Raw genomic sequence first — 67186 nt, 5'->3', positions numbered from 1 at the left:
AATTTCAAATTTAGTTTAAATTTGATTTAATTTTGGCTCAATTTGAATTTTTGGGAAATATTAAATTAAATAAAATTAAAAATAAGGTAGAAAACTTGTTCGTATGCATTCATGCCGCTGCATCTATTTTTGTTTGATTTGTTTGCTGGTGCTTGTATTTATTTTGTTGGAGAAAGAATTAAATAGGAGAAGCAAATTGTTTCTGAAAAAAAAAAAAGAAAAGAAAAGGGGCAGCGCCTCCCCCTCGGCCCGCGACCGCGCGCGGCCCAGCCGCTCCCCCCTTCCCCTCCCCCTGCCCCTGCCCCCGCCTGGGCCGACTTCCGGCCCAGCACCCCGCGCCCCTCTCCTCTTGACCGAGTGGGCCGCGGCCCAGCTCGCCCGCGCAGCGCGCGCGCCCCAGCCCGCCTGCCGCCCCCAGCCGCTGACGCGTGGGCCCCGCGAGTGGGACCCACCGTCTTCTTCCACCTCCGGCCGTTTCGGAAACGGACGGCGCCGCCGCCTCGGTTTCCGCGCGCACACGAACCGAAGTTCGCTGCGCCCTATAAATAGCGCCGCCACTCGCCCTCGCGGGCCCCCCCTTCGCACCCCGAGCCGCCTAAAGTCCTAAAACCTAACTCGCGCCGCCGCTCTCGCCGAGTTCGCGCCGCCGCCGGAGCTCGCCGCCGTCGCGCTCCTCCTCGTGCTGCCGGGTTCGCGAAGGTGAGCCGCGCCCCGTCCTCGCCGCGTCGTGCCGACCCCGGTGGTGCCCTCGGCTTGCCCCGTCTCGCCCCATAGGGCCGTGCCCGCTACCTCGCCGCCGGCGGCCATGGCGCCACCGTCTCTACTCGCCGCGCCGCCGCAGCCCGCTGCTCGCCCGCCCCGCACGCGGTCCACGATGGACCGCGGCTGAGCGCCCGCGTGGCCGGTCCACCATGGACCCGGCTCACCGCCCCAGCGCCTCCTCCGGTCCACCATGGACCGGTGGACCGCCGCCCCTCCCCCGGTCCACAGCCCGCGCCATGGACCGGCCAACCGCGCGCCGCCACGTGGCCAGGCCGGCCACGGTCCCGCGCGCCCCCTGCTGCTTTTGCAGAAAAGCCCTCGGGCTTATTCAAAATTAACCCGCAGTCCAGTTATTTTAAAAATATTTAAGTTTATGCCCTTAGTTTTCGCAGTTTAACCCCTGGTTCGGTTAGAATTTATATATTTAATCCAAAATGAGTTTTAATTCAGTTTTAATTAGTTTTAATTACGAAAAATAGTTCAGTTTATCTACAGAAATGCCATTCAACTTGTTTTAGTCATAACTTTTGCATCGTAACTCCGATTTAGGTGATTCTGGTCGCTATGGTTTCGTTTCGTCGAGTAGAATACAGTAGTGCAGTTGCTTTTTGTTTTCGCATGCTTTGGTGTACTGTTTCTGATTAAGTTTGTTTGCTTGCATGTATTGTTCCTATGATTGATGATTGTCGCGTTTAGCCAACGAGACGTTCGTGAAGGAAGAGGTTCAGGATCCCGCGGAGTTTGAGCAACCCGACGTCGATCAAGGCAAGTGCAGACACCGTTTGATCATTTTGAACCTACTCATTAATGTCATTTACTTTATATGCATGTGTCCAATGAATGCAAACCCTAAGGACATGACTAGCTTTACTTATTATTCCTTGCTCACCTGGGGTTATGTATTTGGGTAGACTAGGCTATACTAGGTTTGCTTAGCTGCTCTACTCATCTTATACACATGCCTAAACAAGTATTAGTCTCTACTCAACTTGATGCTTAAATTGTGCTGAATCTTTGGTCACTGCGGTGATGGCGATGTTGGATGCTTGCGAGCATCGTGATGATGGTGGTGACAGGGGGAGCGGGTACCGTTGGTGGTCCGGTTTGCCGGGCGTACCCGTCTCTGCTCTCCGTAAGGACTTAGTCAGGGAGCGGCCCCCTGGGACTTACAGTGCAGCTCCAAGCTATATGGCTCTGGCTTGACTAATTAGCAGGACCTCCACTAGTAGGGTGTTACTTTCCGGGTAGGCGTGAGGAAGTAACTTGGGTAATGAATATTAAGTTGTCGGCTAATCGGTACGCCATGGCTATGGGTATCGATTGCCGAGCGCCCCGGCAAAAACTTGCGAGTGGCATCCTATTAGTTGGACCCTGTGAAAGGTCTCGTAGTGAGACCCTGCCTGCTCACTCTGGAAGTGTTTTGGGGAGTCGCGACCCCGGGCAAATGGGAATCACGACTTGGAGTGAACGTGCACACCTCTGCAGAGTGTAAAACTGATATATCAGCCGTGCTCACGGTCACGAGCGGCCCAGACCCTCACTTGATGAGCAAATTGGGTTCACTGGTTGCTAGGAGATGGACCTTGGCGAGGTTGCTACCTCGTGTTTTGGCGGAATGGCTATTCCGTGTTGGCAGGATTGCTATCCTGTGTTAATAATTGGGGTTAATCCCTGGACTTCTATAATTATTAGGATAGTCATTTAAAAGATGCTAATTACTACTTACCCTAATTAAGGGTTGGGGTTTATGCTACTCATATTTAGTAATAGGTTGTTCTAGTAATTGTTATAATTAAAAGCGATCAACTAAAATGCTACCGCAGTCAAACCAAGTCAGCTTTACCTTGTTTTAAGCCTTGCATGTCATTACTTTCCGTCTGTGCTTGCTGAGTTCGACATGAGCTCACCCTTGCTATAATCATTAAAGGTTGCTCGGACGATCAGGAGTACAATTGCGATTTCCCTGAGGACTACCCTGAGTCTCCTGGTTGTTAGGCTCGTGTGGTTCCACCGTCGACCTTCCTGTGGCAAGGTGGTCCTGCTACGTCGGCGTTTAGTTTTCCCTTTACTTATGGAACAGTTTAGTTTATGTTTCCCCTCCGCACTTTGATAAACATTTGGCTTGTAATAATGGTACTTCTACTCTCATTTATGTAATTCGTTTGAACACTGTGTTTTGTACCATTGATGATGTCGGTCCATGTGTGTGAATTCGAGATCCTGGCGCACATGTGATTTGGCACCCGAATGCTCTTTTACATCCGGGTGTGACAGAAGTGGTATCAGAGCCGTGTTGACCGTAGGATCACGCAGCCTAGTTAGAAACAGCCGTTTAGATTGTCCCTTTTGGGTGGAATACACCATTGGATCTATTAACTACCTTACTAACCTGTCTCATTAGACTTTATCTATCGGCCTTATCTACTTACTTTTAATAACAGCTAGGCTTATTCACTTACTTCCTGCATTTATTACCTTGTTATCATTTATTGCTTTCTATTTCTCATATTGCATTTATAATTTTGTTTCAACTTTTACTACTTGTTATTTGAACCTTTCTTTTATACCTTGTCATTTAATATCATTTTACTCACATCACCTTCTTGTTCCTTGTTTTTCATTTATTACTTGAGTTATGTTTTATTTCTGCCTTGACAATAAATTCCATTACCTTGTTTTCACTTTATACCTTCATTACTTGCTTTTATATCTTACCATAAATACCACCAAAGTTCATATTGTCCATCCATTGTATAATCTTGGTTCATCTTCATTACACATACACTTTTACCTTCATTTATGTTATTCATTTATCTATCATTGTCATGATCTATTAACCGTTTCCTGCATGTCTATGATCTTATGCATAAGTAGATGACTCGCCACCTGACCTGCCGCAAGAGCGTTATCCGTTTCCGCCCCGTTCAAGCTGTGGAGTTCTCGTTGACTGGTCGCGTGGATAACATCGTGTTCCAGCCTAACCAGCATCTTGATGACGGTGCTAACCTCCAAGACGCGGAACCCTATGAAGGACAGCAACCACCTCAAGCTCTGGTGGTACATGGAAGGGCGCCTTGCTGGGCACCTGGAGGAGATGATCCCTTCGGTGATGATGACATGGATGATGATGATGAGGATGATGATGATGAGGATGCACCTGGAGGACCCGGAGGACCCGGAGGACCCGGTGGACCTGGAGGTCAAGATGGACTTTTTGCTGCTGATGATGGGTGGATTGTGACAGTCTGCACCAGGGATGGTGGAGAGTGTTTCTTCCACAGCGAGCTGAAGCGTCTCCTTGACCAGCAGCTGGGACATGGCATGTTCTCAGTGGAGTACCGCAGTGAGCACTGGAGTCACCCAGACTACCCAGCGTACTGGAAGGTATGGGCACACGTCGGCAGGCCTAACCCGACGTTGAGGGCACTGAGGATCATGTCCATACATGAGGCTGTGGCTGAGAGGTCTACCCAGATGGCGGGCATTAATGATGCTGCTCGCCAGGCTTTCTACGCATACCGTGATCACTTCTTCGAGGAGATCAGCCAGGATGAGCGTCGCTACTACCCTCGCCGTCGCCGTGGAGAGTTGGCGATGACTATTGCTTCCACCACTGATGAGCAAGACCCCCGCATGCACAGGACTGTCAAGCTGGTGGCGGTCACTAACACCGAGCTCAACAATTCACTAGTGGAGTTGAAGCAAGTCAGGAAGGAGTTGGACGACGCCAGGAAGAGGATAGCACAGCTGGAGGCTCAGATCACTGGAGTGCCACCGCCTTCACCTAAGTGGCCTGCTTTCTCTCCGCCTCGTGAAGACCCAGCCTATGGAGATGCCAGCGCTCGTACTACTATAGAATAGGAGCTATTCCCAGCTTAGTAATAAATAGTGCCACGCCTAGAACGTTAGCACGATCTTAGTTATGCGAGTCTATTGTTTAGTGGTTTGCTTAGTGTGCTTTGCTTGGTCTGTGTGAGAACTTGATTTATTATTGTGTTAATGGTGTGATTTGGTTCTTTGTAATGAGTGCGATGAGTTGTGGGTTATGTCCACAACGCATCAAGAATAAGATTAAGTATTAAGTTTAATTGAGTTAGTTTGGGTTATCATCGGTCTCCTTTATTTGTGCTTTATCATATTTCATAATCGCTTTATCTTATCAGTCTTACTTTATCATGATCAGTTCAGTATCTATTACATCTGTTGTGAGTACTATGTTTATCAACTGAGAAAGGAAAGTGACTATCAGCTGGTTCATACTGTGAGGAAAGATTTTCACATTGCAGTTTACATTACAGCTCAGGTTTTCATATGTGAACTGCATCTGATTTAATTATATTATTTCTATACATCAGATGCCTGTCCACACCAGGAGCAACACCAATGGAGGAAACAATGGGCAGTCCAACAACAACAACAATGATCAGAGCGGGACTAATGCCAACCCTCCTCCTCCTGGGAATCAGCCCATGACCATAGAGCAGTTGATGACTATGCAGACTCAACTGATGCAAGGGATGGCTCATATTATGAACCACATGCAGCAGAACCAAAACCAGAATCAGAACCAACATCAAGGAGGTAACAACGCGTTTGCCCCACCTAGGGACAAGCGTGGAGAGTTCATGAAGGGACGTCCACCATTCTTCTCCCACTCAGCTGATCCTATGCAAGCTGAGGATTGGCTTAAGGCAGTGGAGAAGCAGCTGGTCATTGCTCAGTGCAATGACAGGGAGAAGGTTCTGTATGGCTCTGGGCAGCTTCAGGGAGCCGCACAGGACTGGTGGGATTCATACTGCTTTGCACATCAGGACTCGGATACTATCACTTGGGATGAGTTCAAGGTCGCCTTCAAGACTCATCATGTGCCTGCTGGATTGGTGAAGCTGAAGAAGAAGGAGTTTTTGTCTCTGAAGCAGGGCTCCATGACAGTTTGTGAGTACCGTGACAAGTTCACTCAGTTGTCGCGGTATTGCCCCAATGAAGTGGAGAATGATGAAGACAAGCAAGACCACTTTCTGGAAGGTTTGAATGATGGTCTGTCCTACATGATGTCGAATGTCAAGTATGCCAGTTTCCAGGAGATGGTGGACAGGGCATTGGTGCTTGAGAGCAAGCGCCGCAAGATGGAAGACAAGAAGAGGAAGTATAATTCCTCTCAGCAGCAGGCTGGTGCCAGTCGTCCCCGTTACAACAACCAGCAGGGCCCTCAGTCTCGCCCTGCATATCAGTCAGGCAACCAAGGACAGCAACAGAATGTCAGGTACAGCAACCAGAGTCAGCAGACGAGCCAGCGCTACAACAACAACCAAATGCAGCGCCCCGCTAGTCAGGCGCCTCGCCAGAATGCCCCAGCACCATCAGGCTCTCGCCAGAACTCCAACACTGTCCCAATGAAGCCCAATGTCAACCCCGCCCCCACTGGAAATACCTGCTTCAAGTGTGGTCAGCTTGGACACTACGCGAATGCGTGCCCCCAGAGGCAGAGGAATATCAACAACAATGGAAGGGTGAATCATGTGAAGTTGGAAACTGCGGAGGAGGCTCCAGATGTGGTAGTTGGTATGTTTCTTGTCAACTCTTGCCCAGCTACTGTTTTGTTTGATACTGGAGCATCACATACTTTTATAAGTGCACAGTTTGTTGAGAAACATAGTATAGCCACCTGTACCATGCAAAACACCATGATAGTTAAATCACCTGGGGGAAAGATGCATACTAATACTTTGTGTCCGGGAATGAGCATTAAAATAAGGGGGGTAGATTTTCCTGTCAATCCCATTGTGTTGGGTTCAGAAGGTTTAGATATGATATTGGGAATGAGATGGTTGTCCAAGTTTAAGGGTACTATTCAGTGTGCTGAGAAGACAGTGGCTCTAACCGCACCTAGTGGGAACAGAATTGAGGTCAGAGTTTCTATGTCACCTAGTAGTGAAGGAACAGTTTACCATCTGAGCAGTGGGTCAGTAGAAGATATTCGAGTTGTGAAAGAGTTCCCTGATGTGTTCCCAGAGGATTTGCCAGGTATGCCACCTGAACGTGATATTGAATTTGTTATTGATTTATTACCTGGTACTGCACCCATATCTAAGAGACCTTATAGAATGGCTGTTAATGAGTTAGAAGAACTTAAGAAACAGCTAAGGGAGTTACAGTCTAAGGGGTATATCCGTCCTAGTTCCTCACCTTGGGGAGCTCCAGTTATTTTTGTAGAGAAGAAGGATGGGACACAGAGGATGTGTGTAGACTATAGATCTTTGAATGAGGTCACAATTAAGAATAAATACCCTTTGCCTAGAATAGAGGACTTGTTTGACCAGTTGAAAGGAGCTTGTGTGTTTTCCAAAATAGATCTGAGGTCAGGTTATCACCAGTTGAGGATTAAACCTAGTGATATTCCAAAGACTGCTTTCACCACCAGATATGGACTTTATGAATATACAGTTATGTCTTTTGGATTGACTAATGCTCCAGCTTACTTTATGTATCTGATGAATAAAGTTTTTATGGAGTATTTGGATAAGTTTGTGGTAGTCTTTATTGATGATATCTTGATCTACTCCAAGACTGAGGAAGAACATGAGGAACACCTAAGACTTGTGTTGCAGAAATTGAGGGAACACCAACTCTATGCCAAGTTGAGTAAGTGTGACTTCTGGTTGAAAGAAGTGTCTTTTCTTGGTCATGTCATTTCAAATGGTGGAGTTGCTGTCAGTCCAAAGAATGTGGCAGATGTTCTTAAGTGGAGTCCACCTCAGACGGTTGGAGAGATCAGAAGTTTTCTTGGAATGGCCGGTTACTACCGGAGATTCATTGAAGGATTTTCCAGTATTGCCAAGCCCATGACTGCTTTGTTAGAGAAGGGTAAGCCATTCAAGTGGAATGAACAGTGTCAGGCTAGTTTTGAGGAGTTGAAGAAGAGGTTGACTACTGCACCAATTTTGACTTTGCCAGATGTGACTAAAAGCTTTTCTATCTATTGTGATGCTTCCAAGCAAGGTTTGGGATGTGTACTGATGCAAGAGGGAAAGGTGATTGCCTATGCATCTAGGCAGTTGAAGAAACATGAGGTGAATTATCCAACTCATGACCTTGAGTTAGCAGCTGTGGTACATTCACTGAAGATCTGGAGACACTATATTCTGGGTCATAAGTGTGATATCTACACGGATCACAAGAGTCTGAAATACATCTTCACTCAGAATGATCTGAACCTGAGACAGAGAAGATGGTTAGAGTTGATCAAGGACTATGAACTGGAGATTCATTACCACCCTGGCAAGGCTAATGTAGTTGCTGATGCTCTGAGTAGAAAAAGTCAAGCGAATATGATGGAAGCCACGGAGTTACCGATGGAACTACTGGCGGAATTTGAGTATCTCAATTTGGGGTTTGTTGCTAATACCCAAGGTACTTCCATGGACATAGAACCAACTCTTGAGCAGGAGATCCGAAAAGGTCAGAAAGAGGATGAAGAGATCAAAAAGATACTTAAGCTGATAGAGGAAGGTAGAGCACCTGGATTCAAAGTTGATCAAGAAGGGATTGTTTGGCACAAGGACCGATTGTGTGTCCCTGATATTCAGAGAATTAAGGATGTGATACTGAAGGAGTGCCATGAATCTGCTTACTCTATTCATCCAGGAGGTACTAAGATGTATCAGGACTTGAAGCAAAACTATTGGTGGCCTGGTATGAAGAAAGATATTGGTGAATATGTGGCATTGTGTGACACCTGTCAGAGAGTGAAAGCGGAACATCAGAGGCCAGCAGGGTTGTTGCAACCGTTGAAGATACCTGAGTGGAAGTGGGATGAGATCAGCATGGACTTCATAGTGGGATTGCCGAAAACTCAACGAGGTTATGACTCAATATGGGTTGTAGTAGATCGATTGACCAAGGTAGCTCATTTCATACCGGTCAGAACTAACTACCGTGGAGATCAGTTAGCAGAAAAGTATATGGAACGGATTGTGTGTCTGCATGGAGTTCCTAAGAGGATTGTGTCTGATAGAGGTACACAGTTTACATCAAAATTTTGGGAGAAGCTACATGATGCTTTGGGAACCGAGCTCAGATTCAGTACTGCTTATCACCCTCAGTCCGATGGTCAGACAGAGAGAGTCAACCAGATAGTAGAGGATATGCTCAGGTCTTGTGCTTTACAGTATGGAGATAGTTGGGATACTAGTTTGCCCTACGCTGAGTTCTCCTATAACAACAGTTATCAGACTAGTCTTAAGATGACTCCTTTTGAAGCCTTGTATGGAAGGAAGTGTAGGACTCCGTTGTTCTGGAACCAGACTGGTGAAAGGCAAGTGTTCGGCCCTGATTCATTGAGAATAGCCGAAGAAAGAGTTCAGTTCGTCCGACAAACTCTGAAGGCAGCTCAGTCTAGACAGAAGAGTTATGCTGATGTGAGACGAAGGGAACTTGTATTTCAGGCAGGTGATTATGTATACCTGAAAGTGTCTCCGATGAGAGGTCTAAAGAGATTCAATGTCAAGGGAAAGCTAGCTCCAAGATATGTTGGTCCTTTCAAGATTTTGGAGAGGAAAGGAGAAGTGGCTTATGAGCTTGAACTGCCTGTTAGTTTATCCAACGTGCACAATGTTTTCCATGTCTCCCAATTCAAGAAATGTTTGAGAGTGCCTGAAGAACAGTTGCCACTAGAGGAACTGGATCTACAAGAGGACCTAACTTATGAAGAGAGCCCTATCAAAGTCCTGGACACAGCAGAGAGAATTACCAGGAGTAAAACTATCAGGATGTGTAAAGTACAATGGAAACACCATTCCGAGGAAGAAGCAACCTGGGAAAGAGAAAATGATCTAATATCCAAATACCCTCAGTTATTCCCTGGTTCATCCTAATCTCGAGGACGAGATTCTTTTAAGGGGGGTAGGTTTATAACACTCCAAATTTTTGAATTTCAAATTTAGTTTAAATTTGATTTAATTTTGGCTCAATTTGAATTTTTGGGAAATATTAAATTAAATAAAATTAAAAATAAGGTAGAAAACTTGTTCGTATGCATTCATGCCGCTGCATCTATTTTTGTTTGATTTGTTTGCTGGTGCTTGTATTTATTTTGTTGGAGAAAGAATTAAATAGGAGAAGCAAATTGTTTCTGAAAAAAAAAAGAAAAGAAAAGGGGCAGCGCCTCCCCCTCGGCCCGCGACCGCGCGCGGCCCAGCCGCTCCCCCCTTCCCCTCCCCCTGCCCCTGCCCCCGCCTGGGCCGACTTCCGGCCCAGCACCCCGCGCCCCTCTCCTCTTGACCGAGTGGGCCGCGGCCCAGCTCGCCCGCGCAGCGCGCGCGCCCCAGCCCGCCTGCCGCCCCCAGCCGCTGACGCGTGGGCCCCGCGAGTGGGACCCACCGTCTTCTTCCACCTCCGGCCGTTTCGGAAACGGACGGCGCCGCCGCCTCGGTTTCCGCGCGCACACGAACCGAAGTTCGCTGCGCCCTATAAATAGCGCCGCCACTCGCCCTCGCGGGCCCCCCCTTCGCACCCCGAGCCGCCTAAAGTCCTAAAACCTAACTCGCGCCGCCGCTCTCGCCGAGTTCGCGCCGCCGCCGGAGCTCGCCGCCGTCGCGCTCCTCCTCGTGCTGCCGGGTTCGCGAAGGTGAGCCGCGCCCCGTCCTCGCCGCGTCGTGCCGACCCCGGTGGTGCCCTCGGCTTGCCCCGTCTCGCCCCATAGGGTCGTGCCCGCTACCTCGCCGCCGGCGGCCATGGCGCCACCGTCTCTACTCGCCGCGCCGCCGCAGCCCGCTGCTCGCCCGCCCCGCACGCGGTCCACGATGGACCGCGGCTGAGCGCCCGCGTGGCCGGTCCACCATGGACCCGGCTCACCGCCCCAGCGCCTCCTCCGGTCCACCATGGACCGGTGGACCGCCGCCCCTCCCCCGGTCCACAGCCCGCGCCATGGACCGGCCAACCGCGCGCCGCCACGTGGCCAGGCCGGCCACGGTCCCGCGCGCCCCCTGCTGCTTTTGCAGAAAAGCCCTCGGGCTTATTCAAAATTAACCCGCAGTCCAGTTATTTTAAAAATATTTAAGTTTATGCCCTTAGTTTTCGCAGTTTAACCCCTGGTTCGGTTAGAATTTATATATTTAATCCAAAATGAGTTTTAATTCAGTTTTAATTAGTTTTAATTACGAAAAATAGTTCAGTTTATCTACAGAAATGCCATTCAACTTGTTTTAGTCATAACTTTTGCATCGTAACTCCGATTTAGGTGATTCTGGTCGCTATGGTTTCGTTTCGTCGAGTAGAATACAGTAGTGCAGTTGCTTTTTGTTTTCGCATGCTTTGGTGTACTGTTTCTGATTAAGTTTGTTTGCTTGCATGTATTGTTCCTATGATTGATGATTGTCGCGTTTAGCCAACGAGACGTTCGTGAAGGAAGAGGTTCAGGATCCCGCGGAGTTTGAGCAACCCGACGTCGATCAAGGCAAGTGCAGACACCGTTTGATCATTTTGAACCTACTCATTAATGTCATTTACTTTATATGCATGTGTCCAATGAATGCAAACCCTAAGGACATGACTAGCTTTACTTATTATTCCTTGCTCACCTGGGGTTATGTATTTGGGTAGACTAGGCTATACTAGGTTTGCTTAGCTGCTCTACTCATCTTATACACATGCCTAAACAAGTATTAGTCTCTACTCAACTTGATGCTTAAATTGTGCTGAATCTTTGGTCACTGCGGTGATGGCGATGTTGGATGCTTGCGAGCATCGTGATGATGGTGGTGACAGGGGGAGCGGGTACCGTTGGTGGTCCGGTTTGCCGGGCGTACCCGTCTCTGCTCTCCGTAAGGACTTAGTCAGGGAGCGGCCCCCTGGGACTTACAGTGCAGCTCCAAGCTATATGGCTCTGGCTTGACTAATTAGCAGGACCTCCACTAGTAGGGTGTTACTTTCCGGGTAGGCGTGAGGAAGTAACTTGGGTAATGAATATTAAGTTGTCGGCTAATCGGTACGCCATGGCTATGGGTATCGATTGCCGAGCGCCCCGGCAAAAACTTGCGAGTGGCATCCTATTAGTTGGACCCTGTGAAAGGTCTCGTAGTGAGACCCTGCCTGCTCACTCTGGAAGTGTTTTGGGGAGTCGCGACCCCGGGCAAATGGGAATCACGACTTGGAGTGAACGTGCACACCTCTGCAGAGTGTAAAACTGATATATCAGCCGTGCTCACGGTCACGAGCGGCCCAGACCCTCACTTGATGAGCAAATTGGGTTCACTGGTTGCTAGGAGATGGACCTTGGCGAGGTTGCTACCTCGTGTTTTGGCCGAATGGCTATTCCGTGTTGGCAGGATTGCTATCCTGTGTTAATAATTGGGGTTAATCCCTGGACTTCTATAATTATTAGGATAGTCATTTAAAAGATGCTAATTACTACTTACCCTAATTAAGGGTTGGGGTTTATGCTACTCATATTTAGTAATAGGTTGTTCTAGTAATTGTTATAATTAAAAGCGATCAACTAAAATGCTACCGCAGTCAAACCAAGTCAGCTTTACCTTGTTTTAAGCCTTGCATGTCATTACTTTCCGTCTGTGCTTGCTGAGTTCGACATGAGCTCACCCTTGCTATAATCATTAAAGGTTGCTCGGATGATCAGGAGTACAATTGCGATTTCCCTGAGGACTACCCTGAGTCTCCTGGTTGTTAGGCTCGTGTGGTTCCACCGTCGACCTTCCTGTGGCAAGGTGGTCCTGCTACGTCGGCGTTTAGTTTTCCCTTTACTTATGGAACAGTTTAGTTTATGTTTCCCCTCCGCACTTTGATAAACATTTGGCTTGTAATAATGGTACTTCTACTCTCATTTATGTAATTCGTTTGAACACTGTGTTTTGTACCATTGATGATGTCGGTCCATGTGTGTGAATTCGAGATCCTGGCGCACATGTGATTTGGCACCCGAATGCTCTTTTACATCCGGGTGTGACACGCGGTGAACCTCCTCCTTGCCCGGCCGGTCGGCACCTGCGCCCCCATCTCGACAACTTGCGGTGCAGGGGCGTCGCTGGCCACTCGATCAGTAGCGGCCGGCGCATTATCTGGGCGGCTCCGAGGCCGTCGGACCAACGACGGTGCAGCAGCCTCGTCGTCGTCATCGTCGTCGTCAACGATCCGCACGAGCCGACGACACTTCGGTGCTTGGCTGCTCTCCGCCGGTAGATCTGCCGGCAGCTCCGGTGTCGGCAAGGGATCTGCCGGCAATGGCCTCTTCCCCGCTACCCTCTCCTCGGAGGTCGGGACGGGGCGGGCTTGATCCTCCTCACTGCTGGTGTAATGAGTACACCGAGCAGCGTCCTCCTCTGGCGGGTCTTCTCCCGCAGGATTTTCCATCCCCGGTGCCAGTGATACATACACTGTGCACCGGTCGACATCGCCGATCTGCAAAAGCAACAGAGATGAGTCAGCTGCAGACGATATACGAATGCTAAAACAAAATAATCTGCTACAGACCTTTGGTGCTGGTCGTCCTAACTTGAAGGCTTGCACCCGATCACTGCCACGGATGAAGCCTCCATCCGCGAAGTTAAACAGCTCGTTCAACAGCTGTTGTACCTCCGCTTTCTCCAAGATCTCCGGCCGCATCCTGGTCGGGTCCACGCTTCCGGCATACTCGTACGCCGAGTGCACCCTCTTCTGGCAGGGCATCACCCGACGACAAATGAAGTTGCCGACCACGCCAAGCCCGTCCAGGCGCGACCAGTCGATCAGCTTCATGAGATCCGCCACTGGACCGTCGAACTCCGGGCGGTCGGTCCAGCTCATCCTCTTCTCAGGAATGTATCCCACGTCGCAGAACGTGGAGCTGCCCGGTTCCTCCCTGATGTAGAACCACTTCCTGTACCATTCGGTCAAGGAAGTATTCCATGGACAGTGCAGGTAGCGATTCTTCATTCCATCACGAAGGTTGAGGTATACTCCACCTGCAACCTTGGAGCCTCCAACTGCTCCCTTCTTCCTCAAGCAGAAAAGATACCGAAAAAGATCGAAGTGCGGCTCTATGCCAACATAGGCCTCGCACAGGTGGATAAAAGTGGAAATGAGGAGAATTGAGTTCGGGTGCAGATTGCAAATCCCGATCTCATAATACAAAAGAAGACCTTGAAGAAAAGGATGAACAGGAACACCAAAGCCCCTCTTAATGAAATCTTCAAATACGACGATCTCACCGGCGCGGGGGTCGGGGTAGCTCTCCCCCTCCGGTGCCCTCCAGCCGTCGAGCTCCGGGCTGTGCAGAAGCCCCATATCGACGAGGTCACCAAGAGATTTCGTGGTGCTGCGGGACTTTTTCCACTCCTTGGCCATCAGTTCGGCCCTCTTCTTGGAGTCGCTCTTCGCCATTGGAGGTGCGAAAGTGGGTTCGAGTTAGGAAGATGCAGGTGATTGAAGGAGGCGAGAACGGAAGGCTTGAAGGCAATGGCAGGGTAAGCAGTACATGCGGAACTGTCAGGCTCTTATAACCCGCAACTCCACCTTTCCCACTTCCTGTATTCTTGGGAAGTGGGCGGGCCATGCGGCGGATGCGGCGTTTCGGTTCACAATGATTATAGACAATTAATGCGGCGGAGTTTTCGTACCAATCGATGGCTTCCTTTTTTCCAACCATGCAAAGGGCGGCTGCACAGTTGCCAGGCGCAACTTTTTCATGCATCCATCTGACACCCCGTCAGGAGGTCTCGTCACGTCAACTTTAACTGGAAAGATCTTTTCAAAAACAAGAAGACACATATGCCAGAGAGTCAACAATCCGGGGACTGCACCGACCACCGGGCACTCGATGCTCGGGGACTGGTCGCCCAGTCTATCAGCTCGGAACTTCAAGGACTGCACCGACCACCGAGCACTCGACGCTCGGGGACTGGTCGCCCAGTCTATCAGCTCGGAACTTCAAGGACTGCACCGACCACCGAGTACTCGACGCTCGGGGACTGGTCGTCCAGTCTATCAGCTCGAAGCTTTAAGGACTGCACCGACCACCGAGTACTCGACGCTCGGGGACTGGTCGTCCAGTCTATCAGCTCGAAGCTTCAAAGACTGCACCGACCACCGAGCACTCGATGCTCGGGGACTGGTCGTACAGTACAGCAACACAGAATTCTAAGGAGCGCACTTGGTGCTTGGGGACTGGTCGATTGGTCTACGGACTGGTAAATTCAATTTTTTAGACCTTGCTACAAGGCTCATACTTCGCCTTCCAGCAAGCTCGGGGACTACATCGGTACGATGCATCTCAGTTACAGAATTTCTTTGAGGAATTTTATTTAGACCCTGGCACCACGTGCCTACGTCACCTACTACCAGGCTCGGGGACTAAGTGGGCACACTTCACCTTGCGGTGAATATGCTTGCCTTTTGAAAGACTGTATTTTTCAAAAAAGTAAAGTGGGCACACTTCACCATGAAAGAAATCTTTTTTAATTAAGAGCACCATGCATTTTTCGAACAACCTGCTTCTTCGATGTCAATGTTGATCAACTGTCTTTTGAGTTGGTCAAAATATCGTTGCAACTGTTCGGGCGACTTTCCTGCTTATTGAAGACGTCAAGCCTCACTGATCGAAGAAGCTCAAGACGGCGTGTTACATCACAATACATGGTGCTCGGGGACTAGCTGTGGGGGTATAAACCCCTATACCCTTACGGCTAGACTTCGGCCAGGAAGCTTGGCCCATTACGAGACGAGTTCAAGGCTTGATTCGACAGCTTGGAGTTTTGCGCAAGGAAACAAGATGTGGAGATCAAGCAGGATTCTAGTCGGTTAGAATAGGAATTGATATCGAATTATCCATGACAATTGTAACCGACTAGGATTAGTTTCTAGATCTGTAACCCTGCCCTCCAGACTATATAAGGAGGGGCAAGGGACCCCCCCAGGACAAATTATCTCTCAACACAATCCAATACAACCAGACGCAGGACGTAGGTATTACGCCAACTCGGCGGCCGAACCTGGATAAAAAGCTTGTCCGTGTCTTGCGTCACCATCGAGTTCGTAGTTTGCGCACCGTCTACCGATAAACTACTACCGTGGGTATACCCCAAGGTAGACTGCCGACTAACTTTCGTCGACATTTGTATATTGTCGGATTCACCTCAATCAATCCACATGTGTTGGAGTGGATTTGGGTGGAATTTAGTTCAAATTTCACTCTAACTCACCCCAACACATGTGGATTGATGTGAATCCGACTACATCCAAACAAGGCACGAATGGTATTTGATCATGATCAATGGCGAACCAGCGAGTTTGATTAAGGGGAGTTGAACAAATATGATTGTATTTTTTAGTATAATAAAATATACAAAATTATATATTTGAAGAACTTTTCAAAAAAAAAGGTCATAGTATTTCTTATCAAAATCATCCTATTTTAATATAAAATGTGAAATTGATATTTTTGTGTTATAAATATCAATGTTTATAGAAGTATTTAAATGAATCTACTGTGCTTTGGGGTCACGGCCCTAACCCTCCTGGTTACGCCAGTGATAGCTAGTTGACCCAAAAAGAACCACACTCACCTGCATTCTTATGTGTAGTCTATTAGGCCAGTCTCAATGGATAGTGTCACTGTATGGTTTCACATACCAACACGTCATCAAGATTGAAATGAAATTATCTATGAAATAACCCCAACAATGAAGCATTTCACTTTGTTGTTTCCAAGGCTAAGCAAAACATTTAATTGCTACAAAATGATTGGATCACATGCAAGATGGTGAAATGATTTGGCCCTTAGTGGGGATTTCATCCCGTTTCACCGCGTGGGAAACAACACTCGCGGGGTTTCACCATGGTGAAAGTACTTCATTTTCTCTCCTCTTTGTTTCATGCAAAAAGTGCAGTTTTGCTGTTATGGCGCTCTAATAAATGTGCATGACATCGTGATGAAATCCCCGCTGAGACTGGCCTCATACTACCTGTATGACGATTAGGACATCCCTTCCGCTGAGCATCTCTAGGTAATTGATTTGAGGACTATTTAAGATGGGATGATGTGATAAAAAGCACTTGAAGGACATGCTCATCCCTTTTTAGCGTGGATTCATTCCACGTGAATGTTTGGTTCATAGGATAGAGCGGTTTAGTTTTAGGAGGGATAACAGGTTGTTGGTTCTTTTGGTCGGAGTTGTTTGTGATGTTTGTTTTGTACCCAAGGCTAGCCCAAGTGGCGCGGCCACAGGGGCTAAAAAAATAGAATTAGACCCTCTAATCAATAATTGGTCATTATATGAAGCCTAATTAGTCTAAGCACGAGTTGTTTTTTAGTTTCCTGACGTGGCTCACAAGGATTATCGCGCCAGTGTCCAGTGTCCATATTCGTACTCCATTGTAATACTCTAAGGCCTTGTTTAGTTTCCAAAAAATTTTACAAAATTTTTCAGATTTTCCGTCACATCGAATCTTTAGACACATGCATGAAGTATTAAATATAGACAAAAATAAAAACTATTTGCACAGTTTGGTCGAAATTGACGAGATGAATCTTTTGAGCCTAGTTAGTCCATGATTGGACAATATTTGTCAAATACAAACGAAAGAGCTACAGTGTCGATTTTGCAAAATATTTTGGAACTAAACAAGGCCTAACTCTTTTGAGAGCAACTCCAAAAGACTTGCTATTTGCTTCCGCATATTCTGATTTGAATATTTTAATGCAAAACATGTCTCCAATAAATTGTCTATCCCATTGTCTAAAAAATAGCCACTAGCTATCCTTTGTTTTTTGCTCAGCAAGAAAGCTTTACCAATGTAATAACCGATTTTAAGGACAAAACCAGATATGTACCATATGTGAGTTTTAGAGGTCAAATCTCACATATAGCTACAAATGAGGTGTAATATCAAAACACAATGCATAAATATATAACGTACTTAGTATAAAAGAGATAACCTTTGATAGCAAACAGCGGATAGACAACTCCAAACTTCGGATATTAACTTCACTCTACAGGATCCAACTGACTGGTTGATCACAAGCCTAAACTTCTCCTGAGGGGTGTGGGGAAATAGCAAGAGTGAGTCCATGTCGAACTCCACAAGTATAGCAACTAGATTGTATAGCCAACAATCTCATGATCAATGTGACATAAATAATGTAGAGCAGTAAACAATAAACAATGAGCATATTTAACACACAAGAATCATCACCCTTAATGTAGATGTCCCCAAAGCCGCTCCTGACCGTGAGCTCGGCTAGTATACTAGTTTTAACACTCTGCAGAGGTTGTACATCTTTACCCATGAGTCATGATTTACCCTTTCGCCCGAGGTGATCAGCCTGTTAACCCACTACCAAGGAAGGTCGGCAGGGATCACTATGAAGCCTTTCAAAAGTTCGTCTAACATGTTAGGGCCGTAAGGTTTCCTTCGCGAGCAGATATAGATACCCCCCTTCCGAATGGCACAATGACGCGCAGCCTATACACATAGGGACAAGGGCTCGCACTATACCCGTGTCGGTTCAGCCCCTCTAGCGCCCTTTCGGGTAACCGCTAACAAGCTAGAAAAGGTCTTCATACTGAGCTAAAGCCAGAGCCATTATAGCCCTCATGGTTGCACTGTTGTCCCGGGTGATCACGTACAGATAAATCATCAAGTTGCTAAAAAGTCATTTTTATCGTTTATCACTTAACATTAATCTAGTCACAGGATCATGGTCATAGAATTAAAATCTAAATGCTATACTTGCCTTAATCCAATTGCTCTTGCTTATCCTGCTGGTCTCACTAGTTGTCCAAGGCTCAGATCTTGATCACTGAAGTACTGCTCACCATCTAAACTCGATCGTCGATCACACAAACAATCGGGACCAAACATACACGAAGCAAACAATAGAACTAAATTAGAACAAACACCAAACAATAAAATAGTTTAAAAACTAATATACACATTGCTACAAGCACGCAGCCGTGAAAAGGCACTCTAATCGGTGCTACGATGAAAAAGAAACGACAACCGAAAGATTGTCTTTATAAGAGAGAAAACTTTAAGCTTCATTTATTTTAACAATATAAAAGCATATATATTTGAATTGCATATGACGTGAGTTGAAACTATTCAAATTATAATCTGAAAACATACTAGTGATATCGATTAAATTTTTTAATATTTATATATAAAAATATCAATGTGTAACTTCTCTGTTAATTTTATTTATAAAAACTGGTTACATAAACATTAATTAATTTAGAAATTAAACTAATAAAATAATAAAGACGTGACATGAAAACATTAGCACTGCTGCATAGGGCATGTCGACACAAATCTAATGCAATTTAACTGAGTCAAAACGGAGTTAAAACCAAGAAATAATGGAGATTCATTGCTCGTGTATTTCTATAGTATTTGTGGATTTATTTTTCTAAACAAAACGGCCAAAATGCACAGTTGAGGTAATGATGACATCATCAAGCTAGTAAGTGCAGTCGCTAGTAATTGAAACACGAACGAGCAGGCATTGCTCGGCAGGAACAAGATGGCTGACGAACTTGATCATATTGTCCACAGACCATCGCTGAACGAAACAAGACAAGAGCACAAGGGTGTAGAGATGCTTACATAACATGAACGTATCTGGATGTCTGTGCCGGACAGGGGAGTTTTGGTGAGGGCACGAGGCTTGTCGAAGCCGACGGCGAACCAAGCACGGCAAGTGGCTCTCTGGATCCCAGCGAATCGAAGCAGCTAGCAAAAATTCACCAAAAGTGCACATCCGATTCACAGGAATTGATGAAGCTGGCCTAGACTCCCGACAGCACGGATTGAATACTGAACGATGACGCATTAGCTGCAGCACCCTGCCTGCAGCCTTTTGTTGATCGGTTTCTGAGTCTCGGAAAAGAAAACAATCTCGATGGAATTCGACTCCGCCTCGGTATTGAACGCTTGGACGTGCTCCTAGCAGATTGGGCAATTATGCGGCAGCACTTCGGCTCGGCTTCGGAATCCAAATCGCAAGCGCCTCTTATGCTGGCCAACGTCAACTCGCCGATCGACAGGTGAAAGCCCTGCCAAGTGATGGAGCAAGTGATGATCATGGTGATGATGGTGATGACCACAAGATGATCAAGTGCTTAACTTGGAAAAGAAGAAAGAGAAAAACAAAACCCTATAGAGATCAAGGCAAAGATATTGCTTAGGGTTTTGGTTTTGGTGATCAAGACACCATAGAGGGTGTGATCACATTTAGGATAGATAGCCGTACTATTAAGAGGGGTAATCTCGTTGTGAAAACGGTTGTCTAAGTGCCACTAGGTGATTGGATTCCTTGCATGTGCATTAGGACCTAGTGAGCTAACTAAGTAACCCTTGAAAAATGTTTTTGAAATATGCTAACACACGTGCACAAGTGTGGAGACACTTTGGTGTTGGCACATGGAAGCAAGGGAAGAAGTTAGAAATCTTTGTGTGCAGCGCGTTCAGGCCGGACGCGTCCGGTATGAGGTCGGACGCGTCCGAGTTGAGGCACCGGACGCGAAAACAGTTTTCGCGTAGAGTCCGGTGTGCCTCGTCCGGTGAGTTCGTTTCTCGGTGAAACTCTCTGAGTTTGCGTCCGGTGCACACCGGACGCGTCCGGTGTGAACTAGGACGCGTCCGAGTTGGCGTCCGGTGCAAACTCCTCTTGCAGAGCTCTCTGGGTGTGAGTCCGGTGCACACCGGACCGTCCGGTGTGTGCGTCCGGTATGGCGACCGGTGTTGACTCAAGTTTTGCGACGCTCTCTGAGTTTGCGTCCGGTGCATACCGGACGCGTCCGGTATGAGGTCGGACGCGTCCGGTATTTCAAAAGTGAGCGTCCGATGCCTTGTCAGTGTCAGAGGCAACGGCTACTTTTCTAACGGTCAGGAGCACCGGACGCTGGTCTGGTCAACACCGGACGCGTCCGGTGTGAACTAGGACGCGTCCGGTGTGAACGCAGACTGTGGGATAAACTGCCAACGGCTAGTTGAAGGTTGGGACTTCTATAAATAGGCCTTGGCCGGTTCTTGCTCACACTCTTGACTCTCTAACTTGTTGATACACCTTGTGAGCATACTCCCACACTTCCCACTCACCTTGTTCAAGATTTGTTCATCCAAAGTGAGATTGGGAGATATCCTAGTTGCATTTGCTTAGAGTTTGAGCATCTAGTGGCACTAGTGATCGTTGAGCAGCGGGTTTGCTTGTTACTCTTGGTGGTTGCCGCCACCTAGACGGCTTGAAGCTGCGGAGGAGCTTTGGCACGAGTTGGTGATTGTTCGTGGCCATCTCCCGGTGTTTGTGAGAGGTTTGTGCCTACCTCGGCGGAGTGCCAAAGGCAACATTAGTGGATTGCTCGTGTCATTGAGCTACCTCACTTGTGGGTAGGTTCTTGTGGTGTCCTAGTGAGGACGAGGTTCGTGCTACACCTCTTAGCCACCGAACCACCAAGTGTTGGTCGACACAACGGGGACGTAGCGTGCCGGCAAGCACGTGAACCTCGGGAGAAAAATTGCTTGTCTCCATTGTGTTTGTTCATTGGATTTCTCCCGGTGATTGGACTTCATTTTATTGATTGGTTCATCCCCTCTACGCGGTGGTATAAAGATCAAACCTTCTCTCTTACATTCCCGCAAACTAGAGTAGCTTACTTACTTGTATAGAAACTTTAGGTAGCTCTCTAGTGTAAGTAGTGACATAGCTCTTGTGTGCCTAGTGATCTTAACAATTAGAATTGTTGGATAGGTGGCTTGCAAACACCCCTTTAAAGCTAGAGCAAAAAGCTTCGCTTTGTTATTTACTAACCTCTTGCTCTAGTGAGTTTGTAGAATTTTTAAATAGGCTATTCACCCCCCCTCTAGCCATATTAGGACCTTTCAACAGGGCAGATAGAAATTTCTCAACCCTGACGGCGGCACGTAGAACAGGACGAAACCCTATTTTTTTCTTTTCAGTCTCGTGTCTGGCTCTTTAAGATTTATAAGAACTTTTTCACATTGGCGTTGAGCATTAAAAAGAGATATTTTATTATTTTCGAAATTAATTAATTTTATGGGTAAAATAATTCTAGAAAAGTCTACAATTATTATTTAAATTGTGAAAAATATTCTGAAAGCTCTGAAAATTCGAAGAAAATTCTCAGAGACAAAATGGAACATGAGGAACTCAAATAAAGTATTTGGAATTTATGGTAAGATAATTTGGAGCATCTAAAAATTAGATTATGCTCACGAAGATAGGACCGAAAAAAATTCCTGAGACGTTTGTAGAGATTGTTTGATGGACGAGGAACTAAAAGAAATGATTTCGATAACAAAGAAAATATTTTAGGAAGCTCCTAATAAAAACTTAAGCTGAGAAACAAGGAATTTGGTTATAGATAAAGATAAAGACGTACTGGAAGATCGATCTACTAAACGCATTTTAAAAACTTTACTCACTCAACACATAAAGGAGCAACAACCAAACATCACATCAAAACGTATGTACCAGCATGTATGCACAACAACGTTGCTAGACCCTATGATGAATTTTAATTTAAGAAAAAATTTCATTTTACTATATTTTCATGAGCACAAAAATATAAAATAAATTATTTTAACTTTATTTTTCAAAGAAGCAAAATTTAGGGTGTTACAACCAAACCATGCCTGAGTTATGCGGCAGCGGCCTCTGCTCGGACGAGCGGCAGCCGTGACCATCGCTTTCCTCGTATGGATGGAAGATGGGAAGATGATGCCTTTTGTTTTGTGATGAGTGGTAGCAATTTTTAACTAAACTGTTGGAGTAGTCCAGTTTTTTTGATGGCCTTTTATTTCACAAAATAGCTAAATCAACAAATTTAAAATATCTTTTTTGCTAATCTCTTGGAGATACTCTGAGTCTGTAATCTACCATAACTACCGCCTTCCACATGATAATGTCTTGTTTAGATCTTTTTTTTTGGATTTTGGTAATGTAGCACTTTCGTTTTTATTTGACAAACATTGTCATAGAGTAACTAGGCTTAAAAGATTCGTCTCGCGATTTACAGTGCAATTAGTTTTTATTTTTTTTATATTTAATGCTCCATACATGTACCGCAAGATTTGATGTGATGAAAAATCTTGGAAAGTTTTTAGTTTTGCGGATGAACTAAACAAGGCCCTAATTCAATGCATCTTGCATTGGCATCGACCGTCACTAGGATCACTGCAAGTGGCACCATGGCCTTGTTTAGTTCACCCTAAAATTCAAAAACTTTTCAAGATTCCTCATCACATCAAATCTTAGAGCATATGCATGAAACATTAGATATAGATGAAAACAAAAAAACTAATTGCACAGTTTGTCTGTAAATCATGAGATAAATCTTTTAAATCTAGTTAGTCTATGATTAGATAATATTAGTCAAATAAAAATAAAAATACTATGGTATCCAAATCCGAAATCTTTTCGTAACTAAATAAGGCCCGTGATGACCGACGGGACGAAATGGCACTTCCTAGCTGACATCAATCAGCCAGTAAGGCAACCACCAACGCTACAGCATGTACATTAGCTTCATCCTTCGTGTCACCATCTGGTGTCCAAATCATCACGGTGTATGCTTCGAAGACCGTCAGCTGCAGAAGCTGCGGTAGCTTTGGCTAACAAAAAAACCGAAGCACACAGCTTGAAGCGTGTTGGGAGAGAGCAAACACTTAAAATTTTTGACAAAGCTTGCTGCTAAAAGTACAAATGATGGACCATGAAAGGATGGCACTGTTTGGTCGTTAGACACAGTTTACCACACTTTACCTTATGCAAGTTTGATCAAGTTGATAAGTGTTTGGTTGGCAACTAATTTTAGACATGATTCTTTTGGGCTCCACATGTCATAGAGTTAAAAAGTGTGGCAAGATTCCTTTAGACATGACAAAGTGAGGTAACCAATTTGCTAGCCACACTTTTTGTGGATTGCCACACTTGTCTAAAGATAATTGTGGTAGACTATGGCTAGTGTGGCATAGTTAATTTTCACTCTTTCTTCTATAATATCATGCCTTTTCAATTTTCATTCTCGTCTAACTTCTCGATTAGGGTAATAGGGTGCATTCTTACCTATTGGTTCGGTGAATATTTAAGAGGGGTATTAAACACTATTGTAGTTATTATTGTTGGAAATTATATGTCATTATATAATAGAACCAAATTTAGTTATCTTATTTGTCAACGTATAGAGGCCTTATTTTAGGTTTCACCGTAGATAAAGATGGCAACGAGTACAAATTACTCGCGTGCCCGCGGGTAAAAACCCGGTGGGGTGAGGGTACGGGTACAACTTTGTACCCACGGCCACGGGTGTAGGTGAGGGTTCGTAGTTGAACCCAACGGGTAAAAACTTGTGGGCATAGAAAGTTTGTACCCGTGCCCGCAAACCCGCTCCAACCTCGTGATATGTAGGTCTATTCTTATACTATATATAAAGGAAGCAACATAGTTTTATGATTTTCTCCCTCGTATCTATTTATATATAAGAGAACTATTTTTATGTCAGAATAATGCTAGGTAGTTTTGATTTTTATACTTAAACTTCTTTCTATAATATATGCATGTATTATTAATTTATTATTACGCAGGTTCATGGGTACGCCCGCGGGTACAGGCGTGGGTGTAGACTTCTATCCGTGGTGGGTTACGAGTGCGGGTGCGGGTTTGGAGTTCAACCCGTGAGTGCGGGTTTATATATCTTCCACCCACGGGCAATGTGCCTGTTGCCATCTATAACCGTAGAGCTATAACATCAAAAACCTAGATACAGGCCTATCAGATTCGAAGTTGAAGCTTTTTTTGAGAGTTTTGGCACTAAGTTTGAAAAGGTCATAGCTTTCACTCTAAATCGTAAATATGTTTTTATCAAATCAATCATATAAATCTAGACTATAACAGTTTAGATCTGTTAAAATATATAAGAAAAAAGTAAATAATCAAATTCAGTTGCATCCTTTGCAGCATTGGCATTGAGGAGATCGACCACATTCTGACTTCCTGCTCCTGCACTTTCAGTCAACAAGTTTGGCACTTGGCGTTGGAGGTCCTTGGCTTTAACCAGGTGTTGCTCGTGGCAAACGACTCCTTTTGGTCATGGAGGTTACGCTCGCGCAAATTGGTCCCAAAGAGGCTAAGGTAGGCCTTTGACTCCCTCGTCTTCCTGGTCGGCTGGCACCTCTGGAAGGAGAGAAACTCATGAACCTTCGACAATAAACTATCAAGTCCAGAGGAGGTCCTTTGTGCAATCATTGAAGAAGCACACCTTTGGATTCTCGACGGCTGCACCTAGGTAGTTTAGCACTTATGACTACCTCGTCGCACAATGTTTTGAGTAATTAGTTTTCTTTCCTAGTTCACTTCGACCACTGTCTAGGTTCCACCTCTCTTAAGTAATTTCTGGATTACTAAGGATCGTTGTAACCTTTGACACTCCTCTTCTGCTCAATGAAACACGTGTCAAGTTGACACGCTCGCGAAAAAAATTAGGTGGAACAAGCATGGATGTAGACATTAGTGTAGAATTCGAATTTACGTCAATATAGAAGAAGTTATTCAGGCAAGCGTTTTACCAAAATAGTTTTAGCTCCACCACTGGAGCTACTCGTGGGGTCGAAGCAAAAAAGAACTCTTCTCCAATGAAGCGTGTGACGATACTTTTTGCACTAGTGTTTAGCATCAGCATCGTGGATGTAATTATCATCGAAGTTCATCAAAGCCCCTATTTATATTTTTGTACAAAATGAAAATTTATAAGTATATAGAGATTATAAACATCCAAGATTGATTAAATGGAGGTCTCACAGTAATTATAGACTATCATAATAATTGCCTAAGAGCAACTCTTTATCTCAACTTATAATCTTTCCACACTTGGTAAGACGTGGAAGGACATGGAGAAAAATAAAAATAAAGGATATGGTTTTCAATGCAAACATACAAGAGAGAAACAAAGTAAAAAGTGAATGGAATGATTTGGAAATGGTACGGTATTCTTGAAGCAAAATTACCTTACACTACCAGGCTACACGTTTTTCCTAACGACCGAAAACCGACGGGGAAGTCCAAAAAACCGTCAGGAATTGTAGCCAGCCGTCAGCAAACAGCCGACAGGAAAAGCACACTATTCCTGACGTACGGCCGTCAGGAAACAATTCCTGACGGCAGTTCCTGACGGTTTAGGTTATGCTGGCGAGGATCAGCTCCTGTCAATACAACCGTCAGGTGGTCCCGACAGGAATTCTGCATTTTTATCTTGTCAATACAATCCGTCAGGAAAAGACTGTACCAGGTCTATCTTTTATTACTGCCAATATAAATAATATTTGTGCACTACAATATTATATATCCATTCAAATCATATTAGAAATTCACTCTCACAAATGATCACGACCATATAGTGAATCATGGTTTCTCAAGCCAACCAAATCCATACTGCCTTCATATTACAAATTCATTGGTCACCACACAAGGAACATTGCAGCTTCTTCTATACTAAGTTAAGATTACAAGTTCAGTACACTGCATATACTGCTTCTCATTACAAATTCATTGTTCACCTTCACCACACAAGGAACATAACAGCTAACAACTAACATACTAAGTTGGGATTACAAAGTTAAGTATACTACATGGGTTTCCTGTACTCTTTTCTATCAAGTAAAATATTTTCTACTGCTGAAGTTTGGATTACCCTCCATCAGTAGATATGCAACTTTAGTCTTCCATGTGTCCTACAGAAGAATATGCTAAATGTTAGTATGAAACATTGTGGCCCAACTTTAGTCTTCACAAATCACCAACCTAGCATGCCAAAAAAGGGTTTAAAATTGCCAAATGGATGCCACAAGTTGAATAAAACAGACAGATTGAAATTCCTAAGTATCACGAAGGATAGTCTATAAACAAGGTAAATGGCAAACAGGCTCATATTCTGATAGTTCTCATACTTCAACTCTTACTAGTTCTAATAGTTGTTAACATTTCTTATCTACCATTTACACCTCAGAGGAAAATTGCAAAGGATTTGTAGTCCTTACCATATTTCAGTCATCCAGGAGCTAGCTAAGCTAGATCGCAGCAGCCGTAAAATGTTAGAAAAAAATATTTTAGTCTTCTGTAATATTACTTCTGGATTATTATTGTCTAGACTTGGGAGCTTTTAAGGCTCTGCACACTAGAGAAAATGAAGCTACCAGAATAGTATCTTCATAAAAGATAAACTTGAATCTGCAAACTTAAGAGCAAGTTCAACTAACTTTGCAGTCGCCCAGCAAATCATCTTTAACTATAGAACTTCTCTTATTTTATTTTTAGAACTAGTAAGAGTTCAAAATACAAATACAAACCTCTGATAAAGCATTAACAACTGATAAACCAACACTATATATATATATCATATGGAGTCACCATATATATTAACAACTGATAAACCAACTTGAATCTGCTCCAGGGACACTGTAACCACTATTTGAACCTCCAAATTTGCCACCAATACGTGCATTAGCGGCATAATTAATACAACAAATTAATTAACATTAAGATTTCACGCAGTTTGCTAGTTCTAAATCTAAATCAACCTCCCTCTCAGGTCTGGTAGTGTTATAGCTTGAGCAAGATAGGAAGTTCCTTCTGAAATGACAGAAATGACAAAATCACATCGACCGTGAGTCGGATATGACAAATGTATGAGTGGCCTAGGGAAGAAAATGTTCCAATAGATGAGATTATAACAAAATATGAAAAAAAATATATTGTTTTTTTATATCTTACTACGTGCAAATGGCTCATTGATTCCACGACGCACGTACATGAGAATTTGTGGAGCAAGCTATACTTTGTACTTCTATGCTAGATATGTTGTGCGCGCTAGTGCGTGTGAATGCAGCGCCCATCCTTTAAATAAAAAGTGGAATTCAGTGAGAAAAGGACACGAATAACAAACTCAGCACACGAATTGAATTGGAACAATAATAATGTAATTGGCATACTTTGCGAAGGTTCATCCTCATCATTCAGTCTTATCTCTTGTAATAATAACTAAAAAAACAGACCACTTATATTACGGCATGAATAGTAACAAAAACTATTCTATAAAATATAATTATAACATCATTTAACTATCGGAATCGAAAGGAAGAAAAAAAATGCAATGCAGTCGTATCGAGCAACCTAGGAGCTATCTAACCGGTTGCTTTTAGTGTGTGATCCAACGATGCACTATCCCAACTGAAGTTGCGGCGGATTACACCAGCCAGGCAGACAAACAAGATCTCTCATCTCTATACTTTACCGGTGCTAAAGAGCATCTCCAACAGTTTGCTAATTGCACTTGCTATCCTTGTTTTTTTTGGCAAAACAAGAAAAATAATGATCCAACAGTTTGCTAAAGCACTTGCCTAATTTTCCTGGTTTGCCATCTAGAGGATATCACGCGCAAATATGCGCGCTTCCTCTCAGTTGCCATCGTGCGGAAGCCTGATCTCCCGCGCTCGCCTGGAGTTTTCCACCGCGCGACCCAGGAAAAGAACCAGACGTCGCACGGTCACCTGGACACCTCTGACTCCGATTAGACCTCTCGTGGAGTCGAGTCTTAGGCCCTGTTTAGATTGGAGATGAAATTTTTTTGGGTGTCACATCGGATATGTCGGAATGATGTTGGGAGAGGTTTTTAGAAACTAATAAAAAAACAAATTACATAACTCGTCAGGAAACTACAAGACAAATCTATTAAGTATAATTAATCTGTCATTAGCACATATGGATTACTGTAGCACTTAAGGCTAATCATAGAGTAACTAGGCTTAAAAGATTCGTCTCTCGATTTTTAACCAAACTGTGTAATTAGTTTATTTTTTATGTACATTTAATGTTCCATGCATGTGTCCAAAGATTCGATGGGATGGATGAAAAAATTTTAGGTGGAGAACTAAACAGGGCCTTAGAGATCTAGGCGTGGGGACTTCTCCCACGGCAAGAGCCCCTAGTACATTGTTCCTTCCCATCGATCTTGATCCACCACAAGACTGGTCCGTAGTGGAATGATGGTGCCGAGGAATCTTCCTGGTGGGAGTTGGCCAAGGCTAGTTCAAGGAGACGGCCGGCCCCAGCCACGGCGGAGACATGTGCAGGCAGCGGCGGCTCCCAGCCTCCTAGGGACGCCGTGCAGGAGTAGGCAAAAAAAAAACAGTTGATCGGTTTGGAGTGGGTCTAATTTTTCTAATTTTGCCAAGCTCAAATGCCAAACTATTGGAGATACTAATTTTTTCATTTACCATATGTTTTAGTCACTTGTCAAATTATAAAATTTGCCAAGTGATTTTTACCAAACTGTTGTAGATGCTCTAAAAAGTCTCCAGTATTCGCGTCAGGAAATCTGCGGAAAAGGACGATCACCAGTTCCCCACTCGCCGAAAGGTAACCGTCGTGCACTCGTGCTCGAATCTCCTATTCCGCAAGCATAGCACATATCCTCCTCCACCCGGTCTCGTATATGAAGTGGCGGGACGGCGACGAACATCAGCCATCAGGACGAGCACAGCAACAGGGCACTGCCGCACCGCACTGGCCAGTGGCCACCACACATGGACGCACTCTTTCAGGAGCTCTCCGTGCTCGCCGACATGGCCATGGAAAACCGGGGCTTCGACCCGGCGAGGCTGGACGGCATCCTGGCGCTCTTCGAGAGCGAGGCGCGCGCGTCGTGGGCGGCGGCTGAGGCAGAGCACGAGGCCGTGGCCCGCGCCACCGAGACGGCTGTGGAGGTCGCGGAGGGCCACCTCGACGCCGTGATGATGGGCGCGGCCGTGGGTTGGTCCGGGGAGGCCGACGCGCTGTCCGCGGCCACCGCCGCGATGGGAATGGCCTTCAACGCGACGTCCAAGGTTGTAGATCCATGAAAAAAACAGTTTGGTCTCGTGGCGATCTGACGGCTACAATGAGATGTACAATATAGCACTATACAATATTCATGTGTACAATCAGAGTATGACACAGTATATTTCGCGGTATACCTCGCCATATTAGGATTAGTGTATATTCATTTAAACATAGATGTATTGATGTTACATATGCTACCATAGTCAAAAGTAATTACAAATCAATTTGCTCATAATAATAAGATGCTACGGCATTACAATTTACTGACTTTAGAGCGCGATAAGCATTTATAATTTTGGTAATTGATATACAAAGGTATAATTCAAAACTTTCAATAATTCGCTGAACATGTACTAAAAGAAGTTTTTGCAGGCAAAAATTGTCAAATTAACCATATCTAACTCTAGTTCTATTTTGAATATCTTTTTTAGAAAATATCTTGAAGACACGTTGTTGTGACTGCTTAGTCTTGACTGATAGCTTGCAAGCACTCGTCATATAGTAGTCTTAGAGCAACTCCAGCCCAAGTTCCTAAATTAAGCCCTTAAACTTTTATTTACAAGGCTATAAAAAAGTAGGGGGCTCAAATTAAGACCCAACTCCAATGGAAAAACAGACCAAGTTTTTATCTCACATAGGACCCACCTGTCATTGACAAATCCTACATCAACTCCACCATTTGTAATGGGTGGGGAGAGGAAGGTGGGTGGGATCCACTGGATAGAGGGTTCTAGATATGAGAGCTGAAACTATAATTTGGAAGGACATGGAAAATAGGAGCCCAAGTAGGAGGTGGGTTGAAGTTGATTTTTTTAATCAAATCCCTAGATTTAGAATAGGGACTTGTTTAGAAGGTGGACTGGGAGTTGCTCTTAAGATGCTGCTCTTGCTTTTTGTGTCGTTGTGTATCTAGCTGTAATTAGCAGGCTCTAGTAGCACTCCTAAGGTCGACTCCCTTTGTGGGAGTGAATTTAGGCTAGGGTTAAAAAAGTTCTCTTTTTTGTTCTACGCTAAAGCACATGTATATAATTTGACCTATATTATTTTTAGTCACATGTACTCACTTGCAAAATGAATATAATGGCTAAATCAATCACTAATAGACTCAACAATGAAATAACCTTATCATAAAATAAGGTATTAGACATCTATAATTCTTCGTTCATACTAATCATCACTGAACTTTAGCACACTACCAGGAAATGATTTTACAAGTTTTTTTGACGATGTATTTCAGAATGTTAGACCTTGTGGCATGTCTAGTATTTTGGGATTATCATTGGATTTACTATAAGGACTGCACTTTGGTTTCGGTGTTCAAAAAGGCTATGCTCTGCATCGAGGAAAGCTACTAGCAAAGAAGACGATGAAAACAATAACATATTGTATTTTTTATTTCAGATTTCATCTATAACTAGCAAAAATGCCCGTGCATTGCAACGGGAGAAAAAAAGTTATCAAACCTATACTGCAATTTATTATGGTACTGTAAGGAATTACCTTTCTACTTTCTCTTGCACCAAAAGCAGCCAATAGAAAAAAGACAATTAAACATGAGACTTATTCATTATTTAAAGGAAGTGAAGGATATTTAACAATGGATTATAGTCTTATAGATGAATGATGTATTCACCTATATGTAAAAAGGATGGAGATGGAAGTAACCCAAGCAAGAGACATGACACGACAAATGCACACTGTGCAGAAATTTATCCAAGTTCTACTAAAACCATGAGAGCTCTCATTTCATTGAATGAAAATTCATTAATCTGTGCTCTTAATCCGGGTGCATTTGAAAGAATAATACAATTTGTGAACACAAAGCTCTAAGGGACCATAATCAAATAATTTCTATATTTGTCACATCATTCTTCCAGTATTCTAGAATTAACCCAACTGAAGCAGAGAGCCTCGTTTATTTGACAAACTGTCCTCAAGAGGTGTCTCTTCAGGTTCGAGATCAGGAAGCTCTCCAATACGGTCTATTGTTTTCTTAACAAGGAGATCAGTCTCTTGTTGCTTGTTATCCTCATAGTCCTTGTCTGTTAGGTTCCAAAGATTCTTCTCAACTGCATCATAGACCTTCTAGACAATAAATCCAGGGTGCTGCCGACTGAGAATCTGCTTGTGCTGAGAAATAAAATGGACCACAAATTTGTTTTTTTAGGAAAGGACCACAACTTTGTGCATAACTGATTCTGCAGGTACATCATCAATGTGAAAACTGTAAAATAACTCCCGTCTCGTGCTACCCAGCATCCACCCTCCTTTTTGTCAGCCTCTTCCGGTCTATAAAACCATCGGCCAGTTACATATAGGCTCCACTCAGTTTCTGTTATATCCTGTTTGAAGATAATTAAAAAGATATTATAATACAGAAAATGAAAGATGAAAATATCAAATACCACAAAAAACTCTAGCACATAGGATACTGTATTGTAAAAGAAGGACCACTATAGTAGAAGACATGTTCCAGCTGTACAATGACAGGAGACTTTGTCCTCAGCACTAACAAGAACAGGTAACCATCCGAGTCATCCAGTCATAGGAAATAAGGCAAGGCTGACATTAAACAGCTTGACATAAGGGTTGTTCATTTGCAGTTGCACCCATCGCAGTAAAAAACCCAAATCCACAATGACGCCTAGCAGCAAACACTTAATCAATGTTCATGAAATGAGTTAACTATATGATGTCCAGTTTCCAACCATTCAAGAGTAACACTTCTAATTTAGTTGTAGCAACCAAATGCAGGGAACAATATAAGTTATAAAAAAGGGATGAATAATTTATGCAAAAATTAGTGAGGTCGCAGAACAAAACAGTTGGATGCAAATATAGGTGAATTACAGTCTATAAGCACAATGGCAGTATGAAAATACTGTAGCCAAAACCTAGCATGATCTCATATTTCATAGTAAAAGAACATGTCTATCTTATACTGGTATAAAGACTCTAGTCACCTATCACACAACAGAGGCATCAATAGCTACCAACCCATCAAGTTTAGCGAAATCTATGAGGCTCTACAATGAATCGAGTGAAATTTCATAAAAGTAAACACAGTTTATTCGGCAACGTTTGGTCCCTGATACGATCAGGAACCTTGAGGATGGCGACATATGGCTTCTCAGTGTTATCCTCAGGTGTGAGCAGCACGGGTCCTCTTGCACAAATGAGCCCACAACAATCACCCAACGGAAAGAAAACAATTTGTGCCTCCCGAAACACCAAAAATCCAAATAGAGCAGAAATTGGGAAGCGAGAAACAGAGGAGGAAGTGGCTTATCAGCTCGAAGGTGTTGCCCTCGTACTCAAAGGAAGCTTAGTGCTTCTTCTGCTTCCTCCCCTTGCCGGTGGTCTTGATCGGGTCCCCTACACCTACGGGCACCAGCCTCCGTGTTCTCCTCCTCTCGGGGCTCCTCCTCCTCATGCGGCTCCACCTCCTCAGGCTCCTCCTCGCTCTTCGGGTCGCGGCGGCGCTTGGGCCGGTGGGAAAGAGAAGAGATCGGAAGCCACCGCTGTGGGATGGGACGGGATGGTTTGGTTTCCAAGGAGGATTCAGAAGATAGAGATCCCGGCGCGGATGGGTGGGCGGACGCGGACGGGCAGAAAAAACCGATGGCAGACTGAAATTTTGGCAATTTATTATTAGGTATAGATTTGGGCTATACTCTACCAACAGAAAAATGAGGTAAGACACTCTTTTTGAGTGTCTTTGTTGTTAGAAAAAAAAGAAGAAGATTGCTCTTACTGTTGGCCTAAAATAAAAATATCTCTTTCGACCAGAGGATTGGACAAGTCTATCATAAAACGGGCTGGAGCCCAAATCAATTAACCAGAAAGGCCCAAACTGTCATTCCCAGCCCATTATTCAGCCCAAGCAAACCGGTCAGTTGGCGCCTGGCTCCCACCGGCTCCCATGAAGACGGAGATCCGGGTCCACCCGCCACCCACCCACATCACGTCACGTGAAAGCGCGGTGGCAACCGTCTTCTCTTCGGCGTGTGTACGTGTTGCCAAGGGCGCCTGGTGGGCCCACGCATGACCCGCAACACACAACGCGTCGTGTCGCTTCTCCTGCGAATATTATAACTGACTCGTGGGACCCGTAGACACGTAGAGACGTGAGGGGCCACGTATCAGTCATGCATCGTGCAACACGGCCCGTGACCCGGCGCAAGGAGAAACAGCAGCGGACCAGGTATATCCCCTCCCGAGGAAAGTGCTACGGCCACGCGTACCAGCTCACGGCCATGTGGGTCCGTCCAGTCAGTGACTCCGTGAGCTGGGTACGGGTGCGCGTAGCGGCGTCTCGGAAGGCGCCTTTCTCGAGGTGGGAGCACGACTCCCAGGCCCAGCCCACTACGAGGGGGAAGCGACAAGCGAACGGGCGCTTTGATTTTTACAGAAGCATCTCTCTCCTCAGTCCTCTTTCCCTCTCGCTCCCGGATCTGAACTCCCCCGAAAAAATCGTACCTGAGAGAAACCCTAGCACTGGAGGTTTTCCGCCGTGGCGCCTCGCCGGAGACCTCCGCTCGCCGCGGCCGCCGACGCGTCGCCCTCGTCATCCCCACGGAAGTCCGGCGAAGATGCGCCGCCGCCCGCCGGGGGCACGCCGCCGGCGGCGGCGGCCGGCGTCACCCCGTGCGAGCAGGCCAGGAAGGCACTGTGTGTGCGGTCGCCGTTTGACGGGGAGGAGGCTGCTGGGCGGGACGCCTGGCTGCCATCCCGAGTTGCCAGATGGGCGGCGGTGGGCGACGTGCGGAAGAATCATAAGAAGAGCCAGCCCCAGCAGCAGCAGCAGCCGGAGCCAGCACCTCCCCTGGAGCAGCACCCCAGAGTGCCTGCTGGGTGCAAGGGCTTTTGGGAGCAGTTGGAGCCCTATTTTCGGGAGTTCACAGCGGAGGATTTCGAGGAATTAGTGACGAAGCATCAATTCTGCCCCAGCCAGATTGATCCATATTTTGTGATACCAGTTGTGGGCAGTAGTAAGGAGTTAGGGGAGAATTCAGATCTATCTCATGCTTTTGAAGCAGATGAAAGCCCAGATTTGAGTTCGAATTTGGACAAGCATAACGAGTTGGATAGGAGCAAAGAGGATATTCGGGACAGCTTGGATGATATTGGAGCCAGTGTAGAGCTGGTCACCCAAGATGAGAGTAGTAAAGAGAATTGTGATCAGGACATGCAGGAAGTGATTGTGCAGCAAGAGGAGCAGCCGGTTGAAATCGTGTTAGATCAAAGCAGGACTAATAGTAATGTTTTACCGGGATGCAGAGAGGATCTGTTGCCTTCTTTGAGCTGGCTCTTAGGAGCAAGGCGACGGTTTGTGCTCACTTCAGAGCGCCCAAACAAGAAGAGGAAGCTCTTAGGTGCTGATGCTGGTCTAGAGCAGCTTGTTCTGCTGCCATCCCCTGAAGGTGAGGCTGGTTCGATCTGCGATGTTTGTTGTATGGGAGAAAGTGACATGATGTCTAACAGGATGCTTCATTGCAAGAATTGTGAGATATCTGTGCACCAAAAGTGTTATGGTGTGCGTGTTGTGCCAGATCGTTTCTGGTTTTGTGTTTGGTGTAGCCGGAATATCGGGATGCCACGGAGGTTGACACGCAGCGATGCCTGCAGGACTGTGCCAATGCCCTGTGTGCTCTGTCCAAAGGAGAAAGGTGCTTTGAAACCTTTCAAAAGGGACCCTGGTCCATCCACAGATGGAGGAAACCAAGAATTTGTACATTTATTTTGTAGTCTTTGGAGAACAGAGTTTCATGTCAAGGACATGGAATCAATGGAGCCTGTCACCAATATAGTAGATACCCAAGAGAATCAATCAAAATTGGTGTGCAGCCTTTGCAAGGTCATGCATGGTGCATGTGTCCGCTGCAGCCATGGTATGTATTTTGAACATAATCACTCTGATTCTAACACTAAGCTACATTCATCACCTCTCTGAGAACTGAAGTTCTTATATGCCTGAATCTTTAATATAAGATATGGTGCGGCACAACCTATGACATTATAAGTCAATGTCCAATTTTTGTGCTGGACATCAAGACTCTACCTCTATTTCCCCCCCTAATATGGCTTAAGCTGCAATAATTCGTTCTCATTTTCTTTATTTATTTTCTCTTGTCATACCCCTGTTTCACTTATTTGAAATCTTATAAAAAGTGAAATGCAGCCGCACACCTTGAACTTGTACCACACTACCACAGTGTCTTCCATGTCCTTAATTTACATATGGGTTCCTAAACTAGTCAAGTGTGTCATTTGTCAATATCTAAATCTTCCTAATCAAGCATGTAACTGAGAAGAAATATCCTACCCTTTTTAAGAGCATTTTTTAAAAATATATTTTGGTGTCAGCATTTTCTTGATTGGTGTCCTATCAACATGCCTCTCCCATTGCCATTGTAAGCCAAAGCCATCAACATTTGGATTTAACCATATTTGTGAAAGAGCTGACATTCAACTATTTGAGTTATGTTGCATGGATAGTTGCACTTGAATAGACAACCTACTTAGTGTTTCTCATTAACTAATCAGTATGCAGTTCCAGGCTTTTAGGGACCTTGAGGACATGAATCATTAGAAAAATATACTGACAACTCATACAAAAGCAAATTGATCAATGAAAAGGAATTTACTTAGTTGCACAGAACCAGTTAAGGTCTATGCTATCATGTTGGATATTGTTGGATTTCACAAATGGTCATGCTTAGTGAATCTTTTTTTACCTCTCCGAGGTCCTGTGGCAAATCTCTGTTATCAAAGTTAGCATGCAAGTCGAATTGATTTATTATTGATGAAGGTTTGGCAAATAAATTGTGATTCCTTGTTCATTGTTTCTGTACAAATAGAGCTCTACATGCCTTCTAGATCTAGTGTTTTCTAAGGTAAACCTTCTATAAATAAGGATGTAATTTATTTTGGGGATGATCGACTAGTTGCCTGGGAGGAGTCTATGCACTGCGACACTCAGTTATGGTATTTCTGCCTTTTGACTTGGTTTGTTCCGGGGGGGGGGGGGGGAGTCAGCATTGTATTATGATGAATAAACAATGCGAAGTTACATAATTGACTTGAGAAGCTTGAAAGGTACACCTTGAAAGTTGTAAATAGCAAGTATGTTTATTTTTTTTTTCCATTTTTTGCCAGTATTTAAGGAAAGCATCACATTAATGAATATGTATTTGAAGTCTACTATTTTGTCCTTTTTGTTTGAAATCGTAGAGCCGTGACGTCAACATCTTTTAAAAGTTCTATGGTTAATATGTTAATAGCATAAATATTGACAGTATGATAATTGCATGAATAGATTTTTATTTGAAAATGCTTTCACAAAAGTATAATTCCTTGTTAGTATTTATGGATATTAAGTATACAAATCAGTGTTCAAAGTCATGTTTTGGTGTCCGTGCAATGCCGAAAACATAAAATGAAATGGCGCATAGGGAGTATTCTGTAGATTGTATCTGCGCAATAATAGTTCTAATTTTATAATCCATTCATTTTCTAAGTTCATGCGGTTTTTAGGAGCATGCAGGACTTCCTTCCATCCTATATGTGCAAGAGAGTTCAAGCTTCAGATTGAGATATGGGGGAAGTTTGGTCATGATAATGTTAGTTCTTCTTCTTCTTATTAAATCTGTTCGTTATATTTGATTGCTTATTATTAATTTTTCTTATTTTTAACTGTTAATAGGTTGAGATGCGAGCATTTTGTGCAAAGCATTCTGCTATCAAAAGCATCAGCTCCATACAGAATGACAAAAGTGTATCTGAACTGGACTGCGCTCAAGCTGAGCCGCATGATGGAAAACCTGTTACTGGGAATGAACAACAAGTGAGATTTACGCGCAGTAACAAGGACAAATTTGTGAACAGCACATTTACTACTAGTTCTTGTAGCCTAAACAATGCTCAGACAACTGAAGTGGCTACCATTCCATCCACTCCTGGAAGCACTCAAGAAACTCAAAGTGCAGATATGGCTGTTGATCAACCCTCTGCAGATGTGAATATTATGAGCAATTCTGGAGATGTTTCTGGAATGCTTCGAAAGGTATTTGCTCATCTTACATAGCCAGATTAGGGTATGGAGGTTTTGTACCTGACTGCATTTTGTATATTTGCACTGACGGCACAGCTAGTTGACCAAGGAAAGGTTAGTCTTGCTGACATAGAATCGGAGCTGGGTCTTTGTTCAGAATCAGTGGAAGCTGCTCTTCAGGTAATTTGTTGTTGATTTTTTAGTAGTTCTCATAAGTTGCTCAGTGTTTCTACCAGTTGTGTGCCGACATGTAATAATTGGTACATACATCTCACTCAATTTATCCTAGCACAAGCTGGTGGTATATGCATCGCTTTTGAACTTTCACATATAGAATTAATATTTTTTCCACAACTTGTCAACTTTTTATTCTTTGTGTAGGCTGCTTATGTCTTTTTTTAAATATATAAAAACAGAGATTTTAAATGTGTATGTTATAGTATTTGAAAAGTCTTATGTATTATAACAAACATTACAAGCCAGCAAAAATCTTCAATGTAGATATAAATAGTAAAGATGATTCTATACTCATAGGTATAAGTTTAACCATAAGTATGCATAGCTCTATGGTGTTATTCTTGTGTTTCACAATGCGATGCTACTATCGCCCTTGATATGTTTTGAGAAAAAACAATGCGCCTTTACAGCCTGATGAGACAACTGCTTACTCCCCTGGCCTGAAGTTGAAAATGATCAAGTGGCTGCAGAACTCTGAGCGTGCACCTTCTGTTCAAGTGAAGTCATTTAACGAGGGTTCTTTGGCACAAGGTAATAACCAATAATGTTTCGTCCTCCATTATCTGTAATACTACAATGGCTGTGCGCCTGTATCACTGTGGCCATGTTGTCTTTATTTTGTATTTTGTCTGGATGAGGTTTAAAGTGCGTTGTACATAGTATGCTTCCTGATATGAAATTTGGCTTTACCAATTTATTCTGGATCATATTTGTGTCTCTTGTAGCTACAATGCTTGATATTTATGGGAATTCTATTCTTTTATTCAACAGGTCATGACTGAATAAGCTAACATTTGCCAATCATTACTTTGTACAGCCTGTCTAATATGTGATACTTAGGCTCTGTTTGTTTCAGACAACTTGTGCCTTTTGCCTCAGCAGAAAGCTGAAGCAAACAACTAGCTTTTGAAATCGCCTTTTGGGAAGCAACACTTCATTTTTATTAGAAATTTAGAAGCTGGTCTGTAGGAACTTATGTTGATTCTAAGTTCTAAGGGATGTTAATCTGAGGGGTATTACATATATTATTATACATTTCAAGAAACAGGTTTTCTAGAAGCAGTGGCATCATTTAAAAGCCAGTTTTTGAAAAGCATCAGCACAAACCAACATGCCCTTATTAGATATGATGCCATTGTTTATTAGTGTGGCAGTGCTATGTTTTGATCTATTTGCTTTAGAATTTTCTTGCTAGTGTTGGGCATGCAACCTGCATTTTCTGTTTCTTTTTTTTAAAGAACTTGGGAGTCAAGCATCTGATTATCCCTTTTTGAGGATTAAACTACTCCAGGGCAAAGAAGCCTCAATTTCATTAATTTTATAGACTTGTTGATTCTTCTGGTATTTATGAACAGGTACACTTCTTAGGAGTGAAAGTAAGAACTTAACCACTGCTACACTTCAGTCAGGACAGGAGGAAGCCATTTCATCGATTGATCATCATTTTCCAGAAAATGACAGTGCTAATAGGGGTGATTTAGTTCAAAATGGCTTTCATGATGATCCTGGTGCAAATGAGATTTCTGGCCGGCATTTACTCAAGTATGCTTACCCCCGATCCGGATGTGTCTTTCTCTCCTCTCTCCTCCTTGCCCCTTCCTTTCCCCTCTTCCTCTCTCCTTTATGGGCATGTGTGTACACAGGCTTTAGTTACTTTGTTACACTGGGACCTTCTCACATTATTATAGGCAGTGTTTCATTTGAATGGAATAATAACTTAATCCTTCTTTTTCCCCATGTAGCTTGGATGGTTACTGCTGTTATATTCATCCTGTCATTGAGAAAAGGTTGCAAGGTTTGTGGAGTAATAACATGGAGCAAACTATACAGAAAAATGGTTATCATGGTAAATTCCTGCTGCCTCCTTCCTGTCAATTAAACAGAATCCATTGCTAGTTTCTTTTTTCACATCTTAAAATCAACTTTATTTTCTTCCAATTTGAGTAGAAGAGTTATCTTGCTCTCTTCAAGATGACCTTGGTGGTTCATCAACAAAACTTGGGCAATTAGCAGACAAAGCTGCCCTGGATCAAGTCTGTAAAGCAAAATCATCAGATACTCTCAAGCATTCACCTGATGATGAAATAGAAGGGGAAATAGTTTATTTACAATCCAGGCTACTTGATGGTGTTGTTTCTATGAAGCAGAGATATGGTAAGTTTTTCTTTGTCATGTACATTAATATTCCTTATGCAGCCATACAATATGGTTTTGGTTGTTGTCCGCTTTATTAATTCCCCTGCTGCTGCAGTACCATCTTATTAATTAGTCTTCACAGTGCTAAAATGAACTGCTTAGATGTGTTTATATTTCTTCAGCTTTCTGAATCGATATTTCAGTCCGTCTTATATCTTGCAGAAGATTTAATACTCAAGGTTGTCCAGAATATTTCTTGCGAGTTGGATTCTTTTAATAAAAGAAAATGGGATCATATCATTGTGAATCAGTTTCTTCGTGATCTGAGGGAAGCTAAGAAGCGTGGAAACTCAGAGAGGAGACACAAGGAAGCTCTAGCTATCCTGGCTGCAACTGCACCTTCTGTTGTACCAGCCTCACGAAATGCAACAATGAGGAAAGAGACAGAAAACAATGTGGCCTCTGCTAGACGAGAGGTTATCACTGTGCTTGGCTTGTTCAGTTGATTCTTCTCAGGCATGATCTTTTTTTATTGACTTCTGTTTGTTTCCAGATTATGCCAAGAAGCAATGCTGGTTCCTCAAGAATTGGCCAAGTATCTCCATCACCACAAGCAAAGGATTTATCATTTTCCAATAGCAAAGTCTCAGAGGAAACTAACTTTGGCATTTTTGATCTGGCAAAATTCTCCAAGAAAAGTTCTCTTCCCTGTGATATATGCATGCGATGTGATACTGTATTGAACCGTATTTTTGTCTGCTCCAGCTGCAAGGTGATCTGCATGCACTGTTTTTTTGTCCCAAATAAATTGCACTCCATCAACTATTAACTGGCTTCATAAGCAGGCTGCTGTCCACTTAGATTGCTACCAGAGCCTTAAGTACCCCACAGGTCCATGGAAGTGCGAACTTTGCCTCGAGATGTCCTCAGATTTTGTTGTCTCTGGTGAGCTATCAGATCAAAATGGCGCGAAAGCTTGTTTGGTGCAGTGTGGTTTATGCCATGGAACATCTGGCGCTTTTAGAAAGACTGTGAAGGGTCAATGGGTTCATGCTTTCTGTGCTGAGGTAGTGATTTCTAGTTTTCTCTTTCCATATTGGTGTTTTGCTTAGCTTATGTACATTTATTCATTTAAGTTAAATTACCCCAACTTTCCTTAGTGGCTGTTGGAGACTACATTCAGAAGAGGGCAACATAATCCAGTCGATGGAATGGTACTATCTTGTGCTAGTTATGCTCTTAGTATTTCTGTATTGTTAAATAAATATATCTTCTTTCATATTTATTTTATTATAATGCATAGTTATGTGATCATATCACCAGAAGCCATCTTGAGTACAATATGACTGAATTCTCTTATTATTTTGTTCTGTCTGCTCGAACCTAAGGAGAGGCTTCATCACAAGGATAAAGATGCATGCTCTATATGCCACCGCAATGTCGGTGCATGCTTGAAGGTTTGGTTTTTAAAAGGATCCTTTATACCTATTGATCTAGAAATGTAGTGAAACAAATCAGATCTTGCTAACCTTCTCTCTTTCAACCATGCAGTGTAGTACAGTAGACTGTCAAATTACTTTCCATCCTTCATGTGCTAGAGATGCTGGTCTTTACATGAATACAAAAAGATTGGGTAATATGTTACAACATAAAGCATACTGTTGTAGACACAGTGTTGAGCAGAGAAAGGTAAGAAATACTTTAAATTGTTTAGGAGGGTTGGTGTCTTCACCTTGTAACTATATTTGTATCCTTATATGTCAAACATCCTTCTATGGAAATTCTTGCAGGCCTATCGTCAACAATATGGACCTGAGGAAGTCAAGAGTATGAAACAAATGAGGGTAAACACACCACTTGCATACTTTATCTCCTGCAAGGATCAATATTCTGCTTAAATCTTCGTAGATTCTACTTTTTGTTTTTTGTTTTACTAAGGTAGTACTAATTTTAGACTGCCAATCTTTTCATGGTACTTTGTCTCTGTCTCATCATGTTCGCTGTGATGTTTGTAATTCATGTGCGTTTTGTGTCAAAACAGCTCTTGGCTCTCAAGTCTTATTTGGTTCGTTAGATTTAAGTATTAGTGTCATGATTTGCAGGAGCATCAGCCATGGTGAAAATCATTATAGGTATTAAGCAGTGTCCAGCAGCCTGTATTTGATGAATATTTATGACTGTCGTAGTCCTAATAAATGGCAGATATCACAATTTCACATATGAAGACAAAACTTCAAATCTTCCATGTTTGTGCTTTTTACCTTTGTGTGACCTTTGAACATTTCTTTTGAGTATATTTGTATGGAGACATGAATGCCAAAGGATGCTAGATCAGTTGGTCTTGGCACTCCGGCGGCATCTCCCAGGTCCTGAGTTCGAATCCCAGTGGGAGCGAATTTCAGGCTGGGTTAAAAAAATTTCCCTCGCTCGTCCTCATACCAAAGCACTGGGGGGCCCCGGCCCAATTCTCACTTGGGCGATGGAAAGGCCACCGTGTATGGATGGGAGTGGGGGTTCAGGGGTTTTCTCACCGGATGAGAAGGCACTTTCTTCTTAATTTGAAAGCTGCAGCGGCAGTCTTAACCGCCCCGGTCAAGTTTTATGTGGACATGAATAGATTTACAGAAGCATCAGGAGCATTCTAAAACATCTAACCTGACAAGTTGTAAGAAACACAGAACTTAAGTTTTCTCTGGTTTGGACTTTGATAATGTTTACAAAAAATGGCTTGATGCTATTTCTTGCTGCTGATCAGTGGTTTATAGCTTGAAGATGGTGAAGAAACTCTTGGATCATATTATATGCTTCTGTTTTTCTCATTCTTGGCAGGTTGAATTGGAACTGTTACGCTTCCTTTGTGAGAGGATTGTTAAGAGAGAGAAAGTGAAGGTAAGCTGTTAATTGTGTCTATTTCTGCACCTTTGGTTTCTCGGGATGTTCAATAGTTCTCTTTCATACGTTACTTTGTGATAACAGCAAATTGTGATAATGTACTCATCCTTGGAGTATGTTTCCCATTTATTTTGTCGTACTAATGTTACTATCCTACCGTGTGTTTGGTTGGGGGTTGAGTGAGTTGGGTTGGATCCAACCCAGTTTTTTGGGACGGAGTCAACCCATCCAGTGTTTGGTTGCACTTCTGCTTTTGGGGACGGAGCCAACCCATTTTAGTGTTTGGTTGAAGAAGGATTGGGGACAGAGCGGCTCCATCCAGTGTTTGGATGAAGGAATTCAGTGTTTGGTGGGAGCCAACCCGGTTGGAGCGGCTCCGTCCGCTAGATTTTGAGGGACGGGTCCAACCCGCATCTGAGAGGAATATTCCACCCTGGAGCCAACCCAACCCTCCCATCCTCCAACCAAACAGCCACGAGAATGGGTTCGCTCCGACCCAGCTCGCTCCGCTCTCCAACCAAACACACGGCTACAGAAGCGGATATATTTGTTATAAACCACCCCTGGCCTCGACATTTTTAGAAGTCCTGTTTTTTTTGGCAAACTTTGATCAGCAACTGATCCAAAATATATATGGTTTTGGTTGCACATACTACCATTGGATAACTTTGTAAACAAAAGTAGTACCATTAGATTTGTTTTGCATATACTCTCTGGGTCCAAAAAGGTTGCAACTCTCAGTTGCCAAGGAGGAATTGGACAGATAGGTAAAAGATGCATGTGCCCCTTACATCACCAACTCGGAGTCTCTCTTAGTTTATCCCTCCACGCTCATGTCGCACAGGAACCTGAGCATCTCTCTGTGCTAGCCTAGACCCGTATAGTTGCATTCTTTCTTGGACAAAGCTTCAAGTGTAGAATGGCATACTTTTGTGGACAGAGGGAGTAGTATTACAAGGGATTAATCTTGTGGTTCTTTTCTTTTTGTTATTATTATGTGCTGCAATTGAAAGTTTAATTCCAATTCTCAGTTACCATTAAACCACAAATTGGATCTTATATTTTGAAATTGAATTTCAATAGAAATGGTTACAGGAATAACCCCTGAGCTAAGTAGACAATTTATTCCAACGTTGAGCGAAGTAGCTAATTAGTATGGGTATATCTTGTGATGTGATGTAAATTATGAGACAGGTGGCCTATTTGCAGTGCTTTAGTGGGTGTATTGGTTGTGTATTTGGTCAAACCAGACGCGCCCCTGCGGTCGACGAAGCTTTGAGTTGGCGGTGCTCATAGCCCTGGATAGGCTCATGGCCATTTGGAGGTTGGCCGGCAGTAGGAGCTCCACATCGGAGGCTAGCTGCCAGACCACCTGTGAACAGGTCTATCTTGTGCTGTGTAGTGAGCTCACAGCAAGAAAATGGGTCTGGTAGTCCATTGATCCAGAGCGCTGCAGGGCTTTGAGTTCGCCGAGAGAGTTGGAGTTGATGGGTGACACAAAGTGCAGGTTGACGAAGTTGGCGAAGCGCAGACACGAGATGAGACCAAAATCCCACTACATTTGGCAATACAATTCGTAGAGGTGCCGTCTAGATGGAGAGATGCCATGTAGACCTCTCCAAGGCGTGGTGGCCGCGGAAGTTGTTGCACTTGTTCAACCATGTCAGGGGATCGAACTCACCGTTGAAACAGGGAAAGTTGATCTTCGGGGAACATGGATGAGCGTAGGTATCGGGGAAAGTTGATCTTCAGGGAACATGGATGACCGTAGGTATCGTCGTGGCCATGGCAGTTGTCATGACTGAAATGATCGTCGCGCCCTTAGGGGCCATTGTGGCCATAGGGGCCTTTGGCTGGGGAAGTAGTCGCGACAGAAGCGGCAATCATGAGGATCGCCACAGTCAAAGTAGATGTCGCCGTGGCTGTAGTGCTGGTGTCACGGTCGTGGAAGGAGTCATGGCTGTGGTCATCGTCATCGCCACCATCGTGGCTGCCACTGGTGCCCAGAGGTCTCAGTGAGGCCCCCCTCGATACGTGACTGGAACTTCTTAGTCCATGCAATGTGGGCATGTTGCTCGATGTCCCAGTGCTGGTTTTTGGTACCAAATTGATATGGCGCAGGTGGGGAGGTTTGCGCAAGGGAGAGTAGAGTAGTAGCTGGAATTGAGAAGATGAACACAGTTGGTAACGAGGCTGGTCTAGGGTGTCTGTGGTGGCGAGGTAAGAGTCCTCTGGCGCCATCGTCGAAGGAAACTCCATGCCCCTGCAGGAGGTTTATTCTTTCTTCAATAATCCTGATTATAGATCTAAGGTGCCCTTTAAGTTTAGGTGCACTTGCCTAACAATAATAAAACATCTCCTATAAGGCTATAATCTCTCCCTGAAAGCCTCTTTCGAAAACTAACCCAGCCCCTTAGTCGCCAGGCTTGGTGGGCGCCTAGGACGGCGCCTGTATTGTCGACCCACATAGGATTTGACAACACTATCTTTGTCCCATTAGTTCTGAGGTCTGGCATGTGAAAAGTAAAAATATATGCTCTTCTAACTGTGATTTTCTAGAAATACTTTATGTGCATAAAAAGTAAAAATAGAAGATTTAGGTACTGCATTGCAATGAGAGGATGATTTTGATGTCCAAAGTAAAAATAGAAGATTTTAGGCGCTGTATTGCAATGAGAGGATGATTTTGATATCCGTGCGTTAGGAAATGCGCCAAATGCAGTAGGGGTCAAGTAAATGAGTATATGCACCAAAAGATTGCAGCTATTTAGTGTTGATGTCAGTTATTAAGTATTATTGCTGACATGTGTAGTTTAGGAAATGTGCCAAATGTACAGTAGGGCTCAAGTAAAAGAGTATATGCACCAAAAGATTGCAGCTATTTAGTGTTGATGTCAGTTATTGTTGCTGACATGTGAAGTTTAGAACATCTCAGTTGTCAACCTTCCCATCAATCCGAAAAGTAGAAACCTAATAGCTTGTGAAACCAAATGTGTAACACTTGGATTTCTGTTGTGGCCAACGTATCTTACTGCATCAATTTTGATGTTTTTCTACACTAACATTTTTCATCTTGATTACCAGAAAGATTTAGTTGGATGTGCACATGACATACTTGCTGCAAGGAGGATAACTGCTGTCTCTTCTTTGTGGACTTCTTGTTATGCTTCTGGACCTGGAGCAAGTTCAGAATCTGCCACTACTTCTGTTAATAACAAATCATATGGTGGAACGATTCAAAGGTCCGATGATGTCACAGTGAGATCAGACGATATCACAGTGGACAGTACAGTTACCAAAAAACATACTGTCAGGTTTTCTCTGCATAACAGGGACACTGATAGGAACACAGCTGACAGTTCCACATCAACAATATCATACAAACGGAAGTTGGATGATGGGGAATCACTTGCATTCAAGAGTCTTCCCGGAACACCAGCTACTGCCTTACTGGAGTCACGGGATGTAGAAAAGAAGCCAATAGATAAAAAGGTTCTACATCTTTTATGGTTGATTTTGCATTTGTATTTGCACAATTTTATGAAGTGTTCGCATTTCACCTTATCCTCATCGATTCTGATGCTTCACATTACATTGCAGCGTAGGGAAATATATCAAAATGAGCTTGTCATGGCTACTTCTCACCAAGCTTTGTTGAAGAACAAGAGCCCTCCAGAGAGATATGTTTACACTCGCCGTAGCTCCATGTCTAAAAGGAAGCAATGTAGTCAGCATGTAGTTGAAGGACCTGGTGGATGACAGCAGACGAAGTAGCATCTTGGTGGCTTCTTCTTGGGATGTTTGGAGAGTATTCTTGGAAGCTCGATGCACAAAAGCACAAAGCAAATACAGCAAGCGGGGCTGGCCATTAATCATGACGGAGCCACAGGGGCAGGCATGGCTGCACTGAAATTGGAAATTTGATGCATTGGGCTCTTTGAAGATTTGACCCATTGAGCCCATGTCATCGTGGAGGCCAACATGCGTGAATTCATTCACTAATTTAGTTAAGGGCAGGGTTTGTGAAATGCGCCCTATTGCTAGTGTGGTGTCTTCACATTAATTATCTGGAAGAAGGAAATCGCTTAAATTATGCCCGGCGAAAGAAAGTGGATAGACATATTGCTAACTGGCGCCTACCAATAGGCCCTCCGCACATGAATTACCATGTTTAGGAGTTGTAGCTATGTACTAACAAAACTGCATGTTTTGTTGTTGTGTGGCTTACATCTGTTCTGACTTGTGAAATGAACCCTCGATGAGTCGTAGGGCATTTCATGTTTGTACAGGCATGTAGGTTTAGCCTCCTGCTATGTAGTTAACTTCATAAGCATCATCTTGTAGCCTTATGTGGTTAACCAGATATTTGATTTATTAGTTAATTTAGTGAACCAAGAGCTGCCTTGTGTCCATATGGGTTGTGACTACAGGTGGTTCTTATTGTATCCATATCTGTTATTAGCATGAAAGCTGTTTGTTGCCGACCTCGGCGCCTAACCTCTTAAGCAGTATCTTTAACCTCGTAAACAGTATCTTATTTTTAACAAAATACCATGCTTGTTTTGTGAATACTTCTGTAATATCACACTGTAATAATATGTATATTCGACCTCAGAAGTCTGCTTATGTTTTGTGAATGGCGCATGTCATTTATTTATTACTTCTTTCATGATGCCTGATGCGAATGTGGAGCAATTGTGTGGGGCTTTGTTTACTTCTAAATTTTTTTGCAAAATAAGAATAGTAGCACTTTCGTTTGTATTTGACAAATATTGTTCAATTATGGACAAACTAGGTTCAATAGATTCGTCTCGTCAATTCCGACCAAACTGTGCAATTAATTTTTATTTTTATCTATATTTAATACTTCATGCATACGTCTAAAGATTCGATGTGACGGAGAATCTGAAAAATTTTGTAATTTTTTTGGGAAACTAAACAAGGCCTATGTCCAGAAGGTGCAATGTTAGGCCTCTCATTGGATGGGAGAATTGGATCTTTTTAAACTACTCCCTCAACTCTAAATTATAAGTTGTAACCTACCTTAATTGTTTGTGTGATATTGACATGAAGATCATAGTAACTAGTACATGGTAGGTGGCTTGTATTTGGTAAAATAGAACTAGAGCAAAATCGCTTTATCACCATTTATTGTCTCACTTTGCTCAGGCTATTCACCTCTGGTCATCCTCACATTTCAGTCGGTTGAAACGTGAGCAGTGAACAACCCAAAAAGCTACGCACAAAAGCGCCTCTCCTCCCTGACCCACGGGTCCTATGCACCAAGTCACTGGCGACAACGAGCCAGAGCGGCTGCTGCATCATGACTCCCTCTCTCCGCATTCCTGGAGACGAGCGGCCCCTGGAGACGAGCGGCCCATGGGGGCAGCTATCCGCACGGGAGGCAAAAATTTGCTTTTCAGTCGTTTTTTTTAGGAAAGAAGATATTATATATGATAATTAGGTACTCCCTCCGTCTTTAAATACTGCTATTTCTAGCAGATTTCAGACAGATTAGTGTGGCAAACAAAAGACTATTTTACCCTCAATTAATTTAAGTTCCACCATTTAATCATGCACGTTAAGCCATGGTTCTCTGGTTCCAACTAGTTGCATTTAATGCCAACTAAACTGATTCAAACAATTACCATGCGCCAAAGTACTACTCCCTAGAAGAAATTAAATAGGCTGGTGGACCACTGAAGTTCCGAGGAGAATTAAATGGACTGGTGGACTGAGTATGCTAGTAGAAATAGCAGTATTTGTGGACAAAATTTTCTCCTAGAAATAACAGTATTTAGGGACGGAGGGAGTACATCAAACATGTTATAGGCATTTTAGATTACAAAATAGTATCTACGCTGTGAAAAGTACAACTCAAAACCTAATCTGTTAGATGCTTTGCCGTATGGATGACCGCACAGCCAAACCTGGTTTGTGAATAAATGCCTAACGAACGACGACCAATATTCCAATAGGCGGAATTAAGGAACTTCTTCCGTCTGGTATCGTCCTTCTTTTTTCTGCCACCGAAGAGTGAGGAAGACTAATCTAAAAATTATTTTTCCTAGTCCTTCATTGTGGCTAGATCTAACCACAATAAAACGGAGAAGAGACTATAGAAAATTATTCCATGGTGGCGACATCATCTCCGCCTTGATGCCCACCGTCCGGAATCAAAAGTCTCTATGTCGTCATGTCGATGAAGATGCTGACGCCAAAGTTGTCGCTCTCATCTTCAACACAGCCGCCATGGAAAAGACGATTTCACCTCCTTCACTGTCGCCGGAGAGGAGAAGATAAAACTTCAATACCATGAAATTTGGCATGGAGAAACACTAACCCTAGACTCAGATCTACTAAAGAAAATTTATTAAAAACAATGGATCCTCACTCCCTTCAACCTCCAGCGAGATACCGGAGGGGAAGGGAGGGAGACCAGCGACGTTGGACAACGAGAGCGGCGGCGGCGGCAGCGGCGCTAGGACAGTAGTCAAGAGAGATAGATAGCACAGAAAAAGAGTTTACCATTTTCACTCGGGCTTTGGAGAGGCTCCTCTCTCTCTCTCTCACACAGTCAACAGTTACAAACTGGTCTCCACTCCCCACACATGCATGCAAAGCGACAGGCCCAACAAAGCAACACGTACACAACAACAACACCTTAACGCTCCACGCTCCAACGGAATTTTCAATTTGGACCGCATACATTTCTTATTAGACAGGCCATTCCAATAGAAAACACTTGTCTAAAAAAATTAGCATTGCGAACAAGATTTTTTTTCTTAGCACTTCATGCCCAAAACAAGGTTATCTCTTCCTAAGATCACGAAAGGCTCTTCACAAGTAATTTTTCCGAAGCTTTCTCATGCATCTCACCACGTCACTAAGTGCAAAGTATATACAAATGAGACTATACCTTTGTCTTGAGTTCATTTTGTTTTTCTCTTTCCTTTTTTCCAAGTTGAAGCGCTTACCACCATCTTTTGGCCATCTCCATCACCATGAGTGCCATCAAGCTCCACCTTGGTGTGAACCAACCTTACTTCAATCACAACACTTAGAGAGCAGGTTTAGTCCATAATGGTTTCATCAATTATTCAAAACCAAACTAGAGCTTTACCCGTATACCTAAAGTTTAGCCCCCCCCCCACTTTTAGCCCTCCTTGTTGAGATCCATGAGGGTTAAAAGGTGACTAAAAGAGGTGGACTAAACTTTAGACCCATGGATCCAAACAAGGCCTAACTTTTTTTCTGAACATAAACATAACGCTCCGGTATGCCTAAGGTTGACAAGCTTGACTATTTTAACACACAAAAGAGTTTTGCAACCTAGATTTTAACCCTACTCTAGCATGACAATCCTTAGAATAAATTACAAAATGCAAAGAGAGCGTTAGGAAACTTAATTTTTTCCACAGATATCAAAGTTTCAATACTCTTCACTAGTCCTCATTGAAGCATCTAGATAATTTTTTTTCTTGAGTAGAATAATATTCCTGGTTCACTAGTTGTTGTTTCGTGTATAGCACAAAAAATTCACATTCACTTGAAATTGTCACAAAGAGAGAGTTTTTTTCTAATTCAAGAGAAAAGTGTTATAGCTTTACGAGGAAAAAATTCAGGTTCTTGCAATTGCTCTAGGTTTATAGTGTAAATGGTTTCTAGCTTCGAAATTGTTCAACCTTAATAAAATGTGTAAAATTGTTCAATTTACTTATCTACAATTTATTAAGTAAATATTATTATTGTTCTCTTGTTTGAAACCAGTATCCTACAAGCTACCGGAAGTGTCCCATGCAGAGAATAAACGGAATCAATCAAGAAGATAAAAGATAAAAAAGGTAGAGAAAGAAATAAATAAGAAAACAATTTCAAAGAAAAAAAACGTGAAAAGGGACGGCCCAAGAGAAGGCCCGTGCAGGTACGCTCCCCTGGGCCCAACAACCCCGGACCGGGCTGTACGTCGCATGCCCCCATCACGGTTCACCCCGCGTGCGCTCTCTCTGCCTCTCTCTCTCTCCCTCCCACCCCTCTCTCTTCTCCGACGACTGGGTGGGCTACCCCTGCCGACGGCGCCTACGCCGCCGCCCTACGCCAGGTGCCGAGACCTTCGTCGGTATCTTCGCCGGAAACGAGCACCTACCAGGTATTCCCACCCCTTCTCTTCCCTTCCTGCTGTGCGAAACCGAGCACCCAAACCCTAACTTAAATCTATTTGGCTATTTGATGTCTACTAGCTTCGAACTTTTTGCAAAAATTATCGGGGTGTACATGTCCCTTTTCTGGGTCTGCTCCTGGTGCTGATACTAATAGTAGCAGCTACTAGCCGCTACTGTCTACAGTATTTTCTTCAATGATGAACATGTGAAGAATAAATTGAGAAATAACATGGGGGAATAGGGGATCACACTTGAACAATTGTTTGGTCCCATTTGTTGAGGGACATTTCCTTTGCTAGCTACGGATAGTGATAATAATCAGTCTTCCAAGCAATGGATCAGGATGTTAAAGTTATATTGTAATTTCATTGAATATTTTGTCATTCCCATTATTTTACGCATGCCTGAACAGTTTACATCATTATCGATATTGTGAGTTTTTGTTTTCTGAACTGAACATTTTGTTTTGGCTTGGGAAATCGGGACACCCAATTGAAAGATCCTGGCTCCAGGCACCTGCATCATGGAGACGTGTCTACAGTGGTTCTATGTTTTATTGGATTGATGTTTGGATCTGTAGCACCTGAGTGCATTAGGTCTTTTCTTGAATTCAGTGTCTAAGAATAATATCTTGATTCTTGAAAAGTATTCTGAACTTCTTCAACTATCTGTTTTCCTGGGTGTTCTATTCTTTTTCTTTGGGTATCCTATTTTCACAAAATCCTGCTGCCTTGTTTTTGAGTGTGGCCGTGTGGGTCTGGGGTTCATGTCGCGGTGGTACTTTCATAACATTCTTTTTACCTGTTGAATTTCTGCTGCTCACTAATAAAGGTGAAAGCACAGCTGGGCTTGTAGTTGTAGGGGCTCAGGAGATGGTGAAAGAAGCAGTCCACGTGACAACATAAGAGAGTGCTAGATGGAGCTATTGGCATCGGATACAGGTGCTATTTAGCAATGGGAAGAAAAATAATGATAGGTGGGTAAACCCAGCCAGGGGGAGTGGTATGCATGCTATTTGGCCTTTTTTCTTATCTGAGAGTGAACTGTTCTCAAACAGTCATATGATTGTCAATTAGTTGATAGAATTGTGATAGATTGGATATAGTTTCTCAGTTGCAAAGCAGTTTGTAGGCACGACGAGAGAGCTGTGCTCACAACTGTGATTGGGCTTCAATTCCTCTTTTTACTAACATACATGTCTATAGCTTCATTCCTAACTTGAAAGGTTATTTTTCAACACTGGATTTCATCTTGCGAGGTTGACCTGTAGAGATTGATTCCTTCATGGAACAATCCATGTTCAAACGAAGGTGTCCCATGTGTATCCATAGCCTTTCCTGTTTTGAGAATATCATATTTCTTCGTAGTATGTGCGCCCTTTATGATCCATCACCTGTTCCTGGATAAGTAGGTTTTCTACCAATCAAATACAATCAACCTAGAATCGGCAGCTGAGAGTGGTGCACCCTGCTTTTGTCCTCTCCCCATGTCGTCACCTTATGAGCAGCCAAATTTCATGCTTCTTCCAGATCCTTCATGTCTCCCGACTCCTGATTGAGCTTTTGAAGGTAGATATTGCCTAGTAGGGCTGATAGTAGTACACTGGAGACCATAAGAAAAGGTAGACTGAAGCTATAACAGAGGTATACCATGGCAGATAATTTACAGTTTTCTTACTATCTATTACAGTCTTCATAACAAAGAATCAGTCAATGTTCAAGTGGAGCGAATGTTCACAATTCAATATGCTTTGCCCTGTGGTGCTGTCTGGTACTTCATCTGGATTATACACCAACTCTGTTCACTGATAGTGTTACTGGCTCTTTTCCGTCATTTCTTGAAAGCAGATCGCACTCACTGCTTCGCGCCTAGTTAGGGCGTCCGCAATGGTACTAGCTACGTAGTTAGCTTGTGTGGAGGTGAGAGACAAGAGCGAAGACTATTTTATACATGTTTATTTTTTATGTATTATTGGACCCATATGTCACTCTCTCATATTCTTGGACTACGTGAAATAGATAGGCTATTTGCTTGTTGCAAGTGACTACTCTCTCTCTCTCTTACCTTTTATCTGTCCACGTCATAATAGCTAGCCAAATAGCTAACCATTGGGGACGCCCTTAGGCTTTGAAATACTAGGAACAGATCTTCCGAAATCAATGTTGTACTCAATCCTCTCTGGCTGGATAGGGGGATCGTATTAAGCAGAGTATTCAGAGGCTAAGGTTAGTGGAAGCGTTGAAGAGATAGAAAGCATGGGGTCCTTTCATCTTTGTTGATACTTTCACAGTATACCAGTGGATACTGGATAGTGCCATCCAGGGAGTAGGCCGATGAAAGGTCTGGCAACAAAACATCTTGGTTCATAGGAACCAACGACCTCACCACTGCAAAGCGGAAGTCAAATGATTTGGATTCAGACAGGCTGTCTCGACAGTAAGAAATCAAGAAGCCGAAGCAATGCAATCTGTTTGGGGCTTTGGGGAAACCAAAAACGAACTCTGTTTACGTTTTTCATAGATGGATTATATATATATATATATATATATATATATATATATATATATATATATATATATATATATATATATATATATATATATATATATATATATATATTCCTTTGCTTTGGATGTATATGTATCTTTTCTTAATCATCTCCCAGTTATCTCTTTTTTAATCCACACTGTCCTTTCTCTCTAAATTTCATCAAAGACAAACACTCATTCCTACTTTTTATAGAAAGATCTTTGTCACGGGCTTCACCTTAGACTGATGGAATAAAGCTAAGAAGTAGGCTGAATGGAAAAGGGAAAGGTACAAGGGCTGTCATTGCTTGCAAGGGGATTGAACTTCCAAGAAGAACAAGCGATGAGCGCTTTATTGATCAAGTGCATATGTTCCTGTCTATACACAAATTCCTGACTGAACTTCAGTCCACAGTTTGATTTATCTTTCTGATGTTGGGGTTAACACATTCACCTTACATGTCTGAAGCACATGGATCTCATTCATTGAGGAAACATTTCTGCACTAAGGTGCTCCACAGATGCTTTTTTATTTTTCTTTTGTTCTATGGACGTGGAGAAACATGAGGGTGTTTTTTTTTTCAATTTATAGGATTTAGGTCTAGAAGACTAGGGCCGTGTGCATGTTTGGGACCACTTTTAGTCGTATTATTGAGCGCTGGCCACGAGAGTCGTGCCGAATAGAGAATGGCTCAGGCAATTCTTTTCACCATGCAAGGCATGCGCCGCGAGTTTTGAACTGGCCACTCAATTCTGATACTTTGGCTGCGGTATGGCTACCACACTGCTACTGCAGATCCAAACATGGCCTAGGACTGTAGAAAATCAATTTTCTAAAAAAGATTGGTCCCGTTCTTTTAAGCATGTCATGTTCAATAACTGATTAACAGCTTTGCGTTTTAGCAGTCAGTCATCAATTGTCTATGGCATCTTCCTTTCTTACTTCATGATGTTGATAACACAGGGCTATGTAAAGGAGGATGTCTCCTACAAAGAGAAGAGGAGGTGGTCGCCGAGGTCATGGACATGGAAGAGGTGCTGTGGCAGAAAAAGATATGGATCATCTCGAAACCTCTGCACCTTCTTCACCAAGTACCTCTGACAGGGAAGATCAGCTTGTGTTGATTCCAAGACAATCCCCAGCTTGCTATGTAGGACCATCAGAAGTATCCTCCACGTTACTCAACCCTAAGATCAACCATCGATCTGATGCGATTTTTGGTGATCAGGTTTGTTTAATGACATTGGTTTTTTTTTTTCATAGCTCATCATAAGTTTCATGAGACTGAATTACACATTTCCACTGAATCTGAACATTGCAGGCAGTGGAGCAGTTGAAATTACGTCATCACAAGCCTTTGAAATTTCATGAGAGATATCGGCCTTATCTGAGAGATGCAGGTTTGCTTGGACTCGCACAAATTTGCCAGAAGATGCCTCAGTTGGACAAAGCATTGATTACTGCCCTTGTTGAGCGTTGGAGGCCAGAGACCCATAGCTTCCACTTGGCCTCCGGGGAGATAACTGTTACACTTCAAGATGTCGCAATGTTGTTTGCCCTTCCTATTGATGGCCGTCCGGTTTGTTCTACCACTGATCATGATTATGCTCAAGTGGTCCTTGATTGTTTAGGCCAGGATGCAAGGGGGCCAGCAATGCCTGGAAAGTCCTTCCTGCATTACAAATGGCTTAAGAAAATTTTTTATGAATTACCAGAGGAGGCGGATGATGTGACAGTTGAAAGGCATGTTCGAGCATATATACTGAGCCTTTTATGCGGGGTGCTCTTTCCAGATGGGACAGGAAGGATGAGTCTGATATATCTTCCTCTGATTGCTGATCTTTCACGTGTTAGCACATACAGCTGGGGTTCTGCAGTTCTAGCATTCCTGTACCGATCTCTTTGCTCAGTTGCCTCCTCCCACAATATCAAGAATATTGGTGGTTCATTGCTTCTCTTACAGCTTTGGAGTTGGGAGCGCTTTCATGTTGGCAGACCATTGGTTCGGTCTCCTTTATGCACAGAGATAGGCATTGAACAGGACCTACCTCCAATCGGCTTCCGTTGGGTGGGGGCACGCACACAAAGTGAGAATGCTACTCGCTGCCTTAAGCAGTACAGAGATGAACTGAACCTTCAGCGGGTTGATCAGGTGAAGTGGGAACCCTACCTGCAGATAGAGCCCTCAACCTTACCCCCACTTTGTACAAGAGATGCGGACCTGTGGCTTACACAAGCTCCATTAATAAACTTCCCTATAGTTGAAATGTATTTGCCTGAGCGAGTGATGCGGCAATTCGGGCTTCGACAATGCATTCCACCACCTTTCCGGCCTACGCTACAGTCATTACATCGTATTAGTAGACGTGGCAAAGAACGAGAGAACTGGGAAGAAACACACCATGAGTATATCCAGGAATGGGAAGCACGACGACAGCGCATATTTCGAGATACAGAGCAATATGATCCATCTTCTTACGAGGACTATCTGCGCTGGTACTCAGGAGCAACACGGCGGTACCTTGTCCCAGCAATCAGTGATGATGTTGAAGCGGGACCTTCAGCTCCAACTGATGATTCCTTAGATCTTCAGTACCAAGCCAAGTCTCCAATAATCCGCAAAGCAGTAAAACACTAATCTCTTATTTAGTTCATATTTCTGGAAATAAAGATTTGAGTACAGGCACAGCTTCTTCAATCAAATATGCATACAGTGAACCAGTATTTAATTTGAAGTATTCCCTAACTGTTGTAGGTTGATAAACTGGAAGTTATGGTGAAGAAGGCCAAGAGAGCCATGACTACTACAGCTGATACAACCACTCAAGCCTTGGTTGCTGAGTTTCTGCATGGCTTTGAAGATGTCTTGCAAGATCTTGGTGAGATCCAGAATAATAGTGACTTAGCTGTTGCACCTTTTCATTCGGATACTAGTCCGCATGTTGATGCAGCTACAAGTCAACAGACACCTCAACTTTTGCTTGAAGCCCAGGAAAATATAGATACCAACCAAGAAGGGCAACAAGAGGAAGATGAAGAACTTAACACAGTGGAGCGCGCTTCATTTGCCCTGGAACCTATGGAAGAGGAAAACGACTTCTCCAACAATGTGATCCCTGAAAATCCTTCACTGGGTGTGGAGGAAAACTGTGATTCAGCTGCACTAGCCACTGAGATTTGTGATGCTGCGTCTCACATGACTGATTTGGCTGTTCCTCAATCGGATGAGGATCTCCATCAAGATCAACATCTAGAAGACCACCCTGAAATGGAGGAGACTATATTGATGGTGGAGCCTAAGTGTGAGGAGGGCGATGGTTCCAGCTTTGTGCTCCCACCAAGCCCTCCAGAACTGATGCTGGAGGAACAGGACGACCCAGGGTTAGTAGCCCTAGGTACTGAATCATGTACCGGACAGCAGAGCCTTGAAGTAGGAGAGGCTGAGGATCAGGAAAACCCTAGCACAGCTGAGCATGGCGTCATGATAGTGAAGCATACGGGTGAGGAAAACAACAATTGCAATGGTGTTTATTCTTCCTGCCCACCGTCATCTGCCATTGTTGATCCCATCCAAATCGAGCAGTGATTATCTGTGTTAGTTATGTAGGAATTAGAAGCATTTTTAAAGATCTGACATGAGATTGCTAGTTCTTTTGTTGCTGGTAGCATGGGGTTGATCCTTGTTTCGTCGTGATTATCCTGATAATTTGAGCCACAAGCCCACAAGGCATTTGAGGTCTTGTTATTGACGGAGAGTCCTCTCACTCGTCATTTCATCCATTTATCAGGCAAATTTGAAAATTGGGGGGCGTTATACGCCGACCCAGTTGGTTTTCCAGTAAAATTGTTTGTCTCGTGTAGTTGTGCTGATGACAATTGTCTCTCTCAACTCTATCAAACCATCGCCTATTTTGCTCCAATTCCTATGCCTGTGATTTGTGAACGGCTTATGTAAGCACGCCCGTTTAATGTATATATATGAATCCAAATGTCATGCGTGTAACTTCTGAATGGCGACAGTGTGCAGGCTTTGCTGCTTCGAACCTTGTATACAGTAATCCTCTCGATGGTGGTTTCTGCTGCCACATGCCCATGTGGCCCAAATCATGGTTGCCAGGATGCCTTGAACAGGCATGTCATCGTCCCTAAACTCCTACATCATGAACCCATATGTCAGATGCGGATTCACACAGAATGGGTAAGGCAGTGACCCCATTTATTTTGTTGAATGATTTGTTAAAATATTGTCCGACTGTCGACGAAAAGGGAATTCCATAGCTCCTTGACACTGTTTGGTACTGTAGTTCACATATATTGCCAGCAGCACTGTTCACATTTTTTTTAATGCGTACACATATATTGCCTAGGAGTGTTTACTTATCTGTCAACAGATTTTATGTGATTAAATCTCTCAGATTCTAGTTACAAACCTGTCAAAATGACAGTTATAATATAAATCCTAAAGCAATCAAACGTATAGAAATCTTATAAATTTCTTAAAAAAGATCAGATAAATAGCAAAAGTGCGCCGAGCTAGTAGTTCACAAACATTGACCAAACTGTTTGGCCATTTGGCCGTCAATGGATCATTGGTGTTTTATTCACCTGCCGACAAAGCCCTGAAAGCGAAACGCTTCTGCTCCGAGCCGGAGCGTTCCTATCAGTCGGAAATGAGAAGCTGCTGCTTTGTCAGGTGTCAGCTGGATGTTTGGTTGACAGGCTTAACGCGGAGACAGATAAATCCAGTGTAAACTAGTACTTTGCGCCTGTTTAGATTGTAGATGAATTTTTTTTGAGTGTCACATCGGATATGTCGGAAGGATGTAGGGAGGGGTTTTTAGAAACTAATAAAAAATAAATTACATAGCTCGTTAGAAAACTGCAAGACAAATCTATTAAGCATAATTAATCTATTATTAGCACATGTGGGTTATTGTAGCACTTAAGGCTAATCATGGAGTAACTAGGCTTAAAAGATTCGTCTCGCGATTTTCAACCAAACTGTGTAATTAGTTTATTTTTTATGTACATTTAATGTTCCATGCATGTGTCCAAAGATTCGATGGGATGGATGAAAAAATTTTGGGTGGAAAACTAAACAGGGCCTTTATCATCACGATTTACGTATCAATAACTTTGATCCGATTTATAAAAAATATAAGCAATATTTTTATTTCCAAATAAATTTATTAAAAAATTAAATTCAAATATCTATCTAATGATGCTAATTTTGTATCATAAATATTATTTTTTAATACATATTTAGTCAAAATTATTTCTCAGAACGAAGGGACTCGTAAGGTGCTACTACTTAGAGTTCGCAAGAAAAAAAAGATGTCACATCAGATGTGTCGCTATATATTTCAAGTATTAAACATAGATTAATAAAAAAATAAATTATATAGCTCATCCGTAAACTGCTTGATGAATTTATTAATCCTAACCATCATTAGCACATATTGGTTACTGTAGTAATTATGACTAATCATAGACTAATTAGACTTAAAAGATTCATCTCGTATTTTATAACCAAACTGTGTAATTAGATTTTTTTTTGTCTACATTCAATGCTTCATGCATTCGATGAGATAAGAGCAAGTATTATAATACTGCCAGCTGCTGGCTGTAAGATTTCTTTACAGCCTTCTTGCAGCCCACCCATATAATGGTTAGCTTATCACTATTAATGCATGGCCCACTTGTCTGTGTCACAGATTTTCTTGATTTTTGTGTCTAAGCCGGCTGTAAGCTTGCAGCCCGTTTTTACTCTCTTTCCTCTTCTCTCTCCTTCACATCAGCATTTAGCTGGCTTACAGCCTGCTATAATACTTGCTCTAAGTGAAAAGTTTTTGCACAGAAAACTAAACAAGGCACAGGGTGAAAACTCTTTAAAATATGGCCAAATTGAAGATGCTATGTACTCATCTGGAAACAAGGCGTGACAAATTGCACGCAAAGTTCCTCGGTTGCTTTCCATCTTCTACCATCACGGTGAAAAACTGTTTTTTTTTTCACCTAGTATTTTTAGTACTAAAAAGATCTACCTTTTCTTTGTACAGACACTACTAGCGACTAGAGTGAAGCAACGAGGCTGTCGCAGCGTGCCGGAGCGAAGGACAGCCAGTCGTTCTCGAGGTCATACACGACGTGCGTGTTCTGCTGCTGGAAGTTGCCGATGACGGTCTGGTCCCCGGGCGCCGCGTCCAGCACGACGCACATGACGCGCGCGGCGAGGTCCTCGAACACGTAGTTGCCGCGCGGCAGCTCCCAGTCGGCGCCGTCCAGGTGCAGCGTCAGCGACGGGACGGGCGGGCGGCGCCAGAGCGCCGTCACGGGGAGCGCGAAGCAGAGGTCGAGCGCGGAACCTTCCACCACGCCGGTGGGCGGCAGCCCGACCTGCGCTGCGAACTCCGCCTTCACGGCCTCGTACACCGCCTCCGGGAGCGTCGTGATGGACGCGCCCGAGTCGATGATCGTCGACCGGAGCTTGGCCTCCGGGACGGCCAGCCGTGTCTTCCCCACGGATATGCCCTTGAGCGAGAGGAAGTAGAGCGACGGCTGCGAGGGGTTCTTGAGGAGCGGGGTGGTCCGGACCTCGCCGCTGATGTGCGCCGCGTGGCTGTAGAGCAGCGCGGCCGCCGGCGCACCGCCGAGAGTCACGAGGCTGCTCTTGGACTCGAACATGGAGGTGAAGCAGTAGGAGAAGGTCGTGACGTTGAGCTGCGACGGCAGCGACCACCTCCCCCTGCCGAAGCCGGCAATGCCGGTCTCGTTCGACTGGAACACGCCCTTGTTGAAGTGGCCGCAGCCGAAGGTCAGGCGCCGCGTGGGGAGGCGGCTGTCGCCGTCGCCATTGTCCCCGCCGAAGGTGAAGCGGTCGGTGGCGATTTCGCCGACGGTGACCGACTTGTCGCCGTAGTGGTAGATGTAGGCGCAGCTCCGGTTGCCGTTGCCCCAGCTGCTCCGGCCGCCGCCGCCGCACGACGTGAACGGGAGCGCGCGGCACCGCGGCGCGCCGCAGGGGAGCGCGGCGTACGTGGAGGACGCGGCGGGGTCCAGGAGCGGGAGGCCCTGGTGGAAGCAGTCGCGGCAGGGCGCGCACTGCGTCCACACGAGGTCGCTGCCGGTGTCGAGCGTCAGCGCCACGGGCCGCGGCGGCGTCCCCACCGCCAGGTGCACCAGGTACTCGTTCGTCACGATCCCGCCGCCGCCGGCGCCGAGCCCCGCGCGCACGGCGTGCGAGGCGGACAGGAGCCGGCGGCGGCGGTGCGCGTGCGCCCTGGCTCGGCGCGCCATTCGCCGCACGAGGTCGGGCCTCGCGAGGCCGCGGCCGGCGTCGGCGTGCGTGAGCAGCAGCGCCGCCACGACGCCGCCGGCGCCGGCGCCGGACACAGGCACCGCGCGCACGGGGAGCGCGATCATCAGTACCAGCAACGCCACGAGCTGCTGCTGCTTCATCATACTAGCTTGTGATGGGGTCACAGGAGCTTTGCACTGCATACTTATGCGTCCTGACGAAGCACGCGGCTCATGGCGATTAATTAGAGACTAGTGAGTAGGAATTTGGTATGGGATTAAGCACTGGATATAGTAGTTTCAGAGGAGTGAGGAGGACGAGCAGTTGGGTGATGTGCCACTGATGCCTACTTGTTGGCAGAAGCCGGTGACATTGTTTTTTTTTCTTTTTCAAAAGAAAAGAACATTGTATACGCCGTCGTTTTGGCATGTACGCACTTTTCTTCATATTCTGTACACTAGGCGCGACAAGGCAGGTGAGAAGTGGTGAAGACGCCCAGGGACGGCACCCAGCGTGTATGTTTGACCGCTGCTCGATTGCCTAGTGTAAACAGAGCAGAAGGCAGGATGTTTGACGCCCAAGCACCAGCGTCATTGATAATTTAGGATGAAACTGAGCTATGCACAAACGGAGGTAAAAAAATAAACTGTAAACACCACAAAATTATTTCGAAAGCGTACGCTGCACGTGCTTCGTTAAGAGAAGTTAAACACCACAAAATTGGGTTAATTTGTTCGGCTAGCTGATTTTTGGCTGTTGATAATGATGATGATGATTTGTTGTGAGAGAAAAATATTGTTTCTTCTTAGCTGATAAATTCAAGCGATGTACTATCCTATCAATACTTCTGTCATATAATTCTCAGCAGCTGCAGTGCTTGCTGTACTTCATGGACCACAGCAAAATGTCTTCTCAGAGATGTAACCAACCGTAGCACCAGAATTTTTTTTGAAGGCATCCGTAGCACCAGAATTGTGGTGCCATGTACTGAATCCACATGTTATTTTCTTGTGAGCTGTAGATTTGCATACCAATTTGCAAGACAGCGCAGTATCAATCCCACGATTATCTTGAATATGGCCAGCATAAAATAGGTCAGAACAGACCAAAGTAAAATCCAGAATATTCTCCAGATAAAAGGGCCAGCAGGAAAGAGAGTATACGGGGTCAATACACGAATTACAACACAAGCTGGGGCAAGGGGGATGAGAGTTAGGTCCTTCTGATGGTCATCAGGTTTGTCATTCAAAATCTGTAGATGCGTTCATTCAAAATCTGTAGAGAAAACTACCATGTTCTGCTGCACTACTTCATGATACTTTTCAGTGAACGAATAGTATTTTTCTCTAATAAAATTTCAACATAAACATCAGCATAAGTTAAATTTCAGCGAAACGAACTTCAATGCCACAAACTTTTGGTATGCTCAACCAATCAAAGCAGGGAAACTGTGCCCCAAGGACAAGGAGGACCTGCTTGCCAAGATCTTCCAAAAACTCTGAATAAGCAACTGGCTTTATCTCATTAAATAAATTTTTCAGGGAAAGAATGTTTGGTAGCATCGATAAGTACTTCACAAAAAAAAGGACCCTCTCTGCTTCCAAGACATTCCAAAAACTCTGAATAAGCAACTGGCTTTATCTCATTAAATAATTTTTTCAGGGAAAGAATGTTTGGTAGCATCGATAAGTACTTCACAAAAAACCCTCTCTGCTTCCAAGACATTCTGAGCAAGAACAAATAGCAGAAAGGCCGTGATGTGAAATCGCTCAATGATGTCATAGTATATACCAAATTATGAAGATTCTCTTTGCTAATACGCTTAAATACATTACTTTTTGTCTCAGCAAAATTGTTTGATACCAGTGGAGCCAATAACGCATTGTTATGGGCAATGATACATGTTATTGACAGGGTGATCGCCTGAGCTAATTAACAAGACAAATGAATGGACAAGAAATGCAACAACAGCTATCGCCTCGTCCAAAATGAACCGCATCAGTTAAAATGTCACATTATCTGTCGAGCATGCTGACAACCCCTCCGCTCGTTGTATACGACATAAAGCTTGATCGGAGTACGCGAGAATGGAGCACAATGAGGATTTGGAGTACTCAGGATAGAGATATGATTCATCGGGGGAAAAAAGGGGAGGGATAGAGATAGGATTGTAGTACGGACGAGCCATTGAATCCACAGTCCTCCTATGTGCCTCATTCGGGCAAAGTGACAACGCGTTTGTCATATGATTTTTCTCTAGATTTCTTCCAATCAGGATAACTTTCATAATTTTACTCTAAGAACAACTCTAAGAGTCTTTCCAAAGCTCACTATTTAAATCATCATTTGGAGAACCATTTGCACAAAAAATGTTTTTATCTTTCCACTCTTTCAAAGTTTTTCTATATCTTGGTGCACCCTATAGGCATTCTCATTTTCTATCTTTAGCTAACGAGAAATCCGAAATAGAAGATGGTTATATTTGGATAACCAATTAAAGAAACTATTGGAGTGTATTTTTCATTAAAATCTTTATTCCTAGTACTTACGAAGAATATAAAAAGTCTTGATATGAAGGATACAGAGAGTCTCTTGGAGTTTGCTCTAACCGGGCAAACGACATATTCGTTTGTACCATCTCGACTATTTCATGATGAACTCAAATTTGAAACTCGGCTTCATCTTCCTCTTAGTTCAAGCAACTTTTTGTGTCTCTTCCTCCATTTTTTTTCGAGATCGTGACTTCATGCGTTTTTCATTAAGCCGGAGAGCCGATAGAACGACAAAGTAACCGATACAATGGATTCGCAAGTAATCCATGAATTACCAACGAGGTCCACAACACAAACGAAGCAAGAAACATGAGGTGGGGGGACCCTCCACATGACAACCCCAAGCAACTGAATCTAACACAAAATAGCTCAACACGTTGGTCTCCAGCATTGATGTGTAGCCATAGATGATAAACCTCTAGACGGCAAAGCATCCGTCTAAGCAACCTTGACAGCAAAGCATCTGCCGGAAGAGATGACGACCTCGATGGCAAAGCATCCATCGAAAACTCCTCAGCGGCAAAGCATCCGCCAGAAAAACATGACCGCCCCGCGCGCGACAACCGACTCCTCTGAGAAACTAAGGGCCCTCAAGACCACGGACGAGGAATAGCTCCATACCAAGGCCACCATCGACGCGGCAAAGCATCCGCGGATGGGGACCAACCCACGCGGAATATCTCGGAGTCATCCTTCCAGTACTCCTCCGAGTCACTAAGGATGCAATGCCATTAGGACCACGGACGAGGAGCACATCCAAGTTACCCTCTGAGTACTCCTCCGAGTCACTGAGGGCCAGGACCACGGGCAAAGAGCACCAACATGAAGACCACGACACCATCACACTGGTGGCAAAGCAACTGCCCAAGCAACACTGGCGGCAAAGCATCCTCCCAAGCACCAAGTAACGACTATGGCTACAACAACACAAGTTGGACCAACCAAGTGAGGAGAAACATGAAACAAAATTAGGAGCAGAGCAGCGACCACAATGACCATCCAGGGAGTGAGCGACGAGCTATGGGAGATTCTTCAGCGGCGCCTTCAGGAAGGAGATGACGCCCAAGACGCCATTGTCGCTGGCCTTAGAAGCTTCTAAGACGAGGCTTTCACCCAGAATCTGGTGAAGCTGACGAAGGGCACGAGGTCCAGAAAACGACGCCTCCACGGAGGTGAGTGGCGCCAAAGGCGTCACCGTCGTTCACCCGGCAGAGCCGTGCTGAGCTTTCGCCCTTGTGCAACTTGCCACTCCACCATGAATCCCACAAGCACCGCCACACCGCCCTTGCACACCGGACTGTAGACCTTGTGGGGAGGGAGCCCGGTCCAATTACTTAGGAGTTCGGACCAATTGTGAGTGTCGATAGAAACATCGATCTTCATATAGATAATAAACTTTTACCAACGAGCAAGAGGTGAAATCATACAAGAAAAATAGTTTATGTAAATGTAACGTAGAGCATGTAAAAGTTAGAAGAATCACATTCAAATTTTGAACACGTCTTAATTACAATCGAGATAGTACTACTTGATATAGGGTTTCATTCAGTGGAGGACCATAATAAGTTCCTATAGGTCTCAAATATGAACATTAAAGACGATAAAATCTTTTCAGAAATTACAATAGTAAAGCAAGAAATACGGCGCAGCGAGTTCAATTGAAAAGAAAGGATTAACCACCGCCCAACCAACCAACCAACCAACTGAAAATAGGCTTAGCCGCTACCGTGCCACGAGATCCCAGTAAGACACGATCGTTGCTGTGTTGAGCCCCTTGTTGCTTTGTCTCAAAGTCATGGCTTTAAATTCGTGCATCATCAACTATTGCTTCATTCGGGGAGGAAAATTAGGATCGCACGATATCTACAAAAATGGCGTTTCGTTGTTGTTTTGGGTTTCAACCCCGAACCGTACGACTCGATCCCAAAAGGAAAACCCTGACGCCGACGGAGACCGGCAGCACTGCATTGGCAAAAACGTCCAGTACACCATTGTTTTCACCAACCGCCTGGCGGGGGAGGCGTCTTTGTCCACACCGGCCGGAAATCATCGTCGCATCCATCATATCGGGGCCGCCCGGCCGCGTGCAGAGTCAACCAGGTTGGTAAAGGCGAGCTCCACCACTGGTACACCAATATAATGCTAGGTCTCTGCAGATTTGGCTATTGTTTTGCTCTACTAGGGATAGCTAATTGTAGCCTGTAATGATGATCAGAGTGTAGCTTTAGCTCCGGTAATCAGCGTGAGGCATAGTGCCTGATGCATGCAATCATGCAGTCGTTTTTATTTGAGGCAGGAAAGAATGGTGTGATAAGCTTTTCTTGGTAGGGAAGCGATTGGTTTTTTTACCTGCGTCTTATTTTGATGAATTGATGTCACAGTCTTGCCTATCATGTGGTCGCGGCTCTGTCTGTCTCTGTGTTGGTTTTTTCTTTTTCCATATATATATATATATATATATATATATATATATATATATATATATATATATATATATATATATATATATATATATATATATATATATATATATATATATAATGGTTCTGTACTCTGTGTGCGTCGTTTCTTTTTCTAGATGTTGTTTAGTTAGCTAGCTAGGTTTTTTTTACAATAAAACTGTACTGTGATCTCGATCTTGTAGTTCTTTTGAAGCGAATGGGAGGAGCTCTACCTCTCTTATTTGTTACTTCCTTCATCCCAAATTATTAATCGTTTAAAAAATCTTGAAGAGTCAAAATATTTAAAGTTTGACCAAAATTATAGAAAAAAATTATAAAAATTTATGATATTAAATAAGTATAATATAAAAATATAATTAATAAAAAACTAATGGTACTTAGTTGTTATTATAAATATTATTATATTATAATATAAATTTAGTCAAACTTTAGCGATTCTCTAAATTTTTTGAAATGACTCATAAAAAAAGAAGAGAGGAATCCACTAGTAGGATCCTGAGCCTGTTCGCTTGAGTTTATTAGCCGAATATATCAGCCATTCAGAAATATTTTTCTTTCATAATAAATCGGTCAATAGTACTTTTTGTCATGACTTATTAGCCAAACGAACAAGACCACTTAGTGTCGGCCTTATGATAATGCAAGCCTCGTGTAGGCTAGGCACACTGTCAAGATCACTTACCAGACACTCATAGTCATAGCAACTTTGGGAGATATATGAATAGTCTTTTGTTAGTGGGGTTGATGGTACCAGTGTAGCGAACAGGCAAACAGATTAAGAGCTCATCTATCCCCCTGTTACTTCTGCGAGCGAGGGTCAGTGACAACTGACACGTCGACAAACTGTGCAAAACATATAATACTCTTGCACATACGACCAACCAGACCAGTGTAGCGGCTACTGGTGAACAAACATGCACCTCGCTGCCCTCTTTTTTTTTCTATTTCTATGTGATGTGATGAAAGCAGGCAGAAACCAACAGCCATGTTATTGTTAGGAGAGGATATCGGAGTCGTCGGAGCAGCATCGTCCTGATCGAGCTGAGCTTTGTAGTCGCCGTCGCCGATGGCCGATGCACTCGGTGACACCGACCGTGCGTTAGGCCGGCCGCGGCGAGGGCGACCGACGACGTCGACGGCGTCGGCGTATAAAATGACCTGGAATCCTTAATTTGCCACCGGCGAGCAGGACAAGGCAGACGGGTTAGTCAAATTCTACGGAATCTAG

General features: G+C 43.8%; 2 protein-coding genes, 1 long non-coding RNA gene and 3 pseudogenes across 3 annotated transcripts; 3 read left to right on the top strand and 3 right to left on the bottom strand.

Annotated features, from left to right (window-relative positions):
• LOC110431332 lies at nt 26144-27375 on the bottom strand. The gene is made up of 2 exons (XR_002448827.1): nt 27109-27375; nt 26144-26493 (listed from the first exon to the last, which is right to left on the bottom strand). It is a non-coding gene; the product is annotated as an uncharacterized LOC110431332 (long non-coding RNA).
• Nucleotides 29026-29917, top strand: LOC8077340. Its single transcript, XM_002437985.2, has one exon. The coding sequence runs from the start codon at nt 29344-29346 to the stop codon at nt 29656-29658; it is 315 nt and encodes a 104-aa protein (XP_002438030.1). The 5' UTR covers nt 29026-29343; the 3' UTR covers nt 29659-29917.
• Nucleotides 31526-33071, bottom strand: LOC8070753 (annotated as a pseudogene).
• On the top strand, nt 33561-47461 carry LOC8070752. Its single transcript, XM_021449755.1, has 20 exons — nt 33561-33647; nt 33754-33930; nt 34134-35529; nt 37175-37260; nt 37344-37703; nt 37788-37871; nt 38339-38459; nt 39284-39470; nt 39671-39774; nt 39876-40082; nt 40287-40540; nt 40618-40836; nt 40910-41131; nt 41225-41278; nt 41453-41521; nt 41616-41753; nt 41855-41908; nt 42894-42953; nt 46041-46448; nt 46557-47461. Exons 1-20 carry the CDS (start codon nt 33561-33563, stop codon nt 46713-46715), a joined length of 4446 nt encoding a protein of 1481 aa, XP_021305430.1. The 3' UTR covers nt 46716-47461.
• LOC8077339 lies at nt 50943-57650 on the top strand (annotated as a pseudogene).
• Nucleotides 59523-61873, bottom strand: LOC8077338 (annotated as a pseudogene).

The sequence above is a fragment of the Sorghum bicolor genome, chromosome 10, assembly GCF_000003195.3.
Source record: "Sorghum bicolor cultivar BTx623 chromosome 10, Sorghum_bicolor_NCBIv3, whole genome shotgun sequence".
NCBI classification, from domain to species: Eukaryota; Viridiplantae; Streptophyta; class Magnoliopsida; order Poales; family Poaceae; genus Sorghum; species Sorghum bicolor.
This window is presented reverse-complemented; position numbering and strand designations above follow the sequence as displayed.

What these genes read in the sequence shown, in the direction of transcription:
- LOC8070752 (XM_021449755.1), top strand. Translation starts at nt 33,561, where the DNA reads ATGAAGACGGAGATCCGGGTCCACCCGCCACCCACCCACATCACGTCA. An exon ending in ATGTGTCCGCTGCAGCCATG is followed by an intron (nt 35,530 to 37,174) that starts GTATGTATTTTG and finishes TGCGGTTTTTAG; the next exon opens with GAGCATGCAGGACTTCCTTC. An exon ending in TCTGGCCGGCATTTACTCAA is followed by an intron (nt 39,471 to 39,670) that starts GTATGCTTACCC and finishes TTCCCCATGTAG; the next exon opens with CTTGGATGGTTACTGCTGTT.
- LOC8077340 (XM_002437985.2), top strand. Translation starts at nt 29,344, where the DNA reads ATGGACGCACTCTTTCAGGAGCTCTCCGTGCTCGCCGACATGGCCATG.